The sequence below is a fragment of the Lacerta agilis genome, chromosome 1 (genome assembly GCF_009819535.1).
Source record: "Lacerta agilis isolate rLacAgi1 chromosome 1, rLacAgi1.pri, whole genome shotgun sequence".
NCBI lineage: Eukaryota > Metazoa > Chordata > Lepidosauria > Squamata > Lacertidae > Lacerta > Lacerta agilis.
The window spans coordinates 36786722-36858810 of record NC_046312.1 but is presented as its reverse complement, the minus strand read 5'-3'; the positions used below and the strand labels follow the sequence as shown (position 1 = coordinate 36858810).

The 72089-nt window shown below is 41.2% G+C and overlaps 1 protein-coding gene across 1 annotated transcript; it reads left to right on the top strand.

Annotated features, from left to right (window-relative positions):
* Positions 1-15465: 15465 nt before the first annotated feature.
* AQR (aquarius intron-binding spliceosomal factor) lies at positions 15466-66360 on the top strand. The gene is made up of 35 exons (XM_033144439.1): positions 15466-15645; positions 17404-17460; positions 17969-18009; positions 19122-19157; positions 21430-21550; positions 23239-23379; positions 25264-25332; positions 25638-25738; positions 26201-26277; positions 27915-27979; positions 29725-29841; positions 31038-31151; positions 32131-32234; positions 32832-32934; positions 36085-36205; positions 36705-36846; positions 37243-37421; positions 38930-39097; positions 40017-40186; positions 46470-46711; positions 47583-47723; positions 48777-48846; positions 49829-49939; positions 51424-51533; positions 52614-52749; positions 53467-53676; positions 54745-54882; positions 55747-55818; positions 56735-56922; positions 58027-58198; positions 58680-58850; positions 60157-60242; positions 60961-61135; positions 61804-61917; positions 65845-66360. The coding sequence occupies exons 1-35, from the start codon at positions 15535-15537 to the stop codon at positions 66109-66111; spliced, it is 4440 nt and encodes a 1479-aa protein (XP_033000330.1). The 5' UTR covers positions 15466-15534; the 3' UTR covers positions 66112-66360.
* The last annotated feature ends 5729 nt before the right edge of the window (positions 66361-72089 follow it).

Genomic DNA, 72089 nt, shown 5'->3' with positions numbered 1-72089 from the left:
TGTCAATTTCTGGAAGGTGTGCAGAGCAGAACCAGGCTCCCTACCTGTCTCCCAAAGCCAAGAATTAGCTAGAAGGGGGGTGGGGGGCAATGAGTTGGATTCCACACCTGCCTTATTGAAGCTGATGCTCAGCTGGAAAACATGTTCTGTTTCATAGCTGAGTCTTTGAGTATGGGAAAGCCAGCAGGAATCCAGGTTGGTGGTATAATTATGCTCCCCACTGGTTTCCCTGAAAATTTCAGTACCACTCAGCTGAGCATCAGTTCAAAGAGGGTTGCAGAAATCCAGATTTTGGTGAGAGCAACACATCCCTCTTTCTCCCCAAGCTACCAACCTGCCTTTGGTCTTAACTAAGCTGGAGGCATTATTTCAGTACAGAAGCAGATTTTTCACAAAGACAGCATCTTGTCACAGGGACCAACACTCCAATGGTCTTTCCTTTGAATGAATCTTGCTTTGGAAAAGCTGATCTGAATATGGAGGAGTGGGGAGATGTTATAGTGAAGACAAAGCCTCTTTTATGATTACAGTCACATTCCCAGTGCAAATCTGTCATGGGAATCTCCAATGCAGCCATTGTTTCAGACAGCCTTCCTCTGATATACAAATATATATACTCAAACATAAGAAGCTTTATGGTAATGCAGACTATGTCTAGCCAAGTTGGCAGCTTTGTAGGATATTTCTAACAGAAAAGACAAGACCATGCCATTTAAAAATTAGGCACTGTAAACGATACAGATCCTCAGTTTATGTAACCACTGATATAAAGCTCAGCGAGTCTGATGAATGCTGCAACAGAAACAAGTGAAATTTCCTTGCCTATGTCACGAAGCTCACTAAAATATTTTTATATGCTAATGGTTTGCATGAGCAGTGCAAAAGGGCATTCTGTTCATGCAAGAACCCTTTGCACAAGCAACACTAGATTGAGTGATACAACCACTACTAGAGAAATGGGCCTGTTGAGAAGGCCTCTTCGTGTCTTGGCATGCCCAGCAAGAGGGACATTAGAGAAAAAAAGGGATATCAGTGTCATGTGCTCCAGTGAAGTCAATGATTCCCCCTCCACACACACATTCTCTGGATAAGAAACCCTGTTTTAGCCTATACATCAGATTTTCATCGCTGACCTCAAAAAAGACCTTCCTCAACAACAGCACCTAACCTGAAGTGAAATATGAACAGTCATGCAGCCAAGCATATGTGTAATATATATAATATAGTACTGATATACCTGAAGGCTGAGCATCTGCAGGATCAACCCACATCTGTGCAAAGATGGAGTTTCTTCGATATTTGATAGATTTTGAGTGCTCTCATATCAAACACAATCACACAAGTGGAACGGGACAGTGTTTGGTAATTTAAGTACAGCATCTCCTTTAAAAAAAAATCCTTAGACAGTGACCTTCAATACCAAGACTGAGTTTTACACGAGTGACATAAACCTCTTTCAGTAGGAGCTTGTAATGGAAATGCCGTTGTAACCTTAGCACTTTAGGTATGAAGGGAATAATTGAATTTTGTAACAATGTAACTCCTCCATTAAGTCATTAAGTGGATTGCTTCAGTCTGTCTGACACATTTGGTAAGTACTCCACGAGTGGTTAACAATGTCGTGAAAATAAAATCTTTTTTTCCCTGTGATTAGCAGGTTTTATATTGTTTGCCAAGCTCCATAAAATTATTAAAATTTCCTTCAATGTTGTGTCACTTTCTACATGCTTCTCTAAACATGAAGCTAAATTTCTCTTATAAAATTTGATGGCCACTTACCAAACTTTGAAAGTGGTCCTAATTAAGAATCATAAACATTTATTTATTTTTTAGGTGGGGGGAGGTAACAAAGTAAAATCCAGCCCTTTGATCTTATGATCTGCTACCATGAAGGACCACACAGAAGTGTTGTGTTGTGTCACAGGGCAGGAACGGCATAAGGATCAGGCACCCAAAATTTCACAGCAGCACAGGACTCAGGACCTCTTCATAGCCAGTAGTAGTTGCAGATCCAGAGCCCTCTCCAATAGAAGAGTTTCTCCTTTTTACATACTACTTGAACAACCATGGGAAATGATTAAAGTACTGAAGCAAAGCAAATGAAAACATAGACTTATGCAGATTTCATGCAAATGATACACTTCAGTTAACAGAATGATGAAACCCCTCCTGGCAAGTCAACTCAGGTATTGTGGTTATTGGGTATAGATCATAAAAACAGTCCCTTATGTATTAAACACTGACAAATTGGTCTCATTATGAAGTAGGACTGGAACTGATGGCACGGACTAATTAAATTGCTAGAGCTAAAAAGTATTATGAGGAAAGAAAGGTAAAAATAGCTTATTTGATTCTCTAGTGCCAAATGTTGCCCCAGGAATATTTTAGATGGAATGTTCTTCAGTTGCTTATATGCTTTGCATTTTCTGCCAAACTAATTTTGGGGCCATGAGCCCAGTTAGCATAGTGATAACAATCAGTGCACACTTACATAAGTCATACATACAATAATTTTTATGATTGACTGGATTCCTATCTTGCCCTCCATCAGGAATTATCTCATGAAGTGTTCAACAATTAAAACAACAACAGACCAACCAAATACAACATATAATTAAAATAATCCAGATAATAAGGTAAAAGGTAAGGTAAAGGACACCTGGACGGTTAAGTCCAGTCAAAGATGACTATGGGGTTGCAGCGCTCATCTCGCTTTCAGGCCAAGGGAGCTGGCATATGTCCACAGACAGCTTTCCGGGTCATGTGGCCAGCATGACTAAACCGCTTCTTGCGCAACGGAACACCGTGACAGAAACCAGAGTGCACAGAAACGCTGTTTACCTTCCCACTGCAGCTGTACCTATTTATCTGCTTGCACTGGTGTGCTTTCAAACTGCTAGGTTGGCAGGAGCTGGGACCGAGCAACGGGAGCTCACCACATTGTGGGGATTCGAACCGCTGACCTTCTGATCGGCAAGCCCTATCAGCGGATGCTCACCATGATAGCTATGATTGGCCTCCATGGTTGAAGGTGGTAGGCGTTGAAATACCAGTTGCTGGGAACCACAGGAGGGGAGAGTGCCATTTTGCTGAGTGCTGTTGCACTCAGAGCCTCGTGTGAGCTTCCCAAGGGCATCCATTTGGCCACCTCGATATACTTAGTTGTTGTTACACTTCTGCCCAAAAATAATCAATACGAGATGCTGATGTGTTACACAGAACTGTTCATCAGGCAGAATCCGAGCAGAGAATTCTTCAACAAGCAAAAAGTGTGGCCAGGCACCAGGCAGGAATATAATATATCCTCTCTTGGGGCAAAGGGCTACCATTGGATCCCTTCCAGCTCAATGATTCTAGAGCCACATAGTACTCTCTATTTGTTTTAAGCAGAAAACAATGGATGCAGGAGAAGAGCAATAGAGAAACTTTTCACATTTACTGCCAATGGGAGATTAATTAATACACTCATTACACTTGAAAGGCTGGATGTACCTGGGAACACTGAGATACCCACAGTGCCATCAGTGGTAATTTAAAAATCAATTTCTCTTCTGTAGTAATTAAATGTGTCCATTTAAACAGATATAATTGATAGTGCCTGCAACTAATTTCAAAGCAGGAACCCTTCAGGGATTCTAGCGATTAACGGATACGGCTTCTGCTTTTTCCTTCAAGAACGGAACAGACATGGCAACTAAATTGTTGATTGTGGACTGTTAGTTGAACTGTCTGTGACAGATGCCACACATTAAAATGCATCAGGTACTATAGACCTCCTTCTGGAAATAGACTTCCATTAGAGCCAAATGCAACAGACTAAACAGGCTACCCAGTGCTCCTATCCATCACAGGCAACGTGCTCCTCTTTCAGGCAGTATTTACTGCATTGATATCCTGCCTTTCCTCCAAGGACCTCAAAGCAGTGATCCTGGCATTCCTAACCTCCATTTGATCCTAGTGAGTGGGCCATGACTGAGTTTAGCGCAGTGGGCGGGGACTCGCCGAGCGGGCGGCTCGGTTTGGGGGGCGGCTCGTGGGCTGGTTAAACAACCCCTGTGGGCTGCTTGTGGTCCATGGGCCTTAGGTTGCCTACCCCTGTCATAGGGGCTTGAATTCATCCCCTAAACCTTGTTAAAAGATGTCATCACAATGCATATCGGTGTGGTTTGTGCAAGAAGTTGGCAAGATCACCATCTTTTGATCTAGCTGCCTCCATACTGCATGAAATAATCACTGCATCTTGTAGCATGGGCAAAACTATTTAGGTTCACTGTGCCACTCCACTGCTCCTGTTATGTATTGAAGTTCTCACCCTAGGCCACTAGGGGTGTTGTGTATATAGTTTTACTCTGCCTACCGTGGCTGCAGTTCTCACTTAGGTCCGCACATGCAAATGAAGGACTGAGATTGCCGCTCACGGATTGGGTAGCTAGAGAGAGAGTTGCTACTGTTGCATGTTACTGAGTACTATATAAGCAGGCTGGCTCAGCCCTTCAGTTCAGTCTGTTCCAGTCTGCTTGGAGAATCACTGTGTTGTCTGCTATGTCCACCTACTACTTAATCGCTCCCATCAAACTCTCCATCAGAGGCTCATGTCATTTGATCAGAGTGCTTAAATTTTCCCATGGTAAGCTGCATGGTAATTCATCAGTTCACTATTTGGATAGGGATTCTAGCTCTCATTGATTTTCCTCCCTCTAAATCCCTGTGCCTCTGGCAGCGGAATAAGTAAAAAAGAAAAAAGAAAAGAAAAAGCCAAACAAAAAACACTCCCTATATTTAGTGCTCATAAATATTTTTTGGCTGTGTTTCTTGCTAATTTAAATTCTTCTGCAAATAAATTTTAGATGGCAGTGTTGTCGCTTGATGTATGTTCTGCTACCTTGCACTAGCCGTTATTTAGGATATCTGCAAACAAGAGGATCCAACTTGATTTCCAGCACTGTCAAACTAAAGAATGGTGGATACGCACAGGCAATAAATTCTATGCTTTCTGAACACCTGCTAAGGACAGTCCTCGGGAGATGTGACTTCTGAATTTTTTTGAAGATGATTATCATATGCTTAGGCCTGTAAATTATGCCTGCAGGATTTCCTGCCCCCTTTCTTACTGTGAATTTTCACACACAAGCTGCAAACAACACACTTGTGCCCTCTTAACAAAGGGCAGAGAATAACTGGGAATACGGTTGCTGTATTTTCAGCTATTTCTTTGTTGCAAGATATTTGAGGAAGCTCTCAAATGGGTAACCTGATTTCATGGGAATCAAACTATGTGTTGCTTCCGATTTATTAATCCTTTGCTGCCGGACAAGATGCTACTCCTCTTAATACTTCCTCTTGCAGATGGATGGCATCAATAAAGGGTAAGTGATGCCGCACAGGTGAGACATATGCTATGGGTCAGACCCTGCAGTCCTTCTGTAGGATAATCTTCACTGGATCAGCTTTTTAAGTAAGAGATTTAAGTTCAAGCCACAGTGTAATAAGTAACAGCTGAAAGAGCTAACAGGTTTCATAATCCACTCATTAGAGCATATCTATTCTATCTTTCACAGCAATTTCAAAAAGGCATCAAAAGTGCACTTGAGTTGAGCTGTCACACATCTTAAGATTGGATTTTCCCCTCCCCCCAAAAGTGCTCCTCTTATTTATTTATTTAAAAGACATTTCAGTCATAAGTTTTCAGGCATTGCAAATTATTCCACTGTCCCAACTAGCAGGGTGGAAGGCTTAGTTTGGTTAGAACTGAGTATATGCTTCCAGAGTTAACTCTAAATACATTACTTCTGGTAAATGAGCCACCATAGCGGCTAGAGGGCTGTGAAAATTTGTGTCCTGGGCTCTTTAGATTCATCTACCCATGTACTATCTGAAACCCAAGATTGGTTGCCCGATTGTTTTAATAATAATAATAGCTATTATTTATACCCCACCCATCTGGCTGGATTTCCCCAGCCACTCTGGGCGGCTCCCAACAGAATATTAAAAACACAATAAAACATCAAACATTAAAAACTTCCCTAAATAGGGTTGCCTTCAGATGTCTTCTAAAAGTCAGGTAGTTATTTATTTCCTTGACATCTGATGGGAGGGCGTTCCACAGGGCAGGCACCACTACTGAGAAGGCCCTCTGCCTGGTTCCCTGTAGCTTCACTTCTCACAGTGTGGGAACTGCCAGAAGGCCCTCGGAGCTGGACCTCATCTGAGCAATGGGGGTCGAGATGCTCCTTCAGGTATACTGGGCCGAGGCCGTTTAGGGCTTTAAAGGACAGCACCAAGACTTTGAATTGTGCTCAGAAACGTACTGGGAGCCAATGTAGGTCTTTCAGGACCGGTGTTATATGGCCTCAGTGTCCACTCCCAGTCACCAGTCTAGCTGCCACATTCTGGATTAATTGTAGTTCTGGATTAGATGTTCCTGGAGTACAACTTCCACAATCCCTGACCATTTTCCCCAGGCTGATGGGAGTCCAAGAACACCTGCATTAAGCTGCCTTTGAAAGTTGATATGGTAGACAAGTGGTACCAACACCGTCAGCCTTGGGAGCAAGCCGCACTGAAACAGGGAAGGGGGGACTTTCTCTCTGACGAAACATGCACCAAGCTCCACAAAACTGAGCCTTGCAGTAGGAAGTGCTGAGGCGCATGGGCAGGCTTATACTGCACAAGCGCACAAAATGAAGCAGCGCCCTGGAAGAGACTGTGTTCTGCTTCCCGCAGGGCCTGGGGCCTTTTGTGCAGAAGGAAAGACTATTCCAGTAAGCATGCACGGCCCAGGATACGGAGGATGCTTGCATTTGGCCCCCGGCCCTGGAGATTCTGTCTTTTGCTTCCCAGTGTTATGCATCTCCCTTCAGAGCAGGGCTCCTCTGGGGCTTGTTCCTGGTGCTTCCTTCTCTTTCTAGGAGTGGAGTGCGGAAGCTTTATACGCTTTTCTGCATGCACACTAATTAATGGCACTGCTGCATGCGCATTCTAGAAATGGACACTTGGATATGCGGGTTTCACAAAGGGAAGAGAGCTGAAGGAGCAATTCATTGCCTTTTCAAGTTTTTGGGACCGGCGGGTTAAAAAAACCACATATTTGGTAACAGGTGCATCTGCTAAGGTGCATGAAACATTTGTTGTTGTTGTTTTTATTGGACTTGTTAGTAGCTTGTTGCTTAAGAAGGTCTCCCAGCGACTTACATTTAAAGATATAAATATAAATCCATTATACTATAAAGGAAAAAGTCATACAAAACATTATAATTGGCATTGTTATAATTCAAAGCACCCATAACACTGGTAGCATCTCACAAAATCACAGGTCATTTTACTCATGGGTCTCACCATAAGCTGTCTTATTTCTGATCATTTTACAGCAAACAGCAATGAGAGGGGCCAGAAAAAATGCATTGGGTTTTTTCTGTCTTTCCACCCCTGTTGCAGACTAACATGTCACAATTTTAAAGAAAACAAAGCATATATTTTAAACATTTTCTTTGCACTGTTTAGAGAGACCCAGTGGAGTGTTGGTGGTTCCAGCTGAAAGGCTTTATTTTTGCCAAAGATCTTGACAAAATATGAATCATATAGCTTGATGTACAAAATGCTAAAATTTCACCAGGGTGTAAAAACCAGCCAAATATCTGGGGGAAGGCCATATACATATATGTGACATCTGCTACAAACAGTTTGAAACATCATCTCTAGGTGTTATCTTATAGACACTGGCCTGAAGCCATAGGAATGTCGTGTTAGTTGCAAAACTTACAGGCAGTTTGTCCATCTGGAGAGACATTGGTTCACCCATAAGGCCCCTTTCAAGTGTAACATTTGTCACAAAAACTTCAAAAAAATAATTGCACTCCAAAGACATCAACAACTTCACAGTGAGAACGTCTAGGGTGAGGCTGAGCAAGCTGAAAGATCAAAGAGTGCCAAGCAAAAGAGACAAAAGAGACTTGGGTCATGGGATGTTCTCTTTGCCCAAAACATTTTATAGCGAAAGAGAGAGGTGTGCAGCATCTGCGCACCAGATTTGATTATCTGCATGATGCCAGAAGGGGGATGAGCATGCGTATGTGTCAGACTTGCAGCGAGATATTTCATGTGCCATCTAAGCTGAATAGACACCCACACTATTGCACATCCACACTGCCCAAAAGCCATTTAAGTATGTGTTAAATCTTTTTGCCAGTCGACACACCAGAAAATATCAAGGGATAAAACCCAATGTAGACAATACTTCTGAATGTTCTCTTTGTCGTCAGGGTTTTAAACCCCAGAACAAACTTCTGGAGCGCAAACAGTTTCATGCTCCGAACATTACTCTGGACCGCACTAGAGTGAGAGTCTTAGGAGCCAAATGCTACAGACAGCATTGGAAAGTGCACAGAAATATATTGAAACTGTTACTGCATACGGCATCCATTAGGGAGATCAGCTGGGTCATCATCACTGCATTTATGTTGTAGCAGCACTCTGAGTGCGAACAATGTTTTGAATTGGGACAGATGTGCAGTTTGCACAAATGTGAAGGAAATATAAGAACTCACAGCAGGTGGGTGGCTTTACCACTGCGAAGTCCGCATAAAAAAAACAGCCTTTGAGGAAACTCAAACGTGGTGGAGAAAATGTCTCTGAGTTTCCCTTTTCATACAAGAAAAAAATGGGGAAATGCAGCACTTTAGAAGACACAATTTGGCTCCATTAAGCAAGCAGAGTTCTGGACTCAGGAAGCTTGTACATTTGCAATAACAATCCAAAGGAAAAGATGTTTGCTCTGGCATTATCTTAACAAGAGCCTCAAGAAACCCATTATTCAGAAATTAATCAGAAAGGTATGCTGTGAAAGTCCGCCATGGATGATTCTGTGCATTATAAAGATGACTCACTTTATGGCTCATGAGATGATAGTTTCTTTGATAACCAGAAGCACTTCAATGTACTCTTTTAGCATTCAGTAAAAATATACATAATAGACATAAAGTATGCCAATGCGACAGATGTGGAAAAACCTTTCCTCCTTCTTCCAAGCTTCAAAGACATTATCTCACACAGGATAGAAGCCCTTTGGCTGTACTCGTTACAGAAAGGCATTTAGACAGTCGGCCCATTTTAAAAGACATCAGCTCACCCATACTGAAAAAAGCCTATGTAGAAGTTGTGCAAATTTGAAAATTTGAATTTGCTTGCCTGGGAGATTGAATTTGAATCTTCAGCTTATTTTCAGACATCCTCCTTGGTCCTCTAACTTTTGACAGTAACAGTCAAACCATGTAACTGACCTCAAATTGGAGATAGAACTTTGTGGATGGACTCTAGTCTGATAGCAAAGATAACTTAATTCTATTTGCGTAATAAAGGGTTGAAAAGGAAGCAATATGCTAGTGATGATTTCTCCAACAGTGAAGTCCAAGCTAAACCAGCAAAGCAGAAAAGTTAAAGAGGCTTTGATACCATTAAAGACATTTAAAGCACCCGTTAAACTTGAAATACGCCATTAAAGTATGCCAAGCAGAATCATTTTGAATGTTGTTTCTGACAAAATATTCAGGCGAGTCTCTTACTTGAGAAGGCATCACTTTATCTAGAAGAAGAAGAAGAAGAAGAAGAAGAAGAAGACAATTCAGGTATGTCAGAGAGTCAGACAATTCTTGGAAATGTAATTGTACAAAATTAGTTGCTTATACAGTGGTACCTCGGGTTACAGACGCTTCAGGTTACAGACTCTGCTAACCCAGAAATAGTACCTCGGGTTGAGAACTTTGCTTCAGGATGAGAACAGAAATTGCCTGTCGGCGGCGCGGCGACAGCGGGAGGCCCCATTAGTGAAAGTGGTACCTCAGGTTAAGAACAGTTTCAGGTTAAGAATGGACCTCCAGAACGAATTAAGTTCTTAACCCAAGGTACCACTGTACAATTGTACATTCTTCAATGATGGGTGTAGCTGTGGCATGAACCATATAATATACTATGCCAGGAGAGGAGGCTGAATTGGCTTGATGGTTAGAGAAAGGTCAAGCTGTTCCATGGCTAGTGACTGGTACATAGGTAGGGACAAATAGATTCCTGGGCTAATTAGCAGCAGTACTAATTCTGCATCAGGATCCTAAAGAGAACAAATGGATCTCAATGATGTTTCTGCTAGCTTGCACAATTTAGGTTTTCTCTGCATTCAAACTGAAGAAGGGCCTTCAAATCCTCAAACTCTGATGAAATATCATATTCCAAAGACTAAAGTTAGGTTCCTGGCTACCAGGAGAACATCCGTCATTAACTCCCATTGATGAAACATCAACCTATCATTCTGGATTATTAGTGAACCATCAATTTACAAATTATGGTCTTCCAGCATTTGTAGTGATATTTTTCTTGCCTATCAATCAAATTATTATTCCTTGGGATTTACAGATTAGTGGCAACCTTCCTACTGTTAACATCAAGAGATCATTTCCATCTTGAGTTTAACAAATCTCTCAAAAGCACACCCCCAATTTACTTCTATGAGCCAGGGGTGAGCATGTTTTTATGGGTATCAGAAAAATACCTAGGTAATCCTGTTGAAAATGTACTTACATGTATTAGTATTTTTCCCCAATGTTTTCAAGCATCTCTGCATCACATATCTGCCTAATCTCAGATTATTAATGAAGGTTTATATTAAAAAAACAAAACTCAAAAATCACATTTTCACTGGAGTTAAATATTTTACTGCTGAATGAAGCTTCTCTATTTCCTTTTATAATGAATGTTCCTTTTATTGAGCAGTTTTTGAACTTTGTATGTTTTAGTTTCACTTTGAAAACTAAATCCAAGCCTTCACTGATACCAGCCCAACCATATTGAAAGATTGTGGTGCAGATACACTAGTGCATCTATCCTGATCTACATGTTACCACTGGGTACGAGTCTTCCCCAAGCTCTTCCAATATGCTTTCAAGCTTAGCCGAACCATCCTAGTCCTTCAAAATCTCACCTCAAGTCTTCTTTGTTTATGCAGCTGCCATCACTGTTCTTCCACCAACTGTAGCCCACCTTTGGACTAGTGTACTTTTAACTGTTCCATGTCAGTCTGTTGACCACTTGCAACATGCTGGCAGAGTAACCTAATCAGAGCTGGACATTTTAAATTCAAAATACAGCCCTCAGCCTATTAATCAGGCTTCCTCAAACTCGGCCCTCCAGATGTTTTGAGACTACAATTCCCATCATCCCTGACCACTGGTCCTGCTAGCTGGGGATCATGGGAGTTGTTGGTCAAAAACATCTGGAGGGCCGAGGTTGAGGAAGCCTGCTATTAATGGCTGGCTCCCTCTAGGGATGGGGAACCTGGAGCCCACAAGATGTTGCTTGGACTATGACCCCATCATCCCTGGGGGGTTGGTGGCTGATAGGAATTGGGAGACCGACAACGTCTGCAGAGCCACACGTTTCCCCACCCATGAGGTAAAGAAATGAGCAGGTAAAGTGCATGTACAGTCATATCTCATGTTACGGCTGCTTCAGGTTATGTGTTTTCGGGTTGCAGACCGCGGGAAACCCAGAAGTACAGGAACGGGTTACTTCTGGGTTTCGCCTGCGTAGATGCGGCGCTTCAGGATGCAAACGCTGCGGGTTGCGGACATGCCTCCGTCACGGATTACGTCCGCAACCCGAGGTTCCACTGTAGAACTTTGCATTTTTATTCCCACAACATGGTAGCAGTCTTGCTCCTCTTGGCATCGTATTATGGGGAGAATTCTCACATGCCAGATAGAGTGCTGGCTTGGTTGGGGGTGGGGTGTTGGCTTCCCTTCTATGAATATCCTTTGGACATTGGACACATGTGCTGGGAGGTCCTTTGGATGGTGTGAAGGAAAATGGTGGGGGAACCACCTTTGACACTCAGCCCACCATATAAGCATGGGCTCAAATGATGTAACTGGTTCGCCTGAGAATATGGCCTGCAGAGTCCTACTAAGCCCAAGATAAATCGTCCAAAAAGTTTACTGTGCATTTTACTTACAGACGTAGATGGGAGAACATTTTTCAGAAGTTGTCCTGAATAAATATTTATACACAAACCAGAACAGCACAGAAGGCTCCTTTTAAAGTCCTGAATATTTCAAAAAGCATCTGTTACTAAACTGAGGCATCATGTACAGCCAATCATTACTGTTTAATGAGATAAACAAAGAAAGGAACTTCTGCTATGTAAAAAAAGAAAAAGAAAGAAATACACACCACTACATTCCACAAATCCAATTCATCTGAGGAGGCTGAATCCAAGAAATAGAGCCAACTAGGATAATAGTTTGCTAATGAAAACAAAACATACATATCCAGTCTTTACAATTAAGAAAAAGACCTGCTGATGTTCTGGTTAGATAGACAACTTCCACATACCTGGTCTAATTTACCTAAGGACCTTTTGGCTTGCAGTGGGAACTTTCAGTTGAGCATTGCCGGCGCCATAATTGGGAAAATATACTCAAGTTGGATTGGAAAAGACTTGAATTACTGTTTTGGTAGTGGCCTTCAATCCTTTAACACAAACATATGCAGAGTTGTGGGTGCACTTGTGCATTTCCAACTCACTGCTGGAGCACGACTACTGGCTGGTTTGATGCAACAATAAACAGATTATTTCCCATGTTTCTTGGCAGGACTAGATCCTGGCAGCTGTCTGCAAAATTGGGATCAGGGTGGCTATGAAATTCTTCTTTCCACTTATTTCCCACTGGAAAATGAAGGAAAGGGAACCATAAAAGGTCTGTCTGGATAACCCGAACATCTTTAAACCCTTTCTGATCAGAAGGGAAGTTATAGAACAGACTGTAGAGCACATGTTCTAGAATCTAAATTCAAAAGATCCCAGGTTCGGCCCCAGGCATCTTTGGTTAAACCAGGGACCAGAGACCTTCCAGATTGTTCTGGCCTCCAGCTCCAAGCAAGCGTTGGCCAGTGGTCTGAGGCAATGCAGGGGGCGAGGTTGTCCAATGATGGGTACTTCCAGATTGTGGCAATTTTCAGGTGGAGTTCAATCACATGGCAGCAAATTCAACTTGCACCGTTATAGCTTATTGGGAGGCATTGTGCAACAAACCCCCTTCCCCAAAGGATTGGACTTTTTGCAATAAGGAAAGTGATGGGGAAAATGCACTGGGGTTACACTTTCTTTGATGCAATGCCATCAGACCTTCCTGCAAACAGATCAGAGTGAATGCTCGATGAGCAGCATGTCTGGAAGCATCCAGCCTCTGGAGGGCCACAAGTCCACTAACTCTGAAAAAGGATCGGACTAGCAGGTGACAAGGAAGACCTCCGCCTGACCAAGCCGAGCCAGTCATAGGGGGCCAAATAAGGCTGTTTCCTATGTTCCCATCACATTCCGGGCAAGCAGAGAAAGTGTTTACCAATGCTGCAGAAGTTTGTGGAGTCAAGGAATGTCCCAGCCTGACAAGAGAATACTAGCATACGATTAAGCGCTGCCTGAAGCTGTCATGGTCAATAACAATTATGCAAAGATAATACTGTATTCCATTTGGCCTCTTTTTGTATATGTTTAATTGCATTTTAAATAAATAAATAGACCCTTATACCCCACATCCCACACAATCCAGTTCCAGGGATAGCAGACATATATGGCCTGATCACAAAGATATCCTGCAAGCATTGCTGCAGGTTCATATGATTGGGGGGGGGGGGCTTCATTACAATATACAAGCAATGGCAAATGCTGTGCTGCATGTCAAGTGGGAAATGATACAGTAATGACCGAATAAAGCAACGAAATAAAATCTGTACTTATATTGCTGTTACATCCAAAATCCAGCAGAGGGGAGCAGAGATCACTTGAAGCCAGTGCGGCTCAAAGCTCCTATTGTGATGATCTCCACATTTTGGGGGTGGGTGGGACTGGGGTTGGTAGAGCGAGGCTTACAGGTAAGTAAGGGCATAGGGAGCTGCCTCCTATTCAGTTCCTATTAGTGAAATGCAACGTCAAGCAAGGTTGTCCGGCACAATACCACACAGTACAGGCGTTATGAAGATGCGCTTAAGTTACTTACATGAAGAGAGCTACCTTACAGCTTTTAGCAGTCTACTGTTTACATTAAGCAGTATAGAAATCAAATCATAATATCAAGCGAGCTTTCTGTTATGTATTGGATTTAACACGTTATGATTCTAACCAATCGCAGAGCGTAGGTGGACTTTTCCTGAATATTTAATACTTTCTCATAGCTAAGTGTCATGCGTATAATTATTGAGATTTTCTGCCTATATTTTTGTGTGTGTCGTGCTGAGTTCAGGGAGAGAACAAGCACACGCGTGATTTATTGCAGCGTGACTTAAACTAAGGGAAAAGCTCCACTCAGAGGCGAGGACTGAGAGAGAATTATTAGGAGCCCAAGCAGGTCTTAAACTACTAACTTAAACCATGAGCATACCAACAGTGTGTATGTGTGCATGTGTGTATACACGCACGCACGCACTTCTGTCAGCTCAGCTGTGGATAACACTTCTTGCACCGGAGGAAATGGGCTGCAGTCCAGGAAAACTATCCTAACAAAGCTGCAATCCTAACCCGACTTCCCTGGGAGTAAGACCCACTGAATTCACGGGGACTTACTTCTGAGTAGAGAGGGTATGGATTGCGCTGTAACTCTTGCCATAGCAGAAACTTTCACCCCTAACTTCACGGTAAACGCGAGTTATTGTCAGGTAACCGCACGCAGGATCGCTGCTGTCATTAAAATAAATTAAATAGGGTTTGCTTCCAGATCAGGGTTGCACTCTTCGTTGAAAACAAGCCTCTTCCTCGTTTTTGACGAGGCCACTTCTCCTCTGAAAGCGGAAATCAGGACCCAAAACAAAAGCTCCCGGCTCCCGCCCCTCTGGTTTGCAGCAAAAATTAAAAAAATAAATTAGATAAATCCCCTCCCTTCTCAACTATTCGGTTGCACGCACACACCTTGCCCTTTCAATCTTTCCAAGTTCCAGTTACAGGTGGGTAGCCGTGTTTGTCTGCCATAGTCAAAACAAAATAGAAAATTCTTTCCAGTAGCACCTTAGAGACCAACTGAGTTTGTTCTTGGTATGAGCTTTCGTGTGCATGCACACTTCTTCAGATACACTGAATCTTTCCAAGTGTATAATGCAGATCCTAAATACAGGGCAGTGCTGCGCCTGCCCACTCAGAAGTAAACCCCGTTGAGTGTAATGGGACTTCCTCCTTGCTAAGTGTGCATGGAATGGAACCCACAAGGAGTCACTCGAGGGAGTGGACGTCATGCTATAATTTCTATCTCTATGTGCGCCAGCTTCTCAATGCGAGGGGAAAGGGAAGAGCCAAGGCGAAGAGGCGAGCGGAATCTGTGAAGGAAGCGGAAGTAGCGTGTGAGGCGGCAGCAGCGGCTTCGGCTTCAGTCCGGGCGGGCGAAACCATACTACGCGGAGGGGAGGGGGAGAGAGCGGGCGCTACCAAGCGTGGTTCTCAAGAGAGAGGGAGGGGAGGCTGGCCTCGTGGAAGAGGCGTGGAACGGGCTGCTGCGCGGAAGCAACATGGCAGCAGCGCCGGCGATCTCCTCGGCGGGAGCCCAGCAGGAGCCGCCTGCGCCCAAGAAGATCGTGGCTCCCACCGTGTCGCAGATCAACGCGGAGTTCGTGACGCAGGTAAGCAACCCCCCCCACCCTCCATCTCAGACCCGAAGGGAGCAAAGGGATTGGCCTTAGGGTGGGTGGGAGAGGGGGCTATTGTCTCTCTCCCACCCACCTTTCCAAGGAGGTTCTTCCCCCTCCTCTCATTAAAAAACCCCCCCACAACAACCTTGTGAGGTAGGCTATGGTGGGAGGTCCAGAGTTGCCCAATGAGCTTTTCATGCCCAGGAAAGTATTTGAACCCTGGTTTCACACAGGTCTTCGGTCTCCCACTAACCACTAGGCCACCGTTACGATTATACAGGCACTGCGTCTCTGGGTAATCAATGACGAGGGGTGCTGTCCGTTTGTTTGTTTGTTAAATGAAATTAGTTGTTTGCAAGAAGAAAACACCTCAAAAGCTGTTTACGAAAAGATAAAACCAGGAAAAGTTCACGGTGCGTTGAAATATACAAGAAGTGGTTGTTGTTATATTTCGTTATACCCGGCTTTCCCCCCTGACAGGGACTCAGGGAGGCTTACAGATAAAAAGAAGAATGAGAAACTATTAACAGTAGTTAAAACACTGGTCAAATTAAAACTCTGTCCTGCTCCTGGGTTTTCTATAGGCACCTACCCGGTTGATCACAGTGGGAACAGGATGTTGGGTTATATTGGTCATTTTGCTGACTGATAATGAATGGCTAGGGACGCGGGTGGTGCTGTGGGTCAGAGCCTAGGGCTTGCTGATCAGAAGGTCGGCAGTTCAAATCCCCACTACGGTGTGAGCTCCCGTTGCTCAGTCCCAGCTCCTGCCCACCTAGCAGTTCAAAAGCTCGTCAAAGTGCAAGTAGATAAATAGGTACCGCTCTGGCGGGAAGGTAAACGCTGTTTCCATGCGCTGCTCTGGTTCGCCAGAAGTGGCTTAGTCATGGTGGCCTCATGACCCGGAAGCTGTACGTCGGCTCCCTCGGCCATTAACATGAGATGAGCGCCGCAACCCCTAGTCGGACACGACTGGACCTAATGGTCAGGGGTCCCTTTACCTAATAAATGGCTGGACCACACACAGAGGCTCTACTCTCTGTACTCACTAGGGAGAGATTAGGACTGTGCCCCCAAAGCAGCCCATTATAATTGTAATAGAATCATAGAATCCTAGAGTTGGAAGAGACCACAAGGGCCATCCAGTCCAACCCCCTGCCAAGCAGGAAACACCATCAAAGCATTCCTGACAGATGGCTGTCAAGCCTCCGCTTAAAGACCTCCAAAGAAGGAGACTCCACCACACTCCTTGGCAGCAAATTCCACTGTCGGACAATATAATATAATATATTTTGCCTTGTAAATTAGGGCTCAAAATAAGAATCTCTTGCCAGTCCTTTTTCATTGTTATTTTTTTTTAAGCTTTCAACAAACTGGTGTGCATGCCACTCACGCAGAGGAAACAACTTGCTTACTGCAAGCTGGCCCTGTAATGAGTAGCTAGCTCAGCCTTTACCCACCTGGTGCCTTTGACATTGAACTGCAGTGCCCATCAACCCCAGCTAGCACTGGCCAAAACATCTAGAGGGCAAAGGCTGAGCAGTGTTTGAATATTCAAGTCATTAAACTATTATTCATTCTTTATTTGTTTTGATAATTTAAAACCTTGCATCCTTACCCTTTTGTACACAGAGGGTAAGTTTGGAAATATTCTCTTGTTGTCCTATAGAACAGAGGTTTGGTTATACTGTACAGGTAGGCTGTGGCTTCTGATCATATATTTTAATGAAATGATCTTTTATCTTACAGTTGGCAAACAAGTACTGGGCACCACATGTCAAGAAAAGGCTACCTTTTGAGTCAAAGGTAAATGCTTAATTCATTGTCAGTTCTATCTTAAATTGGTAGTGCAGTAAATGCTAGAAATTCGTATCTAAAGTAAAATATTTTTACTTTGGGATTCTGGATTACAGAACAGGAAGAATGTTGATTTGATTTCAGCACTTTGTTTAAAACTGCACAAATAAGCCACCCCGACAGCAGCTTTTACATTCTGTTCTATATTTACCACTTATAAAATGGAATATTTGGTCAAACCTCCAAAGGTTCCTTGAAGTTTCTTTTAAAAACCAGTTTGATTTCAGTACATAGATTATTATTCCTTCCCTGCACAGTCTTCTTAATACTTCTGATTTCATTTGTTGAAAACAAAAAGCATTATTGTAGTTTTCAAACTGTGCTACTGTGTTGATGGTATTAAAGAATTCATCTCTGAAAATGCATGTTACTGGAAAGAGGAGATAAAGGGGAGCAAGAATTGTGCTGCATATATATATATTTATTTTTTAAAAAACCCTCTCTCTTCCTTTTGTAGGTTATTGAAGATGTGTATGGAAAAGAAATTGTTAGGTCCAAGTATGTATACTGCATTTTCTCTTATCAGTATCATAATAGACACATTTTTGACTTTTCAATCAATGAAGTCTCCATAAAATAATTATCTGAATTCTGTGTATGTATATGTTTTTCTTCCATAAATTGTCTTGTAAGGACAATTTTTATTATGCCTTAGAAGAAATACAGGCCACAGGTCAGTGCACCTCACCATTGATTATGGGCACCTGTCTAGAATTTTTATTTATTTAAAAGATTTATAGTCTTTTTCTGTCTTTATGAGTATGCTACAGTGGTACCTCTACTTGTGTTTACCCCCGGTTACGTATCCTTTGGGATACGTATGTGGCAAACTTGGAAGTATTTTTCTGGGTTTCGCCGTGCGCACATGCTCAGAAGCTGTCCCCTCCAGTTGCGGAAACCTCGGAATCCGACCGGAGCTCCAGAACAGATCCCGTCCGTAACCGGTGGTACCACTGTAAAACTCATTCAAGGTGGCTTGTACAATAAGAGAGAAAAATACAGTTTAAAAACCATAATATAAGACTTGCAACCTTCATATATCCCAATGCCATCTGGACTGAATGAAGAAGAGAAATGCTCCTGGGAGTTGTTAGTGTTCTGATGACATCTCTGATGGCAGTTTCATGTTAACAGTGAAAGCTGGCGCCCATCATGACTGGTAGGGGAGAAGGGAAGGAGGCCACCAGCCATAGACAATGATATTCAGAACCAACTAATTCAGGTTTTGTCCCCATCCTTCTCCCTGTAACACTGAGACTAAGGAGGAGAAGGTTGATAGCCAGTGCTACCCACTGAACTATTTGTAAATGGGGACAGACAGGTGGGGGCTGGTTGAGGCAGACTGATATTGATGGTCCATTCATTCTAATAGACCAGCCTCTGCTGGATGTTACATAGCATGGGAGACAACAGAGTACCCAGAAGTGCTTTATATCACAAGTGATGTGGAGCAATCAAAAGTCCATCATCAGCACCATATGGAATCTGCCATCCAGGTTAGTTTATAACCACCAAAGCACAGTACCCCTTGAGTTCAAATATGCAACAAACGGTAAACTAATTTAGGCAAGAGTTGAAATGTTAATTTTTTCCCCCGCCTGTGATTTCAGATTTGCGATTAGAAAAATCATGCTTCTGGAATTTAGGTAAGTGTTTTTGGAGAAAGAAATGCACTTTTAAATTGAAATCTGACCAGTGTGATGTAGTGTCTTACTGGTTCAAAAATCTCCTTTGCCGTAAATTTACTAATTGGCTATTAGCAATCCACTATATCCCAGCTTAATCTCAATTTTGTTTGTTTGATACATATATAGCCCACATTTTCTCCAGAAAGCTCAAGGCGTTGTCACAACAACCCTGTAAGGTAGGATAGACCGAGAGACAGTGACTGGTCCAAGATCACCCCTGAGCTTCATGGTTGAGTGGGGATTTGAACCTGGCTCTCTAGTCCAACACTAACCGCTGTGCAATGCTGGCTCTATCTCTGAACATATCTTACGGGGCCGTTATAAGGATTGCTGACATAATTTGTATGAAATGCTTCAAACATTCTAATTTCTGTACAAATAATATTTGTATTTACTATTACTAAGGCAAGGATGAAATACCATAGCTGTTTGGAAAGATAATGTAGCTCATTCCTTCACTTGGCCATATCCCAGTGTGTCATAAGCTGTATAGTTGAAACTACAGGAAATACAATGTTATGCCAGCTAAAGTATAGGTTTTGTTTAACTCTTCCAAACATTTAGCAAAAACTAAGCTTCCTCCTTTTTATTGCTGTAAGCAGTGATGACACTCTGGGTGTTTTATGCAACTGTTGAAACCTTTGTTTTTGTACTGAGCCTGTATTGTATAAACTTAATGGCCTGTGATCCTTGCCCAGTTAGATTGAAAAACCTCTGAGCCTTTGCTGGAAGAATGGAGATGGATTGGGTAAATAGGTCTTTGGATGTAACACAAATAAATTTTCATAATAGGGCTTGGAGGAGCCTCAACATGGGCTAGATGTAGAAAGGGTTTGTTGTTTTGGCTAGGGCAAAACAACAAACCCTTTCTAGTGGTTCCCAGACTTACCCCTCCCCCATGGACTACTTGAAAATTGTTGATAGTGCTGGTGTACCATTCAAAGATTTTTCTGCTGGTAGTGGCAAGCATAATGGAGAGGGATAGAAGCAGTGTTATTGTTATTGCTTCTTCTGTCTATTATATTATTATTCAATGTATTACAACTTGCATTCCAAAGAATTCAAATTATAATACAATAAGATACAATATAAGGATGCAGGTGGCGCTGTGGGTTAAACCACAGAGCCTAGGGCTTGTCGATCAGAAGGTTGACGGCTTGGATCCCCGCGATGGGGTGAGCTCCCATTGCTCGGTCCCTGCTCCTGCCAACCTAGCAGTTCGAACGCATGTCAAAGTGCAAGTAGATAAATAGGTACTGCTCCGGCGGGAAGGTAAACGGCGTTTCCGTGCGCTGCTCTGGTTTGCCAGAAGCGGCTTAGTCATGCTGGCCACATGACCCGGAAGCTGTACGCCGGTTCCCTCGGCCAATAAAGCGAGATGAGTGCCACAATCCCAGAGTCGTCCGTGAATGGACCTAATGGTCAGGGGTCCCTTTACCTTTAAGATACAATATAGGAAATTTTAAAACCCCAATATGAATAAAATATAAAAATCAGTAGGAATATTTAAGGGGGACATGCTGCAGACCAGCTGAATGACACTTGCAGATAACTGGTGGTCCATAGACCACAGTTTAGGAAACCCTGGGCTAGGGAGAAGCAAGTTATAAGATGCTGTGGGGAGGAGGAGGAGTCCATGGAAGTTATTTGTGGCCACTCTAGGTTGAATATCCTCAACTCCCAAATAGGTTTTTGATCTTGCATATGCTTGTGAAACCAAGTTGTCCTGCTTTTTAGCGCATTCGCAAATGTCCATGCTGTCGATTCTATTTTTTCCACAATTCATGTTTTATTTGGTGTAGTAATGACTTTCCTAAAGCCTTTCTATGTTAGGCTGGTGGCTTTATTTCGAGAGACAGGAGGCATTTGCCTTTGAGTACTAAAGCAAGTGTCCACTGAAGTGCATGTCGCAAGTAGGAGGGATGCTTATTCTTATTCTCCTTACAAAATCAGCATGAATTAGTGCTCAGACTAATGCAGTGCTTGTACCAAGTACATGTAAAACTTTTTTAAAGAGTGTTCCAGAGGGCTAATTCATGTGCCATCCTTGCTCAGATTGATTTAAATGGCCCTGGTAAGTTTTATTGCAGTGACCTGTATTGAAGGCGACTTCCAAGTTACGTACAAATCATATAGATGACTTTTTTAGTTTTTAAAAAAGATCATTATGTTTCTTGCCCCCCGATGAATGACATATTAGATGGGTGGTAACTCTCTTGTCTTTTCACAGCCAGTACCTTGAAAATTACTTGTGGATGAATTATTCTCCTGAGGTGTCCAGCAAGGCTTATTTGATGTCAATCTGTTGTATGGTGAATGAAAAGTTCAGGGAGAACGTTCCCGCTTGGGAGGTAATAGACTTCAATTATAGCCTGCAGTAACTTTGATCCACAATTTGCAACTTTCACATTGCCCACTTAAAGTGTCGTCGCATGTCAGAAAGTGCAGTACCGGCTGTCACTGTGCCTCATCTGAAGTCGTCTGCCATGGCCTTTTAAAACAACAGCAGGCTCCTGTTAGGGAATAGCAAGGGACAGTTGAAAGGGTTCACAGTGGACGCAAAAGAAATATGAAAAGAATTGTTTCAGTGATTGGAGGTGTTTTCTCTACGTTGTGACTTGACAGAGTCTGGCACTTAATGGTGAAGTTTTTAATGCTGTCAAAAGGTAATGGCAAGGGAAATGTTCATTTCTGTAGGACAGCTTTATTGGAAACTGGAGAACAAGTTTGCTTTGGGGCCTTTTTACATGTTGGATAAAGTTGGATAATACACATTTTTGTTATGTAAGTAGCAGCCTTGAGAGTTCCAGAGGGGAAATAATAAGTTTTAACTAATTATTTTCCCGTCATATTCCTGATTTTTTAAAATTAAAAAAATACCTCTCTGAAGCTGCATTTCAAGGAAAGCTTCTGTCAACACATCTTGTTTCAGTCTCAGATTATTTATTTATTTTAAAAAGCATTCAATTTTCTGTACATGGTCTATTTCTACTTTTACTTTTTGAGTTTTCACTGGTAACTTCAATTTTCATCGGTAACTCAATTTCTATCATGTTGCAGGACACAGGTCTGTTGTGAGTGAATCACTTCTGTTATTTGCTAGTTTGCCCCCATTGCCATTCTTTGTACATTCAGAAAAAAAGATGTTGTGCTTAACCTCCGCTGAGTATTGAAGTGTGGTGGAAATTGTATTTGGGTGGTACTGCCCAACTTCAAGAAGATAGAAGTGATTGGTCTGACTCTTGCTTCTGTCCCTTAATTCTCTTCAGCAATGTGAATAAGAGGAGATCCATTGAAATTAATGGACCTTCATAATTTTAGTTCATTGATTTCAGTGGATCTACTCTGACTAATGTTGAATATCTCTCATTGTCTTTTGCATTGTTCAAAGATGCAGCTGTTCTGCTGGTGTTTAAAAGCAATTTCATCACCAAATTGCTTACTGTGAAACACAAATGCCACAATGCTATGATTCCTACTACATAGCCAGCGGTAGAGCATATGCCTGCGCTGCCCAGGGTGGGTGCGCTCCCGAAGGGGGTGGGGCACGGAGGGTGCCCTCCCAGGCGCGGGATAGCCGCTCGGGTTCACGGAGCGGCGTGTGGGCCCTGCAGCCGGGGGCGGAGCGACCCACTGATGGCGGACATTCGGCACACTGCCCGCCCGCGACTCCCAAGCCTCCCCTAGCTGTCAAAACGAAGGGGGAAGGGGGAAATGCCACCAGCAAAGCGGCACAGCTTCCCCCTTACCCTGACGGCTCGGGGTAGGCATGGAAGTCACGGGTGGGCGGCACACCAAATGTCACCCCTCTTAGTGAAGACACCTGGGGTGGTCCGCCCCCACCACACCCCCTTCCTTTGCCCCTGTACATAGCTAGTTCCAGCAGCAAACCTACGAGCAAATGGCCAGTCTGTACTTGCCAACAGCTTTCAGTTGTCATGTCCAGCGAGTGCAATCCCCCACTATGCATCCACTCAGCACAGAAATATGAAAAAAGATGCTCCATGTGAACTCACTGCTGACTTTATGTCTCCCATAGACCTTCAAAAAGAAGCCCGAGCACTTCCCGTTCTTTTTCAAACGTGTGTTGGATGCTTCTTTGGCTGAGAATGACAGTGAGTTCTCTCTGCAGGAGCAGACCATACTCCTGCTCTTCCTTGACCACTGCTTCAACAGTCTGGTAAGCTTTATTCTTCAGAGATTTAGCATTGTTGCCATTTATGGTGCATTTGGCATATATGGCAGTAGTACCCATTGTCCTGTCTACTCACAGCAGCTTCCTCTGTTAGCATTATTGGCACGCTGTGCCTCTCCACATTCAGTTGTCACAGCTTTCTTCTGAAGGAGCCCTCTTTATGTGTGGCATTTATTATGCTAGGATTCCAAAGATCCATTTAGAGTCATGGTTCCCAAGGTGGGGCAATTTGATTTTTAAGGGGGGCAATTTCTAGAATTTGTTATTAGAATTGAATTTTTTCCATTTCTTATGGTTCTAGAGGCCTCATATACAGTATATAAATATATATAGTGACATACACATTTTAAAAATTAAAATCAGGATGTACACGGCGGTCAGCTGGTGACAATGGAGAGGTTATCTAAACAGAAAATGCACTGGGCGTATTCAGGGGGAGTAGCACTTTGGGAGCGCTCAGTCAACAGTTGTGGAATTTCCCCCTGAATATTACCGCTCCGTAGCTGCTCCGTTGGAGCAGTCGCCATTTCTCAGAGCGGTATTTTGGGCCGCAACCTGCTCTGAGCACTGGTGATCGGCGGGAATTAAAATACATTGGAAAATTCGCAATTTATCAATGAGGGAATGTATAGCACTTTCTTGCGGGTCCCATGCTTTATAAGTGAGGCAAATTTAGCAGATATCTTTGAAAAACTGAATATGTTGCATAAACAACTTCAAGGAACAAATAAAACTCTTGTTGATGCAAAGGCGAAGATATTTTGTTCTTTTATTTTTCTCTTTCATGCATGCCATATTCTTTGGAAGCTTGTTTAGACCATGTTAATGGCCTTTTAGACTTCCTCCATGTAAATAGGAGTTCACTTTTTGAATAATAAGAATTATGTGTCATGGGGAGGAGGGGATCAGGATTTCAGCAATGCTTAGGTGGGGCATGGCCAAAAAAAGGTTGGGAACCACTGATTTAGAGGCATTCCCAATGCCTGCTCCTTAACTAGAGACTGTATTTCTCATAAGGACAAATCAGAGCCTGTGTTTAAGTAGGTTTTGCAGATGTTACAAGACCTCTTTTACTGGGCAAATATTCAGTAGCTAAGCTTAGGATTTAGTAGTAGGATTTGCATGAAAGTGTCATATTGTAGAGTAACTTTTGATCAGTGTTCCTGCTAGTCTTGTCCTCTTTCAGGCTACTCCATTCTTCCCCCTCACCTCCACCTTCCCCACAGATGTTTTCTTTCTCAGTAGCCACATTGGGCTACATAGCTGATAGAACTCCACATCTTTGTTTGCTCTTAGGATGTATGATACTTCAAATGGACAGTTAAGTTTTCCTTTTGGTTAGCATTTGACTTTATAGAGATGATACCCAACCTGGGCCTCTCTAGAGTAGCAGGGTTATGACTCAGAAGCCACTCCATGCACAGAAAATTCTATAGACCCAGATGATAACCGCTTAACATCAGATCTGCAAAAAAATTGACCCACCAAACGAAGTACATTGGTGGGGATTTTTTTCTTCTGCTTTTGGAAAACTGACAAGCCATGATTCGTGGCTCATGGGCTGTGTTTGGTTTGATGGAATACTAGCGATATTGGCCAGCTGTAGATTATTTATTCCCCTTTCCTCATGGAATAGAGCTTTCCTGACTTACCGCTGCACCCTTCCAAAAGCCATTCTGGAGGGTTTGGGGGTGCTCCCAGTAGAGCATGGGAGGGGGCATGTTGAGGCTGTAGTAGGAAGGTAATTGCCAAAAGTTGGGGACACCCCTTCCTCCTTGTGCAACTAGAAGTGCCTTCCATTTGTGCAACTGTAGTTTTGAATCCAAGCCTCATAACCATACTAATAGCTTGTTCTGTTTCTTGCAACAGGAAGTAGATTTGATCAGAGGGCAAGTCCAGCAGCTTATCTCCCTGCCCATGTGGATGGGCCTGCAGCCAGTAAGTGTTTCATAAAGAATGCAGGGAACCTTTGAAGCATCATGTGGACATGGAGGTTCACTGGACCAATTCTGCTGCGTTCTAATGAACCATTGCATGACAGCTTCTGCTGTCAGAGATTTATTGCTATTTTAATCAGTGGTTTTGGAAACTTTTAAAATCTTCTGCCTTTACAATGGGCAAGCATAAGTTCTTGTTCAGTTTGGGGTTTTGAAATTACCTTTGGGGCACCCAAATTAGATGGATGGAAATACTGGAGATCTAGCTCATCATGCTATTAAGAATTCACTGTCTCACCCTTTTAGGCCCGTCTGGCACTCGAATTGAAAAAGACACCGAAGCTTAGAAAATTTTGGAATTTGATCAAGAAGAATGATGAGAAAATGGATGAAAATACTCGGGCACAGTAAGTTTAAACAGTATTGCTTTTAAAAAATCGTACGTGGGAATTGTAATTTGCTGTTTGTGAAGCAAAGCTATTTTGGCAAGGGCCCATCTGTGCCTCATGCTGCTTGGGGAAAGCAGGAGTTGAGCTGACTAAGACCCCACATCTGGCTTGCCATCTGAGTATAGTGGATAACAGATGTGATACAGTGCAGCTGTACCACAATATCTTCCTGCATATTATGCTGGCATATTTGGTTTATTCATCCAGTACCGACACATTAAATAGACCCACCAGGAACCTTTCCTAAGTAAGCCAGGTTGAAAGACATGCAGTAAGACAATTGCTTATGTGAGAACGTAAGATGAGACTTGCTGGGTCAGAACAGAAGCTTATCTAGTCCCAACGTTCTGCTTCCCGCCATGGTCAACCTGGGAAGTTCATAAGCAGGATGTGGAATCTCGCGTTGTTGTTGTTTTTTAGGGCTTTTCAAGAAAGAAGATTCCTTTCGCAACTGATCCAGAAATTCATTGCTGTATTAAAATCAATACCCATTTCAGGTATGTAGTGCAAATTGAAAGTGTATGGGCTTATGCAAGAGACCCTCTTCTCTTTTACCTTGCCCTTTCCCCCCAAATTTAGGCATCCCAGATGAAAATGTGATTTGTCCCGTTTCAGCCTATTGCAGCTTATAGTATCTTGGAGGGAGGGCATGCAAGTACATTCCTGCCTTGAGCGCTAGGAGCAAAACCACCATGCTATTAAATGCACAGGAGTTCTATTCTGTAGAACACATTGTTAAAAAAATTCTCCTAGTTACACAACTTTGTTTCTCTGATGCAAAACAAATGTAGATTTCTCTGAACCTTTTTGTGGGGAGTTTTTGTTCTTGTTGCACTGTGTAGAATTTGCTAGACCGGCGTAGCGACTTTACTTTTGAAGTGATTCAGTTGAAAAGCAGTCAAACAGACTTGCAAAATATCAAAAGGGAGCTGTTTTTTTTTTTAAACTAGCTTCAGTTCTTCAAATGAATAGGTCATTTGTAAATTCTCGGAAAACTACTTTCAAATTCAGCATTGCATTGTAAGTTTGAAGTAATGGCAAGTCTTATTCATGTATAACTTAAGATTCTGTGCTTGCCCAACTGCAAATTAGCTCTCTACATTAAACATACTTGGCTTCGCGTTAAATATTATTTGGTGGTTATTCTTTAATATCCACAGGATTTCTCTCCCTGCTGAAAGACCCAACACCTCAAGGATATCTCTCCACTGAGGGTTTATTTTTAGAATAGACACACTTGGCCTGAATATCTTCTACTTATACAGGACATAATTCTTTTTTGTGGCCACTGCCACCTCCTAAGCTTTCGAGTTGGAAGTAAGGTGGGAGAATGTTAGGGACCTCTTTGGCTGAGGAGCTCTAAGAGAAACCTCTCTTCACTGCCTGCCCAGCCTTTCAGCTTCACAGCATGAAAATCATGTGGGGAAAGTTTTGGAAGCTGTTGCCTGAAGGTGGTTTGTGCACCTTCAGATACCCACTTCCAACCCTGCATACTCTCACCCTGTCTGGAAATACCAGGTCAGTTGGGCCATTGGGTACCATTGCCTTAAGGTGCTCTGTTCAGCTTCAGCCTCCCCATTTGTGGAATGCTCTCTCCAGGGAGGTTTGCCTGGCACCTTCATTATACAGCAGGGCTTTCCAAACTTTGCTCTCAAGCTGTTTTTGTACTACTGTTTTGTTGTAGTCCAGAAACAGCTGGAGACACCTTTAGGCACCAGGCGAAAACATTCCTGTTCAGCCAGGCCTTTGGCTGACCAGCATCCTATATCCTTTTAAATGTGTTTGTGCAAGGGGTGGTTTTTGCTATCTTATGTTTTTATTATGTATTTTGTCTTTTTATTTTTTATTTTTATGCTGTGAACCATCCTGAGATCTGCAGATGAAGAGCAGTATACAAATTCAATGAAAAAAGTTTTTAAAAAAGGTTTTGGCAGTCCCTGATGTGCCAGAAGAAGCGTGGGGGGGAGCATTTTCCTTGTTAAACTGGACTGCAGTTAGGCACAAAAATAGAAATTGTTTGGGCATCTCTGCCTAGAACCAAGGGTCTTGAAATAACTCTTAAGCAAAATTTGATTTGATGCATTATACATCAGTTCCAGGATTACTTTTTTTAATTACCTGTATTTACTTCTAGGTCCTCTCTCAATGGATAAAGTGCATTACTGTGAAAGATTCATTGAACTCATGATAGATCTAGAGGTATGCCAAATATGGGATAAATATAGAGATCTACTGTAGCATCTAAGCCTCTTGAATAACTAAAATATGTGCTGTGTTAGTCCTAGTGTTAAAGCAGCTGACTGAAGTATGTTTAACTCGCACATAGAGCATAGGAAGTCCTCTTATACTGTCTCAAATCTTACACTGAAACAGATCATTGCTCTGTATAGCTAAGGTTTGTCTACACGCTGACTGGAAGCAGCCTTCCTATGGTTTCTATATTGTAAGAAGGTCCTAGCAAGGCTTTCAAAATTGTTGTTAATTGTTTTTTTAAATGCCTAGCAGCATTCTTTGGGATTTCCTGAAAATTTATGTTTTGAATAGTGAACTAGTTCATGCATTGGTAACTGACAAGAATCATATCACATATAATGATAATAATAATAATAATATTTATTATTTGTACCACGCCCATCTGGCTGGATTTCCCCAGCCACTCTGGGCGGCATATGACTGCCTTTGTTTTATTTTAAGATGTGTAAAATTATTTCAGCAGGAGAGACTCTGTAAAAAAGTGTGGCGGTGGCACCCTCTCTGGATGCAGTTAGCTACGAAGCTCCATGGCTTTAATCTTCAATACAAATGTGCTGTGTTCTCATATTTGTTAGCTCTGCTAAAAACTCTGAGTTTCCAAAGAGGGACATGGTTGGTATCATTGAGCCTATCCACTCTGAACAGGATTCTGGCCCCAGAGACAGGGTATGCAAGATATTCAGTTGGGATGCTGCTGGAAAGTAGCCAAAATGCCAAGCATCAGAACATTTCATGTAGGTTCATTCTGCGCTAAGGGCATTACAGGAGAGTTAAAGGAGTTCAGATAGTTTCTGAAGCCTGTTGTGCTGATTGGAACTGGCAAACCAGAAATCGGCTATAAAAAGCCATCACATTTGTACTCCTGTAGCTTGTCCCATCTGAACAGAGTGTCTTTACCTATACTTAAGATCCCTTTTCTTCCCACAGGGCGTTTCAGGGTTTTGTATTCAGTTACATCTATATTGTGATTGAGGCTAAACTGCTGGAGCATTTCAGCGATTAGCATGACTTTGGCGGAAGTGAGCCATGTGCTCCGACCAGTTCACTTTTTATTGGCAATAAATATGCCCCCCCCCCCCTTTAATCAGTTCAGGCTTCTCATTACCATTAACTGTGCTCTGTCTGTCAAAAACCTTTTGACAGTTATGGCCATATAAGGTATTTTGCATTTCTTATTTCATGTATTTCTGTAGTATGGAGCTGTAAAAGCAGCAGCATTACATGATTGAAATAGCTGTATTGCAAAAGCCTATTGATCCCCAGTTTCTGCTGCAGTTTTTGACATCTGTCAATGAGATATTTTAAGGAGGATTTTTGAAGAAAACAAACATTTTTGTAATATTTTATTAATGAAGAATTTAGAAATTGTTGTTTAAATGAGAAGGAAAGGGCTTAATTCTTCACATGGCTGCTCAGGAGTAAATCCCATTGAGTTCAACGGGACTTCTTTGCATTCTGTGTTTTTGGTTTTGTTTTGTTTCTGATCTTTGTTTAAATTAGATAGCCCATTGGGCAAGACCTGCAGGCATTGCACCGATGCTACTATCAAAATGGATATTGCAAGGACCTCATGACACCTAATCACTACCACCACAAACTTTTTTTTTAGAAATCACTGAATTCTAACCAGTCTTCTAGTTACTAACTAGATGTTGACATGTATGTGATTGTTTATTTTATTATTATTATAGGCCCTGCTTCCAACACGACGCTGGTTTAACACGATACTTGATGATTCTCACCTCGTTGTGCATTGTTACCTATCTAGCCTAGCCAAAAGGGGCAAGGAGGGTCATCTTTTTTGCCAGGTACGACTTGCTTTGATTTTGTGCAAGGGACTTCTTTCAGCACCTCAAAATCCTTGCTAGCCAATGCAACACTACATTATTACCAAAAAAAATTACAGCATCACTACTGGAAAGTGATGGTTGGCAACCACTGCTTGCTGTTGGCCTCTGCTGTGTTCCTTAATGAGAAGCATGTAATACAGGAAGACAGCATAGCACACCTACAGTGACTAAACATTGCTGACTTTGGGTGGGGGGACACTAGATGGAGAGCAACTATGGTTGAAGCAATTTTGTTAAGCCTACTTATAGTTGGGTTTTTCATGCTAAAGCCAATTTTAAAAGTATGGATGAGCTTTAGGGAACTGCACCTAGACTAGGGGGCAAGTATTGGCACAGCTCTCGATATTACCTGCAAGGCCGTCTTCCTCAAAGCATGGCCACCTGCCCACACCTGAGATCATAAGGAGCAGGTAGAGATGCGGCTGGATCAGCTACGCAACCGAGTTCCCCCACTGCCCATCAGCTGTGTCACTGAGTTCCCCTTGGGGAATTTGATTGTGCAGCTGATCCTTGCACAAGCTTTGCCAGCTCTATGAGTGTTGGGCCGGCAAAGCCCCTCATGCTATGCTTTGCGTGCCTGACAACCAGCCTCCTTTTGAACACTTGGGAAGCACTGTGCAAGGGACTTTGGCAGGGGCAACGGGCAAACCACCTGTCAATCTTCCGGCGCTGTAATGTTGTCAGGTCAGGGTTGCCCCGCAGGGGTGGGAACAGATAACAACCTGGCCTGCTGGGCCTCATCTAACACACACAGAAGTGTAATGTCAGAATACATTTAAACAAATGTTTACTGTATGTATGACTAATGTTGGATGTCGGCTCACTGTCATGAGGTGTGTGTGTATTCTGGACGTGATAATACATCCTTTACTTCCCCTTTGGTAGTGGGAGAGTAAAAATGGAAGGATGAGAGAAAACGTGAGGAGCAAGGGTCCAGCATCTCCTCACTATGTTCTCTTACAGCTGGCTTGTAATGGACTGAAAAATGAAATTGCCTTCTCTAAGCAATGAAACGATACAACTTGTTTTGTTTGTTTTGCATCTTGGAAAGAAAATGAAATATCCCTCGACTATATGGTATTGGGTCCCTTTTGGTGGTTGAAGACCCTGCTTTTCTGTATACCAGTATCTCATTTATCCTCATTTTGTTTCAGCTTTTAGACATGCTCAAATTCTACACTGGTTTTGAAATTAATGACCAGACTGGAAATGCATTGACAGAGAATGAGATGACTACTATTCACTATGACAGAATTACTTCCCTCCAGGTATTTAACAGCCTCCGGTGTAACTGAAGGCTTTGACTGCTTGTCAGAAAAGGGGTGACGACAGACTTGGGGGGGGGGGAAACCACCTCATTGGTAAGTCTGGAAATAGTGCCAGTTTCATGGGTGGATATGTCTGTTCTTAATATGAATAAAGTACTGTTGGTAAATAAGTGATCATTTAGGAAACTTTGATGTTTGGGGGCATGTCCTTGGTTTAGTAAGTGGATAGTGCTGAAAGTCAGCTGCCAAAGCTCTGTGCAGATAGTCAATCCATCCAGGCAGGGGGGAATTTGAATCATGTTGGCATTCCCCAACTCCCACTGTGTGATGTACTGTCCCTCTCCTGATGTTTGCATTAAGCTTCATGTTAACATAGCAGGCAGCCCCATACATACAGATACAGTGGGGTTTGAAATGTTTGGACCTTCTCTTTTGTAATATTTGCAGCTTCTGTTAGAATTAAAATAGTTGCCGTGTATTTTTTTGTTCGGACTGTTCGCTTATCAACCACCCTATCCTAACCAGTATTCAGAAGAAAAAAAATAGACAGCATTGAGTTGCATCCAACAAAGTCACCCCATTCATGCGATGACCTCTGCCTAGATATTGGGACACCCTCTCTACTTCCCACATGCCTCTTCCCCCAGCCTGGAGCAGATTTGGAGGCCAAACAGAAAGTAGAGAGAGAGGGAAGAAGTCTCGTGCAGGTGGAAGTCCTTGTGCTAATGGGTCAGCTTTGTTGGATACAGCCCATTATATGGATGTGTGGCATAGTTCTCATGTGTGAACTCAGATCCACTAACAATGTACCCCCCCCCCAAAAAAACTAAACAAACCTGGTAGTCCTTGCTGTGAGCTAGCCTTAAGCTATTTGTGGGGGGTTGTACTTGGCCTGTTAAATTGCAGAGTGTTGCATAAGTCACGTTGCCGAGTAAAGATAGCATTTGATTTCTCATCCTGGTTCTTGGTTGGATTCTAGAGAGCCGCTTTCGCACATTTCCCAGAACTCTACAATTTTGCCCTCTCAAATGTATCTGCTGTAGACACACGTGACTCCCTCATAAAACTTTTTGGGCCTTTAAGGTAAGTTACATTTTAATTTCTTTTATTCTAGTAAATGTTTTGCCTAAATAAACCCTGAAATGCTTGCCTAAATAGAAATTGTAGCCACCCGTAGTAACCAAGTAGTAGATAAATTTAAAACTTTGATTCAGAGAATCATGAGTGATCTCTTGTTTACTTTATCCAAATAATAACTCCCCAACAGAGTTTTAAGAGGGGTGAAGGGAGGCAGAGCAAAGGCAGCTTCTGAAAGGCAGTGTCTCTTAGTATATGTGTAAAGGCTATCTGGTTTACAGCCTTAACACCACTGTTTGAGGGTTTCATGTGTCAAAAGAAGTTATTGAATTTGTCTGATTGTAGGTTGTTTTTTAATTTAAAAAGTATGAATAATTATCACTGTCAAGAATCCTTTCACTGTTACATTCCTTGCATATAAGAGCAAAGAGTGTTAGCTAAAATGCAGAATGGCCTAGATCAAAATCTTGGTCAGTAGGCCACACAAATAGTTATTGTACTTTTTGGGGGGGGGGGGAGGACACCGACAGAAATTCAAAGCAAACAGCTCCATTTATTAAGCTCAAGCGCTATGTGACTTTTGTTTTATTCTTTATTCTTCAGTCCAGAAACACTCCACCAGGTGGCATCCTATCTCTGCTTATTGCCACCTCTACCTGAAGAGGAAGATACAAGCTATGACAAAGAGTTTCTGCTTGAGCTGCTGGTAAACAGTCTTATGTCTTATGTTTGCTGGGTCAAGCTGTTTTCCTTGTGTACAATGATATCTATGATGCTGAATAGGACACCATTATTCTTTATCAAGGCAATAGAGGGCAGGCCGGATTTTTTTTTTCCTGCCTGCAGCTCCTTGGGTTACCTCAAATTCTGCACCAGAGACTCAACCATAGTCTGCAAATCCCTGGGGTGCACTCCAAACCTTATGCACTGTGTTTTCACATCCTGCCAATAGCACAATGAATTGTCAAGAGTACATGAATTCATAGTTTCAATAAGTTATATATTAGGATCTGAAAGGAGAAAGGTGACAACTTCTTTTTATCACGGTAGATTTCAGATGTGACTAAAAAGAATTAGTTAGCTGAAACAGGGTTGGGTATAGGCAGTGCTTTTTTCTGGGGGGTACGCAGGGGTACACATACCCCTAAACATTTTGTGAGTAGGTTTGGCCTCATTGAGGGGCAGTATTTCAATATGAGTAGGAAAATGAGAGTACCCTTAAACATTTTTTTTTTAAAAAGCACTTGCTATAGGCATGCATAGGCCTCCTAGGTTAAGATTTATGCCTAAATTGCTGTGTTGTGTTCACATTTATTAAAATGTAGTAATTAGGGGGAAAACATAAATGTAGAGCAGGCATTTTGGGGGTGGGTGAAACTTAATTTCTATGGACCATTTTTAAATTTTAACTGACCCTGTTCGTTCGATTCCCCCCCCCCAGCTTTACCCCTCAAAAATCTCCCATTCAGCAAGGATTTTTTTCCTGATATTTAAGGAGTCATAACCTCATGGTCAAGAGTTGGGCACATCTACCTCTGTTGGAGTGAACGGGGCTTCAGTTGGCACATTAAGGCAGTGTTTCTCAAACTTGGGTCTCTCGCTCTTTTTGTAGTACAAGTTCCCATCATGCCTGACCACTGGCCCTGCTCGCTGGGGATGGTGGGAGTTGTAATCCAAAAACAGTTGGAGACCCAAGTTTGAGAAACACTGCATGAAAGATTTATATTTGCAGCATAGCATGGATATTTAAGCTATTTAATAAATTCTTCCTTCTGACTGAATGGTCATTAAGACCTTTTTAGTATGAAGGGTATTAATTATTATATGATCTTACCCAAGCATCTTAAATATCAGTCTTGTGAGTTTTTAAAAATGCACTTGCTTGGGAAAAATTGTTCAACGCAGTTGTGCTGATCACAGTTCTTAATTTGTCAACATTATTCAAGCAATGCTTGTGTATTTTCAAGTCTTTACGTTCTGTTTTAGCTGCCCGCTCAGCTAGCGCTACTGAACTTTAATTTGCAATTACATTTATTTATTCATGTGTGTCTCTCTCAAGAGACTCCCAAACAGATGGGAGGCAACATCCTAACATGTCTGGTTTGAACTTTGCATTTTGTATCACAGCGAGGTCACGCTGCTAACTATTGTGTGATGCCATGAAGATTTACTTGTGTTGGGTGGTGGTTCAAGCTCTCTGCAATGTTGCTAATGCGTCGCTGGACGTGTGCCATGTGCTCTGAGGCTCTGTTCAAAACTGTATTCAAAGCTGTGTAGTCTTTCAGCTGACCAGTGGACTGCTGGGGAAGAAATAAATTTTAAAATTGTTTTTCAGGACTCCCTTCCTCTTCCCCTCCTCCAAATATGTAATATGCAGCCTAGATAGGCTTTTGTTCACGCTGAATACATCACAACTTTTTAGACATACATAACTGGGTGCTGGCAATGTATCTTATCTGGTTTTTTTTTATATTCCACAAGTTTTGGGACTTACGTTATAGAACGTGTTTGTAGCCTGGTGCAATTGTTGCATTACCCAACTGCCTAACCGTAGTTAGACAACTGAGAATGTGTTCTAGACTTCCGTGCTGCTCACGCAGTCTCCTATCACATAGACATCACCCTCCTTTCAGTTTCAAATCTCCCTAATCTGGGTTACATGTGTCCTGCCATTTTCAATAACCTTTTTTAGCAAACAACCTAAATGCACATATAATGCTAACCATTGTTGGATCCAAAATTAAGAGAGAAGAGGGAATGCCTGCATCAGGGTAAAACAATTCGTGAACCTACAGCAGAGAGGGAGAACTTTGTCCCTCCAGATGGTGCTGAACTACAACTTGTATCAGCCCCACAAGCATGGCCAATGTCCAGGAATGATGGGAGTTGTAGTTCAGCAATATCTGGAGGGCCAAAGGTTCCTTGCCCACCAACAGGGTGTTTTTTTATGAGTGTGATGATCAGGCACAATTTTTAATTTTATTTTGTTGCGTGTCCTGGCGAAAATGGAAAACTAAACAATACAACAAATAGGAGTGGCTTCAACAAACTTATAAAAATATATTCAGAGCTAAATATTGACAATGTGGCCACATAATACAGTGGTGCCTCGCTAGACGAAAATAATTCGTTCTGCGAGTATCTTCGTCTAGCGATTTTTCATCTACGAAGCACCAATGCAAATAGAGGTTTTCGCACGACGGAAAAAAAACTTTTTTTCGTCTTGCGACGCAGCCCCATTGACAAATTCGTCTTGCGGGGCAGCCTTCTGCTAGCGAATGCCTTTCGTCTAGCGAGTTTTTCGTCTAGCGGGGCACCACTGTACTAAAACATGATTTGGTGCTGTGTGGATGAAGCTGAGCAAACCCAAGCAAAGTGACGGGCTGATATGCTCTCCCCTTGTGCGGTGAGGAGGAGGGCTTCACTGGGGTTCCTAGTTTAAAACAAACTGGTTAGTTTAGCAAGCCAGCTTCATAATCCATGGTTTGAAGTTACAGAGTATGTTTTAAACCAAGATCACTGGCTTGACTATAAAGCTGAGCCAGGATCCTTTAAAAGTGAGACTAAACTCTGATGAAGAGTGTCTTCCTGGTTGCATCAGAGGAGGAGATGGGACAGGATTGCGCAAGCCTGATGCTAATTTAGGATTGTCCACATTTGTTCTTGTTTGGCTTATCATGTCATGGTGAACCAAACTTGCATGTTCAGCATAAAATAAAAAGGTTAAGTTTCTATTTGCAGTTTACCTCTTAAACCAGTTGGTGAAAAATAGTCTTTTCAGACTTCTTGAGTATCCTTCTATAAATATTTGTAATTTTGTTTAGGGCACATGACAAGATGTTTTTGTCTTTTCTAGGTGTCCCGGCATGAATGTCGAATTTCTCAAATTCAACAGCTCAATCAAATGCCTCTGTATCCCACTGAGAAGATTATTTGGGATGAAAATATAGTCCCAACTGAGTACTATTCTGGTGAAGGTATGTTTTCTGGAAAATGCTTAATTTTTAAATATTTCTGGTCTGCCACTGTGCCTAATCATGGATTGGTGCAGTTGACATGATTGGAGTAGTTGTGATGATGCACGCAAATCCTCCCATGGGGGGGGGGGGCTGCACTCTGTCTTTATCTAAATCCAGGATTGTGATGTGGTGCTAAAGAAAACTCTCCAGTGGGGGCCGCACAGTGATGGACTAGTGCAAATATTGCATAGAGAGATGGCTTCCCCAAGCTCCCATACTGATGCAGAAGAACAGCATGGGGCTTAACTAGCCAGCTCCTGCTAGCTATGTAATTTTTGATTGGGGGGGGGGTCTGAAAAGGAAAGCTTGTGTAGAGTAGGTTCCCCTCTACACAAGTGCCCTTTAATGAGGTGTGGCCCTGCTCCATGTAATTGCAATTGCATAAAGCTAATATCTGAACAAGTCTGATGTGATAAACAAACAAACCATTCCTCCTCTCCCCTTTTGCTTTCCTTAGGCTGCCTTGCCCTCCCGAAATTGAATCTACAGTTTCTTACTCTCCATGACTACCTCCTGAGAAATTTCAACCTCTTCCGCCTAGAGTCTACTTATGAAATCAGGCAGGACATTGAGGACAGTGTCAGTAGGATGAAACCATGGTAATGGATGCAACTATAACCTTGAAGTTGTTGGATCAAGAAAAACTTTCCTATGTGTGTGATTTCTCTACTCCCCCCCCCCAAACCTGGTTTTTCTGGGGCCATTAGAAAGGTTTTGGGTTTAATAGAGCATTCCCTAGGGTGAGCTATAATCTCAAACAGGATCTGGACAGATTATTTGCTAACAGTGAGCAATTTCCCTTGGGCTGAACTTCATGGATAAATTGCAGGAAGAGATACCGTACCTTGGGTTGGTTATTCCCAGCTGTAGGAATTGAGGTCCCTTGGTCCCTTCCAAAGGTATAATTTTGTATATATTTTGAAATGATGTCATTAGCTTTGGTGTGTGTTAGAGATCTGAATGCAAAAGTCTCTTGTTTTGATCTTGCTCTTCAGGCAATCTGAATATGGAGGCGTTGTCTTTGGTGGGTGGGCTCGAATGGCACAGCCCATCGTCTCTTTCACGGTCATAGAGGTGGCAAAGCCCAACATTGGAGAAAACTGGCCCATGAGAGTCCGAGCAGATGTCACAATTAACTTGAATGTTAGAGACAACATCAAAGATGAATGGGAAGGTATGTATATGTGTGTAGCTACAGCAGTGTGATGTCGCATCCCTAGTTATTTGGAGTGAATGTTAAGTGTTTGCATGCTTGTTGTGTTTAAAACGCATATTTTCCCTATTAAGTCTTGCTGCTTAAAGAGAGAACGCTAGTGCTCTCAGCAACTCAATAGTTTGGGATCATCAGTTCTCCCTAGTCCCATATATTTGAAAGGGGGAAGAAAGCACTATTTTATTGGTCTAGCTGTTCTATGACAGGAGTGATTAAAGGTTGGTATGGAGATAGCTAATTTCTCTGAGAAATTTTTGGGTGTGAGCCCTATATCCTGACTCAGAAACCTATGACCACCTTTGTGAGACTGATCTGGCACTGTTGAAACAATATGAAATATTCATTCTGTGTCACCATCCACCACGTTTTCCTATATCTCCAAAATGCCAGTGATTTAAAATGGGAATATTACTTAGAGCTGCAGTTCTGTAAATCAATGGGCATCAGTAAATAGTCTGATCCTGCTAAGTCTACTTGGGTAGTAGTTATGAAAGGTGAGAAATATTCTGACTTAATTGAAATGAACATTCCTCTGACGGGGTTTCTGTGTGTTGTCAGGACTTGCATGCCACTACAGTCTTGTCTGTGTTCCCTAGTGTATTATCTCAAGGCAGTGTTTTGCTGCTTGGGGGATTATACTTGGATTGACCTTTTTGGCAAGATGCATAGGAACAACTACTCATGCTCTGGGGGGACACTGACGGCTAGTTCAGAAATTCAGCAACAGACGTGTTTAAAATATGATGGGATTGTATAATCCTTTTGGTTGCATGTCCTGATTCAAAATGCAGAGCCTGCACTAAAATTAATTAAGTATTGTGAATTTTTATCTTTTTAAAACATTTGTTTGGATTGGGATCCTGGCTTCAAGCCTCAGATAAGCTTCTCGTGAGTTTTAATAGACGTTCCTACATTCCTAGTGGAGATCTTTGTCTTGGAAAAGGTCTACAAATGTATATGAATAAGATAATCACATATTAATGATAGCACAGGGGACAGAGATAAAGCTGCTACTGGCTTAACTATATGCATGTCCTTCGAAAACTATTTCTGTACAATCTCCCTTTTCCTTTTCACTGACCTAAATTGTTCATTTATTCAAGAATTTTTTAAATATATATCACCTAATTATGTGCATTTCTAACCTGTGTACATAAAAGCAATACACAGAAAATGGCACAATAAAACAGTAAAAATGTATCCCAAAACCAAACACTACCTTAAATGGCCTGCTGAAACAAGACAGTATTGATCATATATCTCTGAACTTCAGCAAGGAGGGTGGCTGTCTAATCTCAGTTGGTGGGAGTTCGCTAGGCTTGGACCCACTACACTGAATACACAGCTTCTGATTGTTACAAGCTCTGGATCTGAGCCATGTGGGGGACCAACTTTATGAAGCTACAGCATGAAATAACCACTACACCTGCAAATGATCAGAATGCACTGATGTTTCCCCCCCTATTTAGGTCTGCGCAAGCACGATGTTTGCTTTTTAATTACTGTCCGACCCACACAACCTTATGGTACGAAGTTTGACAGAAGGCAGCCATTCGTTGAGCAGACAGGCCTGGTATATGTGAGAGGATGCGAAATCCAGGGAATGCTGGATGATAAGGGGCGCGTCATTGAAGAAGGTATGTTGATAATATCTGAAAAACCGTCTCCTTCCCTGCAGACCCTCCTGGCTGTTAAGATTAGCAGAGGGGGCCCTCTTGGTAGTTCCAGCTGCCTCATAAGTTTGGGAGTAGGGCATTTGCTGTGGCATATAATTTATCAAGCACCCTCCCCACAGAGGTGTACTTGCCTTCTTCACTATAAAGCTTTTGGTGAGTGCTGAAGACACACCTCTCTGCCCCTGGCAAAGATGTCTGAGATATCTGTTTGCAGACCCCAGCCTATTCTTGTGATTTGTAATTGGATTTAAGTGCTTTAAATTTTGAGTTTTAAATCATTGTAACTGTGACCAGCTGGTTAAAGGATGGGAAACAAACAAACAAACAAACAAACAAACAAACAAATAAATAACAACTGAATATATTTAGTTGAAATATGAAGGTGAAATTTACATTGCACTTAACGGTAGGCATAATTTCCCCGCTAACAGCATGTATGTGATTGTGGCTCTAAGATGGTAAATGTTTTCCTCCCTGTAGCAGCCTGGCTAGGATGTGCAAGCTCAGAAACCCTGAATATGCCAGTTCTAGCCAGGCTGTAGCAGTGCTTACTCTACAGATGGTAAGAACAGAGCTGGTTGACCTGATCCATTCAGTGGCACTGGCTGGTATGTAGAGCTGACCTAAATAGTCCCAATGCCAGTCACCTTTTCTTGGCAGAGTGGATCACCAATGTGATCCAGGAAGGGACAGTCTTGTTAGGCAGGGGCAAGGAGAGGAGAAAGGGGCAAGGAAAGTTGGAATCGGTTGGAGAGGATTGGTCATGGCGTGAACAGATTACTCAAAAGTGTTGTTGTTGTTGTTGTTGTTTTGCAAGGCATTTTCTGTTTAGTTTATCTTTCAACAACTTTGAACTTTATTTGCCTTTCAATGCAAACAGGACCAGAACCGAAACCAAGACTTAAAGGTGATTCCAGGACGTTTAGGGTGTTCTTGGATCCCAATCAGTATCAACAGGACATGACCAATACCATCCAAAGTGGAAGAGAAGATGTCTATGAGACATTTAACATAATAATGAGGAGAAAGCCAAAAGAAAACAACTTTAAAGTAAGTCATGGTGCAATTTTCTATTTAAAACTAAATGTTGAAAATACACTACCAGAGTATTTTTTGGAACTTAGTGTCAATGTGGGCCATATGTCCATTAAAAAATGTGTGGTTCTCCTCCTCCTCCTTCCACTTTTTAGTTGTTTATCTTAAATCTTAAACCCATTCATGGTGAAACTTCATGCACCTAAAGACCTAAATTTCCAAATGAATCTACTGTATTGGATCTTGGACTCACCAAGTTTCAGATGGAATCCACAGCGCAGGTTGCCTTATTATCAAAGCAACATTAACTTTGGACAAAAGGTGGTTAGTGCATCAGCTTTCAGAATTGCAAGCAAGGCGGTTCTGCTTTATTAGCTATAATGTAGTAATGGTTAAATTAAGAATATGCCACCAGAGCATCTGCCTCTGCTGCTAGCAGTGTAGTAGTAAAAGGAATCATGCTGCTATTAGGGGTTTCCCCCCTGAGCGAAACAGTTTAAATCTGTATCGAATGCTGAAAAGACTGCTCAGTGTTCTGCTGAAAACAAAAGTTTTGCCTTCAAAAGTTTTTAAAAGGTTATTTGCAAGCAAAGGACAGCCAGACAACCAGATAATACAGAAATGATTTGGCAGTGTCTCTTTAATTTCACATTTTTCTCATGTTAAAAGTTAAACCAATTGATGAGGCTCAGCCTGCTTCTTGGGATTGCTCTATCCCGGAGGATAGGTTATCCCTATCTGCTCTATGCCTCCTTGCTCACATAACAGAAAATAAGGTAAGTCATTCTCACTAATGACAAATGTTGGTAGTGTGTCAAGCAGATAGCAGACAGCTTGATTTCTCTGCTGAGCCTGTAGGGAGAAAGATGCAAAAATCTTATATAGTCTCCTAAATTAAGCAAACATGACAGCTGTAGAAGCACAAACATAAAGCGATAGCTAAATATGACAGTCGGCACTTCGCCATGGTAGGTCTGCCCTCTTGCCTTTTATTGCTTGTGGCCACTACATCAAAGAAATATTAGTATTTTGGAGTTTGTTTCCCTTTATACTAGTCATCTGTTGAATAAATACATTTTTCAAAGACGGAATGTTGCCATTTTTAACCGATCACCTCATATAACCTTGTGTGTCATAAATACAGCTGCTGCTTCATCAATTGGCGAGATCAGGTATTATGCAAATCCATGCAAAACTCCACTCTTCCTGTCTGATCATCAGGTGATGTCCATCTGCTACGGCACTTAAAAGAGTTTAATCAGCTGAGCAGATAACCTGTTTTACTGTTGGAGTTGCCAATTGTCCTGAATTGGTGAAACTAAGCCTAGTGCTTTTTAAAAATGGATTGGACTTTCTAGAAAGAAGAAAGGAGTCCTTTGCAATTATTGGTGCAATTTTTAGAATCCTGGTTCCTTTGGCTTACCTGTAATCTCCTTTTGTGCCTAGTACCTTTACATGTACTCGGCCAATATTAATTAGTTTATAATTGGCAGCACAGTTGCATTTAGTCTCGGAAAAGATAAGGTGATATATTTGGATCTGTACATGTAAGAGCCTGGAAGCTTTCAAATTTCACCGAGGTCTTTATGAGATAAAGGGCGTCTAAGTCTGAAACGATTTGGAGATCAAGGTTACTGGGAAGGACTTCTGTCCCAAACTATGGAGAGCTGCTGTCTGCTAGTATACAATACTGAATTGGATGGACAAGTGACCTGATGTAAGATAGCTTCCTATGTTTCTAATGCCCAGGACAGTTTTTGTGTCTTACTACTTGCAAGGCTGTCATCCAGATTTGAGCATTTCCCAATGGTCCAGTTCTTTAGGAGCAGCCCATCACTGATCCAAAATGTTGGCTGGAGCCCAGACAGATGTGGCTGATGCCCAACACTAATGCTAGCAGCTGCCGTTTTTATTTCCCCACAACACCGCTTTAGCATTCCTTAGGAGTGATATGGCCTCGGGGCTCCAGAAGTATTGTGAGGAAATGGCAGATGCCAGCAGTAATGCTGGCTGGCTAGACTGACTGCTTTTCTTTTTGCTGTTTTTGCTGCTACCCTTGGCTGCCACTGTCACTGCTGTAGCAAAGGTGAAAACATCAACAGGGCACACATACTAGTCACATCCACGGTAAGAGGAGAGATGCCCACCCTGAAGGTGCCAAGTGCCCCGACAAACCTGGCACCGGTCTTGACTTCAGGATCAAGCTTAACTGTATGTTGATCAGCCAGAGATCAGGTGGACATTATTTTTTTATGTCCTGCTCTTCGCTTACACGTTAGAACTAGTAAATATCCTCAATTCAGAGGATTAGGTAAAGGAGCCATCCTTCAGATGTGAGGCCACATATTTTGTTTTAAGAGAAATTTCACAACTTAATCCAGTTAGGAAGGGAACAGGGAACTAAGCTGTTTTTAAGTATGAAGATCCCAAACTATTGTTTATTAGATAGAACAATGCCATTCTGTACATATTTAAAGAGACATTTCCAGAATAAACAAAATAAAAAACAAATCCTTCCAGTGGCACCTTAGAGACCAGCTAAGTTTGTTCTTGGTATGAGCTTTCGTGTGCATGTACACTTTTTCAGATACACTGAAACAGAAGTCACCAGACCCTTAAATATAGTAAGAGAGTGAGAATAGTTCCAGAATAGTTCTCGTTATATGGTAAAAAAATAATTCATAGGAGGCCACAAATTTTGACTCAGCTTACTAGACAGCTACAGTCTGGGATCACCTACTGACTTCTGCCATATGCAGGAGACCTCAGACCGAGGAGATTTCCTAGCATATTGGACTTTAGAGCAGGCCAATCTCCATGCAGCTGGGTGGAAGATAGCTTCTTGTTGAGTTTTGGAGCAGGCAGAATCAGTTTGCATTGCTTTTGCCTGCTTCAGAGCTCTGCATGGTATAAGAACACCCCTTCCTCAAAGAGGCTTCTCACGTCATGCTGAGCAGGGACTGTCACTGTGGAAGCAGGCATGCTACCTGCTGTCAAGCAGGTAAATGGATTTTTTCAAATAGTATGTACACACTTTTAAAAAAAATTATTTATTTGATTTTTCAACTTAACATTTTACAGAGATATATCTAACATAGATAATAAAAACAAGATTCCAAGGTATCTCCTGGATTTCCATACTCCCCTATGTGGGTCCTATTATTAATCAGTTCCCCCCGCATCTTTTATGATAATCCAAACCCTTTACTTCGTCCATTATGTCCAGAATCAACCTTAAACTACAAGTGCTATTCCAGTCCTACTAACAATCTTAACTGTTTACAGTGGTCTTTAAGATAAGTTATAAATCAGGCTTCCTCAATCTCAGCCCTCTAGATGTTTTGAGACTACAATTCCCAGCATCCCTGACTACTGGTCCTGTTAGCTAGGGATCATGGGAGTTGTAGGCCAAAACCATCTGGAGGGCCGAGGTTGAGGAAGCCTGTTATAGATTTTCCCCATTCCTTATTAAAATTTTGGTCTTCCTGATTTCTGACTCTTCCGGTCAATTTAGCCATTTCAGCATAGTCCATTATCTTCATATGGCATTCTTCTCTGGTAGGAACTTTATCTTCTTTCCATCTCTGGGCCAGTAACATCCGTGCCACCATCTACACACATTTTTTAAAGAGTATTTGTTATTTGTCTAGTATTTCATAACATGGTAATAATACTGCAGGCCATGTTTGTATATATTGCCCCACATGGAGCACTGAATCGCCTTGGCGCTGCTTTGACTGACCTGGTGTTTCCACCAATAAAGCCACTGTTTTCTGGTGGTGACTCATGTGATTGCACTGACACATTTTTTCCCCAGCCATTGCACTCATGTATGTCTCTGCTAGGAAGCAGCTGCTGTATTTTATGAACATCCTGCTCAGACATTACTTCCTTTGCACAGCTGTGCCCTAAAGCTGCTCTTTCTGGAATGGTTTCTCTGTGAATCAGATCCTGGTGAAAGTGACAAAGTAGGCTGTTTAGATAGGATTTGAATTTCACAACTTTTATTTTTTAATTTTTTTGTAGAACTTTTTAATTAGTTTTCAGTTACATTCCAATAATAACCATTATAACAATGCAAATTTATAATACAATTATTAATACCAATCATTCAAATACCAATTAATATAATTTAATTGAAGTGGCTCCCTGTGTGCTAGATTTGATGGCTCTCTGATTTTCTTTATTTCTGCATTCCAAAATCTTACTAGTTTCAATTACATCCCAGTCATAATAATAATCCCTTATACAACAACTGCAATATTAATAACTTATTTGTGTTGACACATTAAATAATTTATAAAACATAAAATGAGGGACTCACACTTTATCATTGTTATTTCCAGTATGTAGCAATTATTCTGGCTGTGATGTTTCTTCCTGTCCTTGTAAAGATGTTATGTCTGTCTTTCTCCCGATTATTGCTGTTATCCATCATGCCTTGGGCGGAGCTGATATCCCATTGTTGTTCCAGAAGTTTCTCCATCACTCCGTCCCATGCTTTGTTGTTTTGCACCAAGAACTTTTAACGACAGCTGCAAAAGTCGTTCTGTCCCAGTAAATAAACTGTTGTCACCATCCCCCCCCCCACAAGCCTGGAAAGAAGTGTGGTCTGTCGAACTACAGATGACTCAATAAGAAACCTTATCGGTTCCTTGGCAGCACACAGACTCCTTTCATCCTTCCAGCTGGATATATATGGCCAATTATCCTTCCAATTAAATTAAATTCCAAGTCCTTTAGCGTTATTCCGTTTATTTCATGGATAATAAAGGATGGGGAAGAGTCAGCTCTTAAGTTTCCAGCGCAAACCTTTTCAAAATAGAGTTTCCCTCCCTTTTTCTCTTCTTTACACACACAGTTCCGTTTAATGTTATAATCCATATTTTTAATCCAGTTTCTTCCATCCTCACTTGTAGAAGTATAATTTGAACTAACATTCAGGAGAGAGTTGCCAAATCATAAATGTCGAAACCAAACTGTAAGCTCCACTGCCCCCCACCTTCTTTTTCACTGAATGAAGTCTTCTCTCAAATTCAAACCTTAACGACCTTGCAGTTGGTTCTGTTCCACAATTTGTGATCTCAGTTCTTCTAGTACGCGCCTGTACTTTAGTCCAATTACCTCTGCTTCTTAATGGCAGCGTAGGATGCTAAAATGAGGTTGAGCAAACAGCTTCCAATCTCCTCATGGAGCCACTGGAGGACAAGAGGGCACTTCCAAGCATAAGGCTCACCTAGGCTCATTCTCATAACAATAAACCATAGTTGTTTATTATGTCTGACTCTGTGATTGAGGAGGGGCAGAATTGGTTTAATAGAACTATTTTATGTGGATTAACCTTGAAGTAAAGGTGCTGGAGGAGACTCTTGAGAGTCCCATGGACTGCAAAAAGATCAAACTTATCCATCCTTAAAGAAATCAGGCCTGAGTGCTCACTTGAAGGGCAGATCCTGAAGCTGAGGCTCCAGTACTTTGGCCAACTCATGAGAAGAGAAGACTCCCTGGAAAAGACCCTGATGTTGGGAAAGATGGAGGGCACAAGGAGAAGGGGACGACAGAGGATGAGATGGTTGGACAGTGTTCTTGAAGTGACTGGCATGAATTTGGCCAAACTGCGGGAGGCAGTGGAGGATAGGGGTGCCTGGCGTACGACTGAACGACTGAACAACAACAACAAACCTTGAAGTTAAATAAGGGCTTGATCGGTAACAGCACTTAAGCTTGTTAGATAAGCAGTCCTAAAAAAGTCCCCTCCTGCGTCTTACTCCCCACACCTTGTATTTTCTCACTGTTTTTTACATTGTTATCTGGCCCTTAATGCCCTGAAGAATTCAGCTATCAGTACTGTGCAGGATGAAGAAGATAGAATATAATCAATTTTGTCCACCTCTGTTACAGAATATTCACTCTGCAGTGACTAGCATGTTTGTTGTGATTCCATGTTTACAGCAATGTCCCTTTTCTGGCTGATGTCCCTGTAGATGATATAAAGAACAGCATCATAATTTTATTTTATTTTTTGTCAACTGCACTGAATTTGCTCATTCTAATGGGATAGTTTGGTAGTTAGAGGCTCTCCATAAATACTTCTTGTCTTGCTGAACTAGCTCTTTGTGGGCTGACGTCAGCTGAAAATCTAGTTACAGATTCAGTCTGACCAAACACCTGTCATTGGAAGAGAACTTATTTTCTCTGAAACACACAGAAAGGCTGAAATAGCTCATGAAGTTGAGTGCATATCTGTTTGAAACCAGAGTACAAAACTGGCATTAAATCATGTCCTGTTTTATTTTAGGCTGTTCTGGAGACTATAAGGAATTTGATGAACACCGACTGTGTGGTTCCTGATTGGTTACATGACATTATTCTTGGTTATGGAGACCCAAGTAGTGCTCACTATTCGAAAATGCCAAATCAGATCGCCTCCTTGGATTTTAATGATACCTTCCTCTCCATTGATCACTTAAGAGCCAGCTTTCCTGGATACAGCATTAAAGTTACAGTTGAAGACCCTGCAATGCAGATTCCTCCATTCAGGTGAATTAAGAAATACTAGCTCTCAAATACTGCTCATGTTCGTTCCAAGTCAGGCCTGCTCCAATCTGATTCTCATTTTCCTATGCATGGGCCCATGCCTGTCATAGAAAAGCGTGTTAATGGTGGACAGCTTACGTTTCTGTGGAATTTGCATGTGTTGCACTTTTGGGGAACCACAGAATTTTCCAGAAGGGCTCTTTCACACTGCTAATTCATAAGGTGCCGTCTTCTGTTTGACTGAATTCCTGACTTTGGTAGCTTTACAACAGTGTTACCAAAACTTTGGTCTCTCGCTATTTTTGTATTACAGTTCCCATCATCCCTGACCACTGATCCTGCTAGCTAGGGATGATGCGAGTTTTAGCCCCAAAACAGCTGGAGACCCAAGTTTGGGAAACGTCGTAAAGCAGTATTTCTTCCATCTTCCATCTCTTCCCTCATGATTTTAAGAATGCTGTTTAACAGCCATTTCCTTCTTTTCAATTTTTAATGTATGAAGTCTCTGTTCTAATTTTTCCCTTTGTCTCATGGCTCTAGAAATCTACTTTATTGATATCTTGATGCCTGTCCTGCCATTGCCTGCAGCAACTGGTGTCCTGTATATCAAATGGTCTCCTTATCTGGTCTCTCTCCTAAAAAACAACTCTTAAATTAAGAAGAGGAAAGCACACACACCATACTGTGTTCTCATGGGTTTCAGTCATCTCAGATTTAATCTTCCTTGCATCATGCTGTCATCTTCATTTTGTTATAAAGGTCAAGGTTTGAGGGTACCGGGGCTAGCTAGTCTGTGGCGGAAAATAGTTCATTGAAAGAACAGTCTCATGTAAGAAATCATATGAAGCTGAAGAACAATGATTTCCCTCAATAGGATAACATTTCCAGTCAGAAGTGAAGCAGGAAAGAAACGGAAAGAGTGTGATGAAGAAAAAGCTGATGGCTCAAAAACATTGATTGTTGAGCCCCATGTCATCCCCAACAGAGGACCTTACCCATATAATCAACCCAAACGGTAATATCCGTGTACATCTTTCTAAAGGGATCAGTGTTGAGCACATTTCCATTACAAAATGTCTGTCAGTGAAAAAACTTTTTAAAACATGAAATCAAGTTTATAGGGTCTGGATTTGCTTTCTCTGTAAGTCGTTCTTTCCATATGTTTCAGATGTCATTATTTAGTTTATAAATATATATATATATTCAAACGAGAAGAATCATTTTCTTGAGGTAATTGTCAAGTGGGTTATCACAATTTACTGCTTACAGATTATTAAAATGATATTCAGATGTGCAAATCATATTTGTACAGCTAAGTCAGTTTTGTTGGTAAAGAGTACATTCTTATTGTTGCATTGTTGAGTGAGCAGGTCAACATATTGTTAGTGTATTTTTGTTTTGTATGGAGTCATGCATGTTAAAATGACATTTCGCAGTAAATATCTAGTCCTTTCAAGCTCGGTGATAAAATGTGACTTCTGACGTTGATCAAATTAGCTGTTTTGGTCAATGGCTTTGCAATATCTAAATTACACGTGATGAACCGTCACTTAATAATTTCAGAATGGTCATGTAATGACTTGAAGTACTGTAGTGTTATCTCAGCCCTAAAGGCAGAAATTGATTTCTCTTGATACTTGTGAATTCCTTCATCTACCCAAATAATGTAAAAAGCATATTTTCTTTAAACAAAACAAAATCGAAAATTCTTTCTAGTAGCACCTTAGAGACCAACTGAGTTTGTTCCTGGTATGAGCTTTCGTGTGCATGCACACTTCTTCAGATACGAGTATCTGAAGAAGTGTGCATGCACACGAAAGCTCATACCAGGAACAAACTCAGTTGGTCTCTAAGGTGCTACTAGAAAGAATTTTCGATTTTGTTTTGACTATGGCAGACCAACACGGCTACCCACCTGTTTCTTTAAACAAGTTCAGGTCTCCTTGGTTGAAAAGAAAAACAACGTGAAGGAAAATAATCATGAAGACTATATTGAATAAATTCATATAACTTCAATTTATTGTCTCATGCTCTGGATTAACTGAATTTACTTTAATTCAATTTTCAGCAATACAATTCAGTTTACCCATACACAGATTGAAGCTATACGCGCAGGAATGCAGCCTGGATTGACAATGGTAATGATGCATATTATTACATGTTTCCTCTTTTATAAACAAATTATGTTTTTTAATATTGTACATGCAATTCTTATTTCTTCAGCCCACTGTGTAAAATTAAATGGTCCCAAAAGCTTGGTGTGCTTGGTAGATTTGTATTTTTCACTAGACACTCAAAGTGGGGAAGGAGAGGGAGGAAATGGAATTTTCCTCATAAAAAATAAAGCTTTACCAGTTGACCAAAACATTTCTTTTGATTGGAGATTTTTGTTTCAATATGAGCTTCAGTAATTAGAGTAGTAGCTTTATTAGATCAAAAACATTTTTAATGGCTTTTATTGGAGGAAATTCCTCCCTTTGGTTTTTCTCTGGGATTTTCCCTTTTTGGAGATTCAGGTTCACAATAGAGCCGTTAAATCAGAAGTTGGGGACCTCCAGCCTACTGGCCAAATTTTTCCTGGGAGGCTGTTTCCCCTAAGCCACACCCTGTCATATTATGCCAGCTTTTGGGCAGGTAAAGACAAATGTAGAATCAGCAGTCTTAAAAGTGTACTCCTGATTGTTTTTGGCTATTGGGTACACTAGGGAGTTCTCAGTTGGGAGCTTCCTGGTACTGCCAATGCCTGCTGAAAGCAGGGCTTGCATGGCCTAGCCAACTGTCCAGATGGCCCATTGGGGATGCTCAGGATCCAGCCAGTGGGCCATATGCTGTTTGCCACCCCTGCATTAAACTTTAAATGTGTCTTCAACATGATAATGTATACAGATGGCTAGGATCTACATAATTATCATCCAGGTCCTTGGGATTCTCTTGCCAATTATTTATTCTCGCCTTCACGTGCATTCACATGTATGTTTGTATTTACTCCCATTTACCTATGAGTAGTGTTATTTTTAAAAAAAACAACACAAAAACAAATCACTTACAGCTCTGTTCTTGTCTAATATATACTTTCTTAGCAGTTTGTCCCCCAATGAGCAATTCCTTTTCTTTTTGTAGGTGGTGGGGCCTCCTGGTACAGGCAAAACTGATGTGGCAGTGCAGATAATCTCTAATCTCTATCACAACTTCCCTGAACAGAGGACCCTGATCGTTACACATTCCAATCAGGTAAATGAACGTTGTGCCCTGTTATTCCTGTGACTGTTCCTCACTTCATTTTCAGAACATGTAGTGCAGTTTCAGAACATCTAATGCAGCAGTCCGTCAAAGAAAAAAATCAGGAATTACCTCATGAGGTGTTGCAACAATTAAAAAGCAACAGACCAACAAAATACAACATATAATTAAAATTACCCAGCATAATAAGGTAAAACGTAAGGTAAAGGACCCCTGTACGGTTATGTCCTATCAAAGGCAACTATGGGGTTGTGGCGCTCATCTTGCTTTCAGGCCAAGGGAGCCAGTGTTTATCCACAGAAAGTTTTCCGGGTCATGTGGCCAGCATGACTAAAACCGCTTCTGGCCCAACAGAACACCGTGACAGAAAACAGAGTGCACAGAAATGCCGTTTACCTTCCCATCGTAGCAGTACCTATTTACTTGCACTGGTGTACTTTCGAACTGCTAGGTTGGCAGGAGCTGGGACAGAGCAACGGGAGCTCACTCCGTTGTGAGGATTTGAACCGCCAACCTTCTGATCGGCAAGCCCAAGAGGCTCCGTGGTTTAGACCACAGCACCACCCGTGTCCCTGCATTTACCTTTTTATCTGGCTATCCTGATGTGCCACTGTGGAATGGGAGGCTTTAGGCTATCTTAAGGCTAAAATCTTGAGTCTAAAATGCAGTACCACACAGTGCTTGCTGAGACTCTGCTCAGCTTCTCCAGAGCACCGTGTGGTACTGCATTTTAGACTCAAGATTTTAGCCTTAAGACAGCATCTTGCTGCCACATAGAGATGCTGCCATCATTTTGTATGTATGGTGTCTTCACATGTATTCTGCATCATTGACTTGGGGGAAACACACCATGGGCCCAGTTTGCATATATCACTAAGCCATAGTTTGCTTTTTTAAAAACAAACAAACCATGAGTCAACCACGAGTTGTCCCACCCCTGTGGTAAGGTGGTCAAAACAAACTGATAAAGAGAGTGTGCTGGTTTTTCATTTAAAAATTAAAACAAACCAAGGTTTGTAAGCCAATATGAAACCATGGCTTCAGCTCATAAGACTTAATATTTATCAATAAATTGCAAATAAAATAAATAGCTAAATTATGTGTCTGAGTAGGTTTGCTGAAATAAATAAATAAAACAGCAGGTATCTAAAAAAATATAGTGAGGGCACTGTCCTAATGTCAATAGTCATTAGACTAGAAAGGAACCTTGCTCTTTTCTAGAAGGGCTTTTATCAGCAGGTTTAAATCTTATACATAGGTGTATGCTTGGCCCAGGATGGATTGAAAGAGGGGTTGGGTCCTTTGGAAGCAAAAGGCAAGCTTCCCTTATGGTCCCCAGTGCAAATAGCCTCTTCATATTTGTTTCGTTTCAATTTCTACCAAAATAGGAATGGTTTTTCTAACATCCAGGGTTTCCCCGTAATAGCATCTGGATTCCTAAAATCTACTTTCCTGTTGCTCTTGTCAATCTCCAGGCCTTGAACCAGCTGTTTGAGAAAATCATGGCTCTCGACATTGATGAGCGCCACCTCCTGCGCCTTGGTCATGGGGAGGAAGCACTGGAGACAGAGAAAGATTTCAGCAGGTGAGCTGATAGCTCATACGAAGCAGAACCATGTAAAATGTATGCACATAAGGAAGAAGGGTAGAGAAGACCTGCTAATCGTTTGTGTTTATGGTGGTGGTTTTCTGTTGGGTGGCTTGATTTCTCTGAACAGCTTAAGGGTACTTTATTTCCGAGTCCTGCAACCTGTCCAAAAGCTCCAAGAGTAATGGAAGCAGAATGACTCCTGTGGACTGTTTCCCTTGAATATATAAGAAAGGAAGCTGCTGTGAATAAACCATTTCACAAATAGGATTTAATGACCCCACACACCCGGCCTTACAATAATAGAACCCAGGGTCATCCAGTGAAGCTGAGTGGTGGGAGATTGAAATGAAAGAAGAAACTTTTTCACACAATGCTTAGCTAAACTACAGAATTTACTACCCCAAGAATGAGTGATGGTAATTGACTTGCATAGCTTTAAAAGATTAGACAAATTTATGGTGGAATTTCAGTGGCTACCAGTCACAATAGCTATATTGCCTCCAGCATCAGAGGCAGTGTGCTTCTATAATACCAGTTGCTGGTCATCACAACAAGCAGGAGTATGCTGTTGTACTCAAGTAGCTGGGGTAGCTCTGTTGGAAGAGCACAAAACTCGTAATCTCAGAGTTGTGAATCAGCCCCACGTTAGGCAGAAAGATTCCTGCATTGCAGGGGGTTGGACTAGATGACCCTCATGGTACCTTCCAACCCTACAGTTCTATGATTCTGTGATTCATGTCCCATTGTGGGCTTCCCATTGGCATTTGGTTGGCCACTATGAGAACAGGATGCTGACTTGATGGGCCTTTGGTTCTTCTTGTGTTCTTAAACTGCAATGCAACTTTGAGAACTATGAAGGAACTCCCTTGTTCAGAAGTGACTTGCCATTCAGTTTGGAAGGTGATTGTTAGGGAAACAAAAGTTCAAATCTTCCTCAGGTGCTTAACACTAACCACCTGATTCTTTGTGTGTTTGTGTCCATGCAGCTTTTTCACAGTCCAGAATCAAATTGTTACTCAGCAAAACTGAATCAACCATGTACCTCATTCTTCACTGTATTAATCTGATTTGCAGGTATGGAAGAGTAAACTATGTTCTAGCACGGAGATTGGAGCTTCTGAGGGAAGTTGGCCGATTACAGGAGAGTTTGGGAGTCCCTGGTGATGTTTCCTATACTTGTGAAACAGCTGGCCACTTCTTCTTATACCAAGTAAGAAATTAAATAAAGATCAGGAGTGAACATAGCATTCTAAGGAACCTAGATGGGGAATTGGGATGAAGTTCTCAGAACTTGGACTGAAGAACCAGTTGTTTCACTCTCAAATGCAAATGGCAACTGAAGCTATAATTATGCTGTTACTTCTTTTTGTTCCTATTGTTTCCACCCTATGTGCGATGAGTCATAATTAGAAAGGCCAATGTTCCTGCTTTGTGTGACTTCTGGCAAGGAGTCTGAACTGGCGTACCCTCTCTGCCTTGATTATATATTATATAAGCAGTAACCCACCTTGAATGTTGAGAGATCCATTCTGAAACAAAAGAAAATACTTTTTTATTATTTGCAGGGAATCTCAGTGAGATGCTTCATATTTCCTAATGAAAAAAGTTATTTCAGTGTTTTTGTAGATACGGACTTACAATGGTAATTTAAAATGTTGATCTTGTGTTCATAGACTAGGGTCCAGGGATGCACAAGTGGAAGGTATTTTCACATGCCCATAGTGGGTTTGCTGATTTCTGCCTTCCAGCTACATCTCCTTGGATGCCTTGAGTCCCACTCTGGAGAAGGGAGACTTAGAGGCTCCAGTAGAGCATGGAGAAAAAGGCCTAGTGCTCTCCTAGTGTTCTGTGCAATACGTTTTTGATTCTGGCCGTAGTAAATACGAGATTGCAAAATAGCAATGTTAATGTGATCACTTTTTTCCAGGTAATGTCTCGTTGGGAAGAGTATATGAGCAAAGTGAAAGTTAAAGGCAGCAAACCTTCAGATGTTGCTGATATCTGCAGTTTCTTTCCTTTCCATCAGTATTTTGCAAATGCCCCTCAGCCAATTTTTAAAGGCAGATCTTACAATGAAGATATGGAAATCGCCGAAGGATGTTTTAGACATATTAAAAAGATATTCACTCAGCTCGAGGTAAGGTTTATAAGGAGTTAACTGTGGCATTCCCTTTTATGTTATAGAGAGGGAAAGAAAGTTCTGATAATGAAACAAGTAGCACTTCACACACTATACACACTATGTATACTGAATTTTCATAAGGCCCTGTATATTGAAACTTGTAAGTTATTGGAGATATAGCAGTATTGAAGTTGTTGTTTTTTTTACTTTGATGAGATTGTCCTAAAAAATAAAGACTGTTTGAAGAATAGGGTTGAACAAAGGGAAGATAGAGCCTAAAACAGCAATCTTGGAAATACTAAAAACCATATGCAAAAATAGAATCAATAATTGGTGGGATGCTTGCTTCTAAAAGCAAATATATTTTTTCATTAAATGATTATGCTATTCAGTTAAATGAATGAAATTAGAAACATATATACAAAGTAGGCAGAGTTTTAATAAGAGGCTATAACTTTTCTAAGATGCATTTGTAAGATGTGGGTTAGAAAGCATATATCAAGCAATATTTAAATCCATTCATGATGAAATGATACTGGAACATCCTGCATGTTTGTGTATTTTGTCTTAAGTTTTTATTTTCATAGGCATTCAAAAAAGCCTATCCTGGTGATATTGTGGATATGATGCTTGTTTTTAATGCATCTCAAAATTAATAATAAAACCTGAGGGGGGAAGAGATAATTGATCTGCTCCTTGTGCTTAGACGTGTTTTTCTGTTGATCAGGGATCAATAGATCATTGTTGATTAGGGATTCTCCTAATTTCCCCAAATGTGCCAATTTTGAAATTCTGCATAAAGACAAATATACAGTAAGACAGATTGGTTGTTTATGCCCATCTGTGGAACCCTGCAATTGATTTTAAAGTGGGGAAGAACTTTATGCCCAAACACCTGTCTCTGACATTCAAATGAATGGGAAAATATGTGTGTGAGAGTTCCATTTGCGCTTCAGAGCACCCACAGACCCCTGGATTGCAGCTGTTTCGTTTGGTGGCAAGTTGAAAGTCACACAGTTTTATTGTAAGCATGAGTATTTTGCATTGTTTCACAGAAGTGTGGCTGTCGCCTATTTTCTGTAGGAATTCCGAGCGTTTGAACTGCTCCGCAGTGGACTGGACAGGTCCAAATACCTGCTTGTGAAGGAAGCAAAGATCATTGCCATGACCTGCACGCATGCTGCTTTGAAACGCCATGACTTGGTTGAGTTGGGTTTCAAGGTAATGCCACTGTGGACAAATGCTAAGGCTTCCCTGTATTATTTGTGTGTCATCTGCTGCTGTTAGAGGGTTATAAAGGCAACAGATAGGGTGGATGCTGGATTCAATTGGCCACAGCTTTATTTAGTTACTTAGCTATGTCATACGCATAGGAGCAGTGTGGCAGAAGATCAATACTATTCTACCTGATATGGACTGAAGAACTGCCTGTCCAGCCTCTTTTGTCCCTTGAGTACCATGGCTCAAGCCTCAGCCACTTGACTGTTGTGAAGCTCTGTACTGCACCATATGGATAGGTAAAGAGCTGGTCGTAGAACCAGAAGCCACCCAGATCTCCCAGGTGGCTCACACCTTCACCATCCTGGAGGGAAACTAATTACCAGACCAGCCCAACTCTGAAATGTTCTCTTGTGCCAAGATACCTTCTAATAGTCTCCAATCTATGAGCCTGCTCCTCTTCCCTACCTACTTGCTTTCAGGATCTGTTAGCAGGTGCCACACACATTGTGAAGTCTAATTGCAGGCATACCAAGCCCAAGAACATACGTGTCAAAAACATAGAAAACTCATTCAAATGTTGGTTGCATGCAGCATCCTGTGTAGCTTCACTAGACATGTTCATTTCTTTCAGGTAGCTCTGTTTATGCAAGCAAAAAGAAAAAAAGAAAAAAGAGAGAGAATTCCACTACTCAGAAAGTCAAATTATACAAATTTTACTATAAGCAAAATACATTATGCGCATACTGTATTATTTAATGAATTACCAGATGCTGTGTGCACACCAGTAAGCAAATGGCTTCCAATATGAACTAATCATTCCCACATTAAAACAAAAAACTAACATATTTCTCTTTTACCTCCTAGTATGATAACATCTTAATGGAAGAGTCTGCTCAAATACTGGAGATTGAAACTTTTATACCACTCCTCTTACAGGTAAGAACACTAGCAGAACTTCAGTTTATGACCATTATTTCAATGTAATTTCAATTTGTACTTCAGATTGTATTGGTTAATAACATTATTTTTTTCACCATGTGTGAAAAAAAGAAACATTCCAATTGACACTTTTGTTATGAACGTTGAAAAGCCTTACAAATAAGGAACAGTATCAGGAATCCTAACAATGCAGCTGGGTTTATCTGGATTTAAAATAAGATTTATTGTCAAGAATTTGCCTTATGTAGGAATGATTTGCACAGGGAAGAAGACCACATTACTTGCTTCTTAACACACAGTGGCCATAGAAGAAAAGACTGCAAGTGGCAGTGTTGTTGTACAGAAGAATCTCTTCTTCCTAACAGGTGTTTTTTTGCACCTCTTCATTTATGAATTGGGACCCAGGTGGCGCTGTGGGTTAAACCACAGAGTCTAGGGCTTGCTGATCAGAAGGTTGGCGGTTCGAATCCCTGCCACGGGGTGAGCTCCCGTTGCTCGGTCCCAGCTCCTGCCCACCTAGCAGTTCGAAAGCACGTCAAAGTTCAAGTAGATAAATAGGGACCGCTCCAGCGGGAAGGTAAATGGTGTTTCCGTTCGCTGCTCTGGTTCGCCAGAAGCAGCTTTGTCATGCTGGCCACATGACCTGGAAGCTGTCTGCGGACAAACGCCGGCTCCCTCGGCCTATAGAGCGAGATGAGCGCCGCAACCCCAGAGTCGGACACGACTGGACCTGATGGTCAGGGGTCCCTTTACCTTTTTTACCTCATTTATGAATACATAATAAAGATGAAGCTATACATTTTTCTAGCTTTGAAAGTAATGTTCACCACAGTACAGCAAATGTAGAGCTCAAAAATAGTGGTCACTAATAGTTCTAGCATTTCAATCCTAGCACCTTGCTTGTTTTCAATAGAATCCCCAGGATGGATTCAGTCGACTGAAGCGGTGGATTATGATTGGGGACCATCATCAGTTGCCACCAGTCATTAAAAACATGGCTTTTCAAAAATATTCGAACATGGAGCAGTCTCTTTTTACACGCTTTGTCCGTGTGGGAGTGCCAACTGTTGACTTGGACGCTCAAGGAAGAGCAAGAGCAAGGTAAGGCAACAGGAAAATAAAAACTATAGGAGGTCTTGTATGAAGGAAAACTATCCATACAGATATTGAAGCCTGACTTGAAGGTTATGTATGCCTAATGATTACTATAACTAGTTTTTCTTAGAGGTGGACTTTTCTCTCTTGTCAGTTTTGTAACAGTAGCAACTCTACCGTTTACAGTGTTCAGATTGTAATGCCAAGGTTATCGAACGAACTGAAGAAGGCAAATAAGCCTTTTCAGATCATGCAGTACTTCTCTAGGCTGCAATGATGGAGCAGCGGCATGCTGTGAATTGTGCTCAGTGACTCACTCAGGTAATACGCAGTGGTATCAGCAAATACAACCTGAAGTGAACATGGTTTGTAGTGAATAATGACTATCAGTTCTGTTCTTTAAAGCCCCCTGAAACATTGAAAGGAATTTTGTATTGGTATCCTCCTCACCCTGCAACCTTCTGGTTTGGAGGGTCGTGTGAACCCCCAGAACAGATTTTGGGGGGCATGGGGCGAGGATACAGTGAAAGTTCTGTTGGGCAAGCATAAATCCTTGCACTCACACAGGGGCCAGATTTTGACCATTGTGCAGGGTCACCCACCTATCAATCCTATGATGTCACAAATGAAATTGGGGAATTTGGTGCTTTGAATTCCCAAAGTCAGGACTTCAAAGCACAAGTAGGCAGCAAGATGCTGATAAAAGCAAGGTCAACCCCCCTTTGTTTCAGCTGTTTCATTGCAAACCCCTTTAAGTGCTTTGAAATCTGTGTTGCATCTCATTCTGCTTATTGGTACAATTCCAAGTGCTGGTGATTACCTGTAGCAATTTAAATATTTCAGATCATACAGGAGTCTGATAGTTCTAAATGTGTTCTCCTTTTATTGTGATTCTCATTTTGCAGAATTGTTCTCCTTCCTTGCTCCTCACTGTGGTCCAATAAACATGTTTTGTAATAATGTATTTGCTTTTCATGCATGGAATATATTCCTTTACTATTTATCCATGTCACCTTTAATTTTAAAGGTGACATGGATAAATAGTAAAGGAATATATTCACTCATGTTGACAAGTGACAATAATTGTCTTCACCTATATTTCCCATAAAGTTTATGCAATCTCTACAACTGGCGTTACAAGAACCTGGGTAACTTGCCACATGTGCAGATCTTGCCAGAATTCAGAACAGCAAATGCTGGTTTCCTGTATGACTTCCAGCTCATAAATGTAGAAGATTTCCATGGCGTAGGAGAATCTGAACCCAATCCTTACTTCTATCAGGTAAGGGGAAAACAATTCATAATAGTTTCAGTACTCACATCGGGGTGTGTACTTACTATGAAAGGAGAATGCAAGTTTTAGTTTTGTAATAGTAAGTTAAATTGCAAGCACTGAGCAATAGAAATCTCCCCTCCATCACTACCACCCCACTGTACAGAAAAAATATATATTATGGGTTGCAGGTGATGGAGACCAGTTGCAGTTGGTGCCACTTGGCTGGAAGTGGGAATGTTCCTTCCTGAGAGGTATATGTAAATGTGTGTGCATATACATCTCTATAATACCATAGTGTCTTAAAAAATGTTGCTGTACAGATGCCAATAGTATTTAAGTTTCCTTTTTTTCGCTCTTAGGAAGTCATATCAAGGAAATGTCTTTAATAGGCAGGAGTCATGTTCTCCCAAGTGGTGGTTTTTGCTCCATCCTAGCTGCATGAATATTATTTGACCAAGTGCATAAAACAAGTTCCTCTCCTTTGCAGAATCTTGGTGAGGCAGAATATGTTGTTGCACTGTTCATGTACATGTGCCTGCTAGGATACCCTGCAGAGAAGATAAGTATCTTGACAACCTATAATGGCCAGAAACACCTCATTCGGGATATTATTAATCAGCGTTGTGGGAATAACCCGATGATTGGAAGACCAAACAAGGTAACATTCCAGATACTATTCACTTCCTTCCTTCCTTTCATATATGTATAAACAAACCTTTGTTGTTGTTCAGTCGTGTCCGACTCTTCGTGACCCCATGGACCAGAGCACGCCAGGCACGCCTATCCTTCACTGCCTCTTGCAGTTTGGCCAAAAACTCTCCAACAAACCTACTAGTAGGATTTTAAGTTTGTTCACTGGTTGAGTTGATTCCTGCCTGTGGATTGGATGCCACTATGTCATTTGTTGTTTTTCCTGTCTAATGCTGAGCCTAAAAAGCAAATTAGGCACAGAGATTCTAGCTGGTGAATTGCAGGAGATAATATAGCAAATTATAATTAGATGTCAGATTTATATGCAAATAGATTTTTGAGTCATTAGTTCACAAAAGGCATAGCTTTGTATCTTGAAGGAGAATATTTTAATTATTCAAGACTTGTTCAAAAGCAAAAATAAGCCCTGAAATAGAGCACAAGATGTTACAATGGCTAATTACATTGCATAGGCTTTTGCCAAGGCTTGCCCCATAGCGGTATTTATAAGAAACATCAATTAAGATTAGGAAAACTGTAACCATTAGTAGCTACATTTCAGGAATCACATTACTATGCAAGAACATGATATACAGCGCCTCTTAAATTTTGCACAGATGTTTTTTGATGAAAACATTAAATTTTAAATAAGCGAAGTATGCATTTTCTTCGCATTCTGAAAACTGTTTAGTTAACGCACATATCTCTGGTTTTAGTGCATATTTCATCATTTTTATTGCATAAATGGCCTTTGGTGCATATATTCCAGGAATAAAACAGTACCAGGTACTGCATTTGTCACCAACTAAAAGCTCCGGCTTTGCAGGCGTAGTTTTGGAAATATTGGATCTCACAATGGTGACAGTGTTCTCAAGCAACCCTTTGATCCCCAGGAAGGCCACTGAGAGACTGTAGGATACTTTGGACTCCCTCTGCACATGCTTTCTGGTAATATGTTGTGGTTCGAGAATCCACAGGGACCACAGCCTCCTTGATTCCCAGACATGCCCCCACACATTTGTTTATTCATAAATCTTTTACATCCCATTTCCTCATTAATATATTACGAATGGTGTTTTCCCTGTCGCGCCATTCCTGTTTGCAATGGAGTAAATTTCCACCATCTTTTGAGAAAGAAACCTTTCAGCTTAGCACCAAAAGGCCAGCTTGCTTTCACTAGCCTACGAAGCTGTACTTCGTAGTTAATTTTCCAAATGTTCTTTGGAAATCTCAATGAGATGCCAGTGAATTAACACTCTCCATGTTTCTGCTAGGTGACAACTGTGGACCGGTTTCAAGGTCAGCAAAATGATTATATCATCCTTTCACTTGTGCGAACTAAAGCAGTTGGCCACTTGAGGTAAGTAATAATGCATATTTGCAAAGGGCAGAATCCAAGTAGTGTTGTGTAGTAGTCATAAAGATGGCTCAGGCAGAGTTCAATAGAGCCTTGCTTGTCTCTCACCCATTCATTACTCAGAATGTATTTTCCTGCATTTAGAACCCTCCAAACTGCACCCACTACATTTGTGAGTTTTGTTAATAAGCACACCATCTTGTGATAAATTTAATTGGGTATCATTGGTGCTAAACCTCAACTGGAATTAACTCTTGCCAGGATGACTGATCAACCTACGCCTTGGTGAGATGTGGATTACAATAATCCCCATAATGGTAAATTATCATTCCTGTGGTATTTGAACATGCATTCGGATCTGCAAATAATAATTGGTGTTGTTGATATTATATCTAAAAGGTGAGGTCATTGTGAACAATGGCATCTCCAGAGCTTCGTAGGAGAAAGTGTGCAGTGGTGGGGAGGCAGACCATTTGAAGAGGAAATAAAATGTTTTGCAGATTTTCCTTTGTCAGATCAAACTGCAGCCTAATGGTACTGAAAATATTATCCCCATGACCTCAGGCGTATCACTCCATTTGGAAAAGGCTCGGGAGTAGAGCTCAAGCCATGCATGCAGGAGATCCTAGCTTTAATTCTCGGCATTCAGGTAGATCTGCAAAGTTTACAGCAATTGTCGTTGATTCTAACAGTGTTTCAATTTCATTCTTATTTCTTGAAGGGATGTTCGGCGTTTGGTGGTTGCTATGTCAAGAGCAAGACTTGGGCTTTATATTTTTGCCCGAGTATCGCTATTCCAGAACTGTTTTGAGCTGACTCCAGCTTTCAGCCAGCTCACTGCTCGCCCTCTTCAACTGCATATAATCCCTACGGAGTATTTTCCAGCAGTCCGGCAGGTATGGAGAGCTGTTTTGAATTACGTAAATACAGTCCGATTGAAACATCGGGTTGTATCCAAGCAGAGTTGGACTCATGCAGCAAGACTTCCCCTTCTTCTGCTCCCACCATGCTCCCACAAAATCTCCAATCCTTTGGAGCAATTTTTGAGCATGCACCGGTGGTGGGAGAGGGAGGAGAAAAAGATGAATTTTCATTGCACAAGTGGAAGTCTGAACAGCACAGGGGGTTGCATGCTACCCAAGGAGTATAGCTCAGTGGTAGAGCATGTGTTTTGCATGCAGACCACATTTCATTGTTCAGCTATCTTCATCTTTTTTCATCTTTTGAATGTGTTTGAATACCTGTTCTTAACTTCTTCAAGAGTTTTAATAGTTTTATATTTTTGTGGACTGCTTAGAGGTTTTCTTACTGTTAAGTGGTGTATATATTTATTAAGTAAGGTAGGGCTAGAGATGCCTGTTGCCTAAACTCCTAGGGATCAATGTAAACAATCCTAAGCTAGATGGACCAGTGGTCTCCCTCAGTATAAGGGAGCTTCGCCTTTTCCTTCCTATGGCATAACATTTATTGGTAGGATTTTGAATATTTTATCTCACTACAAAAGTGCTCTTATGTTCATTTTTTTGCTTTCAATATCTCAATAGTACTTTTTCCCCTCCTCTAGAATGGAGAACACCCATCCCACCAAGTCCACGTTATAAAGAATATGCCTCAGATGGCCAACTTTGTGTACAACATGTATATGCACATGATACAGAATACACGCCAGCACAGACAGGTAAATATTACTGAGAGTTGAGAAAACGTACTTTTTAACATTGGGAATGCTTTGAGTGAAAGCACTCTTAATAAATCTTTGATAACAAGTAAGTTAGTAAATGCCTGACCTCTTCCTTTGAACTTGCAAAAGCAGTGTTTCTGAAATCTGTCATAGGATTGGTTTCATACCTTCAGCATTAATTTGAGTCTTCATGAAGCATAACAATTTGATGATAAGGCCCTACCATTGCCTTGATGTCCTCGTGTTTAGCAAAACAAAAAAAGCATTAATTTGGAAGTCTGGCTGATTATTTTGATACAAACCTGGATAGTTTTTTTTTGGGGGGGGGTCTTAAAATATTCTCTTGGGAGAAAAATAAATAAACCACTTGATACCATTGATCATCCTGTGACATGAAAAACACTTTTTGCATATTGGCTCTACTGTTCTGCTAGAACAGGTTTGTTGATATGAACAGGAGCTGCACTGGCTACATTCTCTGAAGAACAGTCTGCATGCTCAGTTTATGTTCAAACACTTACAGGCTATAGTGCAATGACTGGATAACCTTATAATTCCATAACTCATGCAGACTTGCAGCAAATGCTCTGGTATGTATTCTCTGTAGCACTATTGAGATGTTATTTTTACCATCACATTAGTCCATACTTACAAAAAGAATCGAATAACCGTTATCATGCATGGATACCAGCTGCATCGCAGAAGGAGTCTCGGTTTGTATCCGGCAGCATGAAATATATATTTTTCCAGGGACAAAGGAATCCCTTATTTGAGAGATTCAGCTTTCCCTAATCCCTATAATTAGTCTCCCCGAAATAGCATTTTGGCCACATATTAAGAGATCCAGATATAGTAATTTCAAAGTTTGAGTGCCGTTCTTGAAATCTCTCCTCTCCATGACATGGCTGTCAGAAACTTGAGTTAATAGCAGATGCAATTTCAATTTAATGGTGTACAGAAATGCTAGTGTGAAAGAGCTCATTGAAACAACGAAATGGAATAGTGGACGAGATGCGGAGGAAGGTGGGTGGGGTTCTCTGCTATCTTTCCAGAGTTGACTGGTGTGACCCCCTCTTTTCAGTACAAGAGAAGGAGGAGAAAGTTGGGAGGTCTATGTTTTGTTTTATTTATTTAAAATATTTCTAGGCTGCCTTTCTGGGAAATATGCATGAGATGGTTTAAAACAAACATACCGGTATATATATATATTGGGGGGGGGTGTTATATTAAAAAGTTCCATTGTTATTTCCTAGATACATGCAACACATGTACCACAATCCAGACAAATAACAACATTGCTTTAATACTAGAATTCTACTGGATATGTCTGTTCTTAGTTGGCCACAGCAATGCTAACTCAAATTTATACCAGGGTCAGGGGATGAGACCCTGGCGATCAGCCTACAGAATGAGTGCACATCCACTGCTATGCTGTTTCATTGTGGCACCATTTTTCTTTTGACTACTATGAGAAGAAATTACTGCATAGCTGTCAACCTTTCCCTTTTTTGCGGGAAATTCCCTTATTATAGCATTGAGAAACAGCAGGGAGGGTTGACAGCTATGAATTAGTTGTGCCAACTCCAGAGCTAGCAGAGAGTTGTGACATTTTTGTGAGGGTTTTGGGGAAATGAAATGAGCAGACTTTGGACGTGGGTTATCCACACATGCACTTTCCCCCTTCCCTTCTGCTAGCAGAACATCTCTGTTTATGTTCTGCTGCCATACCTCCATTTTGTACAGCAGAACAACACTCATACCACTTCCCTTGGCATCTCAGGTTGCTTTACATTGCTCCATAGGTCAACAAACCCAATAAACATTGACATTTTCTTCCCAATAATAGTAGAGCCTGTTCAAATGTTATATTGCCTCGTACCTTGAGCAGCGTCTCTGGGATCAGCCACTCTGTTTTTCCCACCTGTCCTTTGTTCCCTGTATTGTCCTTAGCAAGAGTCTCAAATGGAATTTCTTGGTTTGAATGCTACTTCATACATACAATGAAAGGAGGTGGCAGGAATTGTGAACTCCAGGCCCGTCCCCCAGTCAGTGTACTGATGTAATGGGGAGGGTTAACATCTCTGGAGTCTCACAGTGGTGGGATTTCTGCTGCAAAAGCACAGTTCAGGGAGAAAGTCTAACTCAGTGGGAGATATGTAAACTCTCAAGCCATGCATTCTCTTCACAAAAGTACTATAAGTAAAATAAAATAACATAATTCTTACACCATTCTCATCCCCCACACAGAGTCATTGATTTGTAGAGTTGGAAGGTACCCCAAGTGTCATCTAGTAGTCCACACCCTGCAATGTTGGAATGTCAACTAAAACATCCATGACAGATGGCCACCCAACCTCTGCTTAAAAACCTCCAAGTAAGGAGGTTTCCCAAGGGAGTCTGTTCCACTGTTGAACAGCTCTGCCAGAAAGTTATTCCTGATGTTTAGTCAGAATCTCCTTTCTTGTAAATTGAAGCCATTCGTTCAGAACCTACCCTCTGGAGCAGGAGAAAACAAGCATGCTCCCTTCTCCATGTTACAGCCCTTAAGATATTTGAACGTGGCTATCATACCTCTTCTAGGTCTCCTCTTTACCTAGGTAAACATACCCAATTCCCTTATAAGATTTGATTTCCATTGCCCTCCTCTGCACACGATCCACCTTGTCAATAGCCTTCTTCATTGTAGTACCCAGAAATAAACACAGTACTATGGGCATGGTTTGACCAAGGCAAAATAGAGCAGGAATATTACTCAATCAAGACACCATACTTCTGTTGATACAGCCTAGAATAACATTCACTTTTTTGCTGCTGCTGCTGCTGTTGCATCACACTATTGACTCATGTTAAGTTTGTGATCTACTAAGACCCCTGGATTCTGTGCAGCTGGTTCTTCCTGTCTAAATGTAGAACCTTACATTTGTCCCTATTGAAATTCATTTTGTTAGTTTTGACCTAGTTCTCAAATCTGTTAAACTAATATTGAATCCCGATTCTGTCTACTGTGGCATTAGCTACCCATCCCAGTTTGGTGTCATCTGAAAATCTGATGATTTCTTCATCAAAGTCATTTATTAAAATGCTGAACAGCAATATACCCAGGACAGAACCCTGCAGCACCCCACTTGTCACTTCTTCCTAGTATGATGAGAAACCATTAGTGAATACTCTTTTGGTTTGGTCAGTCAACCAGCTACAAATCCATCTAACAGTTTCTTTTCCAGCCCACATCTTACCAGCTTCTCTGCAAGAATATAATGGGGGACTTTGTCAAAATCCTTAAGGAAATCAAGAAACACTATGTCCACAGCATTCCCCTGATCCACCAAGCTTGTAACTCAGTCAAAAAAGAAATGAGACTTGGTTTTTTAGAAACCCATGCTGAGTCTTCATAATCACAGCATCACAAACCAACCATTTAATTATCCATTCTAGGACTGGTCAGTAGTTACCTAGGTGTTCTTTCTCCCCCCCCCCCTTTTTTTAAAGATGGGGACAACATTTTCCCACCTCCAGACTGCAGGGACATCACCTGTTCTCCAAGAATTCTTAAATATTATTTTAATAATCAGATTCCTTTATAAGACTTCTGTGAATCACCTCATTTGTAGCTAGCCTTTTTGAAATTGCATCTCTCACTTATAGAATCTCACATCAAATAATATTTTATTACATATCTTACCGTATAACCAATGACACTACGCTATTAAGTAAATTAATTGTAATTACAGTCAGCAAGCAGTACACATGGAATTCCTGAGCAGCAACACCTGTATTCACATGCTAGTACATTACAGTACTGAATTGTATTGAAGTCTTCTGATTTAGGATGCCTAGGTTGTCCTGAATTGCATTCAAATTTGAGTCTGTTCATAAAACAAAAAGCAGGCATTTTCATAATGAATTGTTTAATTTTCTTACTAGCAAAACTTGCTGCCTCCTCCAAAACTTGTTGAAGAAATCGAAACACTTCAATCTCAGGAAAGTGAAGAAGTTCAGAGCAAAGATCTTGAAATGGAAACAGAAACTGAAATCAAACCCACACCAATGGAAACTGCAGAAGAGAAAGTTTTAAATGAGAAACAAAAGGTAGCAGAGGAAATTGAGGAGGAGCATCGGAAAATGCCTGAGCATCCTGGAAGAGACAGTGATAGTGAAGACAGTGAAACTGAAGACGGCACAGAGAAATGAACTTTTCTTTTTCAAGCGGACACACAGAGATGACCAATCATATGTATATCCACGAAACATGTTAGTCAGTAAAACAAGAAACTGTTAACCAAGAGTAAATATTAATGATACTTTTAAGTATCATTTCTGACTAACATATCGTTAGCAAAAGAGTGTTTTTACTTGTATTGTGTATTTAGTAAAGTGGTTTTTTTAATCAATGCTTTGTGTAACTCCCCTTTTTTGATACTATAAAGTTCAATTCGGAGAGATTTCCAGTCAGGTATTTTCTATAATCAAATACAATGTAGATAGCTGGGGTGAGCATAGACTACAATATTTGGTCCTTATCCTGATTTGATGCTTTGGAAAAGATAACACTCAAGTGATTGTACAATTTAGCTCAGGGTTGCCCCATTTTCTGCTAGTAAGGGTGTCTTTTATTTGGAAAAGTTTGCAGTCATGCCCTGTATTTGCATCTGAAGTGGTGCACCCCAGGAAGTTTTATCACATGATTTGTTTATAACCGAAGACATATTAATTCTTATTAATATTAATTGTGTCATTAGCTAGAGGGAGGGATGATGTTATAGGAACATAAACCCTGCTGGATCAGGCTCTTGGCCCATCCAGTCCAGAATCTTGTTTTCACAGGGGCCAGCCATAAGCTCATAGTTATATGCTTTATTGACTCAGAGCTATTTTTTTAATTAAAAAACCACTATTTGCATTTTTATTGGATTTTCTAGATAGCAGGTGATAGTTCTGCTACATCAAGAGAAAACTAAAACAAAAACAAACATCCAAAATCAAATAATTAGATTTGGCTTGTGAGGTTCATGACTGTTGACAACATGGTGTCTTGCAACACTTTGGTTTGTAGCTAGCAGGAGTAACGGTAGAATAAATTTGAAAAAAGCAAATATGCCTTTGATTTTGATTTCACAGGCAAAATGTTAAATAGATCAGTAAAATTCTACCAGAGTAGGTGTTCTAGAATCATTTTCAATTGAGCATCCTTCTTTAAATTTCCAAATTTACAACTGAGAGAAATCATCTTGGCAGATCATTTTACATCTATAAATCGTCTGGACAAGCAGTATGTTCCAAAGTTAACTATCATCCGAATTTCACGGTCTTTGCTGCCAATGTTGTATATTTGCTTGTAAAGTTGCCAATAGGATTGCTTTACAAAAATATCTAGATCATTAAAATAGCATTCAATCTTCAAGCTATATTAGATATATTCCATTAGCCTTGCCTCTGGTGGTGCAGTTTATCCGCATACAAAAATAAACAAAATATTTCACCCCCCCCTCACATACAGGTACCGGTAGGTAGCCATGTTGGTGTGCCATAGTGGAAACAAAATTAAAAAATTCCTTCCAGTAGCACCTTAGAGACCAACTAAGTTTGTTATTGGTATGAGCTTTCGTGTGCATGCACACTTCTTCAGCTAATGAGGATCAATTTGTTCTCAGTCTTCCTTGCATTGTAAGTTGCACAGAATCTACACTTGCTAATTTAGACACTTATTTGTTTGCATTCTTGAATTGCCTTGCCAGAAGAAAATAAAATTGCTTTGGAAATATGTGGTTCCATAAGTTCCACCATGCACAAAAATAAACTGCAGCTTTTTAACCTGTCACTGAGAGAGGCCTAATGGTGCACAGCTTAGAGACACTGTGATACAGTTTCATAAACTAACATTCATATGTTTAATCAGGGATGAATGGTACAAGGCCTTCAGGCAACATGTGACCAGCTCAGCTAAGGATCGTCTGCTTTCTAACCTATTTTCTAAAAATATTCTAGTATCTAACAACTTATTTCTGCTGTTGTTGTTTTTTTAAATAAATCCCAACACTGGCAGGAACAGCTGCTGGTAGTTTGTATGTATTTAATGAAGCAACTTGAGATATTTTTGCTCATACTTTAACCTGGTGCCGGGATGAGAGTCTCAATAACAAGAGTACGTGGCCCAAATGAGTGCAATAAGCAACTGGTGATATTTTGCAGATTCCTTTGGCAATTGGTGCCTCTCATGCTTTGGGGACACTGAGCTGTGTGAAGGTGTCTGCACTGGCATTTGTCAAGCTGGTAAAGTGGGCACAACTTGTGAGACACTGCTTGGAAACAGGAAATTTTATTAAGCGTTTTATAGGCACATCATCTGCTATATAGAATATCCAAAGATGGATCCTAAAATTGAAAACTGGCATGGTCATCGATGTTCTATCAACCATGGTATTCAGATTATGGGGAACTATGCACCATCCAGGTGGGAAACTGATAATAAAAGTCTTGGCACGTCAATCTTTACTGGAGATAAATGTGACAGGTCCCATTTATCAGCTATAAATTCCTGAATTACCAAGCAGCCGTGTTGGAGCAGTCCTGTTATGCGTCGCAAGGCGCTTCAGCATCCTGCTGCTTAAATTTGACATCTCTGTTGTCAGGAGAGCTATTTTTAGATTGATAGTCTAGGGACATGGAATGTTTACTAATTACTGTACAGGGAAAAGAATGGACTGTGAGGAGGGAGTGCTCATTTTTAGCATTTCTGAGAGTGTTCTGGTGGCAGAGCAAACTGTTTAAAAGGGACTTTCTTAAAGTGAAGCGTTGACAGCAACAGATATCCTAACTGAAGTTGCCTTGTTGGCATGAGAAGTTAAGAAATTTTAAATAAAGTAAATATACCCAAGGACTGGTGCACTACATCAGTGATTTATTTATTTATTTATGGCCTAGTTTCCATTGTGAACAAGGAAGAGAGCCAAAGAGTGTGCAGATGGCCACATCCTTGCTTCTTGGTGGATAAGAAGCAAATGCAGTTTTCACCCCAGAGGTGTTCCTTTTACTGCTGCTTTACTTCCATGCCAGTGAATGGCTGCTGTTTAAGAATGAAATGCTACCCTGAGGCTGTGCCCCATAGAGGTGATGCATCCTACTGGATCCCTTAAAAGGCTTCCTTTAAACATGCACACTGCTCAGCACAATGCTAGATGTTTTCCTAGTCTACAATAGTGCTGACCTAAGTAATTGGCTTTTTACTCCAGTTCTGAACATGCTTGGGTATTGTGGGTTGTATTTAATTAGCTCCTACTCAGAAGAGACCTGCTGAAATTAATGAACCTATAAGTCGTGTCCATTAACTTTAATGGGCCTACTCTGAGTAGGCCTAATATTGTCTGTCATGCTATATATTTTAAAGATCCGTGGTTATTTGTTAATTTTAATGGTTATTGAGAACTACTTTTCATATCCTTACACTTAAAAGTGAAAGTGAAAGTAAGAATGAAGATACATCTTGCTATTAGGATTAATCCGCCTTTAACTTGTAGTTCCGGTAATGTTTCAAAGTTATCAATGAACGTTAACCCTGCTTCCCGCCTTTTTGGAGGGCAGCAACAGAGGTTTTATTGGTTAAAGTATTGATCGTGATGTCATGCCTGTTCCCAAATAAAAGGCTGAGGCTCCCCGCTTAGGCACGTTTTGTTCTTTTGGGTTCTTTTACGTTCAGTTCAGTCAAGTTTAGTTTAAGGGTTTTGGGAGCGGGCTGGATGGGCTGGATGGGCTGGATGGGTTTTTCTTTTAGTTAGGTTTAGTTTGCGGAAGATATTTCGGTGAGATTTTAGTTAGGCTTTTAGGTTTAGCCTAGGGCTAGTTTTGCGGAAGATATTCGGTTTAGTTTTATTTAGTTTAGTATCGCGGAAGAATTGGCGCGCAGGGACTGAGAGCTCAGGGAAACTTAGCTTAGGGCTAGAAAACGAGCCTACGCGGGTTTGGCCAAAGCCACTAAAGATAATTCCGGTGTCTGTCGTCCTTTGGGGAAAAGAGTAAAGGTTTTAAGAATTTTTAATTTTAATATATCATCCTTGGTTTGGTTTCCTTTATTGTTAAATGCAGTTCCGATTCAAGGCATCCATTAGTATTCGAGGCATTCATTTAGTTTTCGAGGCATTCATTCACTCACGCACCTTCGGAGTCATTTTCCGTCTTACTCAGCTACCTTCGGATTGTGAGACTTGGCCGGCGCCCGTGCTCATAAGCACGCGGAACGCTGGCCGCTTTTCCCCGCAACTGGTACCTCGTGTGTGGGTAGCTAAACTTACACACGGGGAGCTCCAGCACCGAACCCCGGCAGATGGGTATGCATCCTTATGTGCACCACATATTAGCACCGGGGAGGTATTCTTAATGGGTATTTCTGGAGTGTCACAAGCAGTTTTTATCTGGGAATGTAATTAGCAGGTAGGCATTAGCATGACTAATAACTGAATTTGCATGGGAAAAAATATGTTAAGTGCTATGCATGCACGGGATAGATGGTAATTGTTTTGCCTGTTAGCCATGTTTTGCCAAAATTCCTGTCAATATGATGTATGTCTCTATCTTTATTTCCCCCCATAGTTTTCATCATTCTAATGGCAGAAAGCTTAACTGAATTCCGCACAACCTTCAGCTAGAGCAGCAGCCTTCTTCTTTTGGTCCTGTTGCAGCCTGTGTAACTTACAGATGGCTGAAAATCAAGGGATTGGAAAAATGGTTTAATGACTGTTCACTCTCCCCATACCCTTTAAAGGGAGGTCAAATTGTCACAGTGGGAGAGCTTGCCCTTTTAACTGCTGCCATGTTGCATTATAACCTGAAAAAGTGCAGCCAGGTTGACAATAATCTCTGCTGTTGCTTCCCCCCCTTTTTGTGGGACTCCTGACTGTAATATTCATCTTTGATAACTAATCACTGAACTATATTCATTCAGTTATGGACCTAAACAGATTTGGGGGAGATTCTGGTCTTCCCTGTTGTATCTCCACCTTAACTTTTAATATTTTTAGTAATGCGTATACTATGCCTTCATCGCATCTCAATTATAAATGCAGGTCAAATTTCATTGGTGAGCCATTTGTCCTAAATTACTCCCTACTCATACAACATTCACCCACTGGCATCCTGTCAGCCTAAACTATGCAATAAAAGGAGGCGTTGACAACAGCTGCTCCTTCTGACTCATCTCTCTCCCAGCCTTACTATAAAGAATGTTACTATAATTTTTTAGATGAAGCAAATAAGTTTGCTGATGTAGACTTATTAGTAAGAAAACTCAAGGAACAGTGGGTGGCTTCCTATGGGCATGCAAATGTGCTTATCCCCCACCCCCATTGTGTATGCCTACATGTTTTAAAGAAGGTGGCGTTTTTGCTGGAGTTTATGCTGAAGCCTCTTGCACGCACAATTTGGAATATATCCAGTTGTTACCTTAACAGTATGTTGTTCCAATGGCGCAACAGGCTATTTATCGGGGGCGGGGGGGGGGGAATGATGAGGTTGGCATGACATCAGGCCCAGCCAGCATGCTTTTAGATGACCCATTGAATCCATTCGCTTCTAAGAGAATGAGAAATTCAGTTTTGTGCTCCCTTCAAATAGCTAACCAATGACACCTTCAAGATCCACCCCCTGTTCCTTTGCATTTTTGTTATTGCCTCCCTCATGCCTCCTCTTTAGTACAATTGGCGTCCTGCCTGTTTCCTTTCAGGTTGGTCCTAAAAAACAGTTATTGCAGTTTGCTTTTAATTATGAGTTAATGGTTCTGTTAATGTATGTTGTTTTTAATGGCTTGTGAGTTTTAATGGCTTTCTATTGTATAATGGGATTGCTGGCTTGAGATCAAATGGTTATACAGATCTTTCTATTTTAGTACCTTAAAATGACATCATTTCATATTTGTACACCACTTTGGATTTTTTTGTGCTTTAAAAGGTGGCTAAGAAGTTTCCAAAAGTAAATAAATCACATATTACCTAATTACACATTTAACATAACGTGTAGCCCACTAATATACCAGTTTTTAAGCATTTTGTGAATACAGAACTGTAGTAAAGTCTATTGAGAAGTAAAGCAGCAAATCTTCATTTAATCCATCACTTAGAATCTGATAAGGCATATAGCTTATTCTAAGAGTTTAGGGAGCATCTATTGAATTTCCTGTTTCT

Bases quoted from the DNA above. Each gene is read 5' to 3' on its own strand.
- AQR (XM_033144439.1), top strand. From the start codon at position 15,535: ATGGCAGCAGCGCCGGCGATCTCCTCGGCGGGAGCCCAGCAGGAGCCG. The intron at 47,724-48,776 runs GTAATATCCGTG...TTCAATTTTCAG, and splicing joins CCATATAATCAACCCAAACG to CAATACAATTCAGTTTACCC. The intron at 61,918-65,844 runs GTAAATATTACT...TTTTCTTACTAG, and splicing joins ATACACGCCAGCACAGACAG to CAAAACTTGCTGCCTCCTCC.